Source organism: Salvelinus namaycush, chromosome 3, assembly GCF_016432855.1.
Source record: "Salvelinus namaycush isolate Seneca chromosome 3, SaNama_1.0, whole genome shotgun sequence".
NCBI classification, from domain to species: domain Eukaryota; kingdom Metazoa; phylum Chordata; class Actinopteri; order Salmoniformes; family Salmonidae; genus Salvelinus; species Salvelinus namaycush.
The window spans coordinates 85,937,080-85,998,406 of NC_052309.1; the positions used below are offsets into that span (position 1 = coordinate 85,937,080).

Genomic DNA, 61,327 nt, shown 5'->3' on the forward strand with positions numbered 1-61,327 from the left:
ACACCAGCTTTTAGTATATCTTTTTTGCACCTGATTTGTGGCGCCATGTTAAAATATTTTACTTTTTGGTGCCTTTTAGGAAGAAAATGCATACAAATAAAAAGCAGAAAGCTGGTCTCATTTTTGAGTATTTTGTTTATTTTTGTATTTATTATTCAGGGCTCATCTGTAAAATAGATCTTGGTTAAATAATGATTGCTTGCACATTACAGATCTGCTGACATTAAAGGGTAAAGACTGCCAGTGCCTGAGTGCTGTAGTTAGTGAGGTTCCAAACTAAATATGTAGCTGGTTGACAGATCTTCCTTTCTCTCCTTGTGGTTGGCTAGATGTTCAAAGGTTGTGACCAGGTTATCCACGCCATCTTCACTGACACCACTTCGTGCAGCGTGACTCTAGAAATCAACAAGGAGTATCTCTTCACAGGTGCGGTTCTCACTACGTTACCCAAGTTCAATTGCCAACACTGGTTAACCCTATCAGTCCTGAGACCCCAGCAAAGATCAGCTCTTCATTTATCTGCATGTCCAGCCCTGACATTTTGCCTTAGTGTTTTACCATTTTTCTTTCCAGGACAACAAGTAAACCACAAAACAAGTGGACAGACAGTTACATTAATGAGTTATGTTAACATTAAGTACAGAAATTGTTTGCTCGGTGGGAAATTAATATCCAATTAATCAGTGACAACTGTTCATTTGTAAAAAAACAACAATGTAAGCGTATAACATTACTAAAGACATTATGTCCTTGGATTTCCTATCTTCTCTGGAGAGGAACCCCGTTACCTTCAAATGACTTGATTAGCTTGTGAGTGTCATAGAATAAAACATGTTACATGTTCGTGAGTCTCAGCTTTTCATAAATATACTTAACAAAAATATAAATCCAACAATTCCAAAGATTTTACTTTGTTACATTTCATAAAGTAAGGAAATCGGTCAATAGAATAATATTAATTAGGCCTTTTACCTCGGGATTTCACATGACTAGGAATAAAGATATGCATCTGTTGGTCGCGGATAATGTACCTTTACAAAAATGTAGGGCCGTCAGTTTCTGGTGTTCCTACCGTTTTCCCCATGCAGCGCAACACATCTCCTTCGCTTAGTAGTTTAGGCTGTTGAATGTTGTCTCATTCCTCTTCAATGGCTGAAGTTGCTGGATATTGTCAGGAACTGGAACATGTTGATCCAGAGCATCCTGAACTTGCTCAATGATGTCTTGTCTGAGTATACAGGCCATGGGAGAACTGGACATTTTCAGCTTCCAGGAATTGTGTGAAGATCCTTGCGCCATGGGGCTGGGCATTATCATGCTGTAACATGAGGTGATGGCGGTGGGTGAAAGGTATCGCTGTGCATTGAAATTGATAAAATGCAGTTTTCATTGTCTTTAGCATATGTCTGCCCATAGCATAACCTCACTGCCTCCATGGGGCACTCTGACCACAATGTTTACATCAGCAAACCGCTTGCCCACAACGCCATACACGTGGTCTGCCGTTGAGGTCGGTTTGGAGGTACTGCTAAATTCACTAAAATGGGGGCAGCTTATGGTAGAGAAATTAGCATTCAATTCTCTGGAAACCACTCTGGTGGACATTCCTGCAGTCAGCATGACAATTGCACGCTCCCTCAACTTGAGACATCTGGTGTTGTGTGACAGAACTGCGCATTTTATTTTCCCCAGCACAAGATGCACCTGGATAATGATTATTCTGTTTAATCACTTTATTGATATGCCACACCTCTGAAGTGGATGGATTATCTTGGTAAAGGAGAAATGCTCACTAACATCGATGTAAACAAATTTGTTTACAATTTGAGGTAAATAAGCTTTTTGTTTGGCTCATGAAACATGGGACCAACACATCACATGTTGCGTTTTTATATTCTTGTTCAGTGTAAATGCTTGAGACACAACAAAATGTGACAAGTTCAAGGGGTTTAGACCTTCTATAGGCACTGTAAATGTATACAACTAATGCATTAGTTAATACTATTGTGTGTGTGTACACTTATGATGATAAATCTGTTCTGGGCTGCATCAGTATGTCTTCACACTCCAGGGGTAAGTTTAACCCAGGGATGTATCCTAACCATTAGTGGAACAAATCCTGAACTGAGCCAAGATCAGCATCTAGGGGGAACAGTACCCTACACCATGTTTTCCCCACAGTACATTGACTCTCCATCTCCTCTGTCTGTAGGCAAGCTGGAGACTGGAAGGATGCATATAACACTGTGTGACTATAATCCGCCCTGGGAGGCCTTGAGTGCTGCACAAAAGAACAGCTTGACTCGCCTCTACAAAAGTGGCTGCGATTGCAAGGTGTGTGTGATGGGAATTATAGTAGTTACTATACACCAGTTTTGTTAAACATTTACATGGCACATTTTCTTAAAGGGAGTATACTATTCTGGTCACATTGGCAAATGCTTGAGTATTGGGGTAATGGTCAGTCAGTGATCTTGGTCTTTTCTCTACTCTGATCCACAGATCTTCCCTTGCACTTCCCTCCCCTGTCCGATCATCACCTCCGATGCATGCCTGTGGACAGACTTGGGAACTGACAATGGCCAAAACCTTGCTTGTATCAAGAGGCGAGATGGGTCCTGTGCCTGGTACAAGGGGCTAGTACTACCCAAGAAGTAGTTCCGGGATATTGGAGACTCCTAAACTCTACAGGCCTTCCACTCACTGTTCAGAGTGACTAAAGATGTCTGCAATTAATACATGAACACAGCTACAAATCCAATTTGTTGTGATTTTTAAATTGCTTACTGGTCACTTCTACAAGTGCAATTTAAAATAAACATATATAGCACTCAAGGTAATCATTGCTTATGTCATTCATTTGTCGCTTGTTTTTAAACTGGAACCAAAGGTGAAACCCCAAATCGTTTTCGATATGCTTGTCTGTAAATGGAACAGTGTTCCTGAAATACCATGAAGCCTGGGACACATTCAATGCATAAAGTTCAGATGGTATGTTCTATACATGAATAACAAAGTGTCTTCTGACATGAGGAAAGGATTCATGTCGGGTTTGAATGGCATCTGCAACATTCAACATTTGTCTACTGAATGTGGCCCTTCAGTAGTTTGGGTCTTTACATTTACATTTAAGTCATTTAGCAGACGCTCTTATCCAGAGCGACTTACAAATTGGAACGTTCATACATATTCATCCTGGTCCCCCCCGTGGGAATTGAACCCACAACCCTGGCGTTGCAAGCGCCATGCTCTACCAACTGAGCCACACGGGACCTAAACCATGGCTTCAGCTTTTTAGTGTCATAAACCACTCCGATTCTTTCTTCATAAGTCGGATAATATTATTCTTCAGTGGAATAAATTTCAATAATACAAATACATTTCAATAATTTAGCAGACGTTGTTCAGAGCCACTTACATTTTCTTATCACCTTACTGGACCCAAGTGGGAATAAAACCCACAACCCTGGCGTTGAAAGAACCCTGCTCTACCAACTGAGCCACACGGGTACAACCCTATTGACAAAACCCTTTGATTTATTTGCCATGGAGATTGCCAACTTGGCTGCTTTGGTGCAGGGTAGTTTTATTTTTTTTGTCATGAATCTTGTTCTGGAGGCCACACTGCAGATGGGCACAGTCATAAAATCTCAATTTAAACAACCTTAAACTCAACTTTTAATATATTTGAATATTTACTATATAACCAGTTATTTTTTGGTTCCTAAAATGTTTAACAAAAAATACCTTAACTATATTTTAGTTTAAGTATCAACCCCCTTTGTTTAGGTAAGCCTAAACTAGTTAAGGAATAAAATGTGCCTTAACAAATCACAAGTTACATGGACTGAAATAATGGGTCGTTGACATGATTTTTGAATGACTACCCATTCGTCTGTCCCCCATAAATCTAAGGTCCCTCAAAGACCAGGGAGCATTTTGAAAGCCTTCTAAAGAAGGGCTAATTGGTAGATGGTTATCAACAAATCAGACTTCTCTTTAAGCATGGTAAAGTTAATTGGGTATGAAACCACCCAGCCATTGTGCATCCACTATGAGTACTCACCACTATGCATACCCACCATTATGCATACCCACCACTATGAGTACCCACCAACGTATTGGGCAGCTGCTGACATTTGAGAACTCATCTGGTTTAGAAATCAAACTCTGGTCATCTAATTGCAGAGAACATTGTATACATTTTGGCCAGCTTTATTTAAGATTGTATTGCAAGGTTATGCTATATGTGTAGGATATGCCATGTTAGTATATGCAGCTGTAGGTTTTAAACCCCATTCTAGGCTGTTATTACATTTCTGTAAAGAGTTTATTCTTGTCTATCGGGAGTGAGTTCTTTTCCGTTTGTTAAAATAATACCAGCGCTCTGCTGTCTATAGACGTTCCATGCCCGACCTACACAACCTGTGATTTCCGTGAATCTGATTGGACAGCGGTGTCACCACAGGTCCCATAGTGGTGGGGCAATTATTTTTCTCCTGATTGTAACAAAGTTCAGGTTTGCCCCCTCAAAAATGTTTGATTGTAATATACACCAGATGGGTGCAGTGAAATTTGTTTTTAAAGGGTCAGCCATATTAGTACGGCACCCCTGGAGCAAATTAGATTTAAGTGCCATGTACAAGGGCACACAGACTGCTCAGTTATTCCAACCAGCAACCTTTCGGTTACTGGCCACACTAACCACTAGGCCAGTGTTCCCAACAGTACACATTTGTTGTAGTCTGTCAGGAAGTCCAGGATCCAGTTGCAGAGGGAGGTGTTTAGTCCCAGGGTCCTTAGCTTAGTGATGAGCTTTGTGGGCACTATGGTGTTGAACATTGAGCTGTAGTCAATGAACAGCATTCTCACATAGGTGTTCCTTTTGTCCAGGTGGAAAAGGGCAGTGTGGAGTGCGATTGCGTCATCTGTGGATCTGTTGGGGCGGTATGCGAAATGGAGTGGGTCTAGTGTAACCGGAATGATGCTGTTGATGTGAGCCATGACCAGACTTTCAAATCACTTCATGGCTACTGATGTGAGTGCTACGGGGCGGTAATCATTTAGGCAGGTTACCTTCGCTTCCTTGGGCACAGGGATTTTGGTGGTCTGCTTGAAAGATGTAGGTATTACAGACTCAGTCAGGGAGAGATTGAAAATGTCAGTGAAGATACTTGCCAGTTGGTCAGCGCATGCTTTGAGTACACGTCCTGGTAATCCGTCTGGCCCCGCGGCTTTGTAAATGTTGACCTGTTTAAAGGTCTTGCTCACATCGGCTACCGAGAGCATTATCACACAGTCGTCACAGTCGTCTGGAACAGCTGGTGCTCTCATGCATGCTTCAGGGTAGCTTGCCTCGAAGCGAGCATAAAAGGCGTATGGTCACTGTAGGGACGACGTCGTCGATGCACTTAAATCAAAATAGAAATCAAAATAGAAAATCAAAATCAAATCAAATTTATTTGTTACATACACATGGTTAGCAGATGTTAATGCGAGTGTAGCGAAATGCTTGTGCTTCTAGTTCCGACAATGCAGTAATAACCAACGAGTAATCTAACCTAACAATTCCAAAACTACTACCTTATACACACAAGTGTAAAGGGATAAAGAATATGTACATAAAGACTTATTGATGAAGCCGATGACTGAGGTGGTATACTCCTCAATGCCATTGGATGAATCCCAGAACATATTCCAGTCTGTGCTAGAAAAACTGTCCTGTAGCGTAGCGTCCGTGTCATCTGACCACTTCCGTATTGAGCGAGTCACTGGTACTTCCTGCTTTAGTTTTTGCTTGTAAGCAGGAATCAGGAAGATAGAATTATGGTCAGATTTTCCAAATGGAGGGAGAGCTTTGTATGTGTCTCTGTGTGTGGACTAAAGGTGGTCTAGAGTTTTTTTTCCCCTCTCTGGTTGCACATGTGACATGACTCGGGGGAAACATAAGATATTACAGTTTTTAATGTCCTGTTGGTAGGATCATTTTGTTTTCCAAAGATTGCATGTTGGCCAATAGAACAGATGGCAGTGGTGGTTTACTCACTCACCTACGAATTCTCAGAAGGCAGCATGACCTCTGCCTCCTTTTTCTCTGTCTTTTCTTCACGCAAATGACTGGGATTTTGGCCCGTTCCCGAGAAAGTCGTATATCCTTTGCGTCGGACTCGTTAAAGAAAAAAGTCTTTGTCCAGTTTGAGGTGAGTAATCACTGTTCTGATGTCCAGAAGTTATTTTCGGTCTTAAGAGACGGTAGCAGCACATTATGTACATAATCAGTTAAAAAATCAGTTAAAAACAACGCGGAAAAACGAACAAAATAGCACAGTTGGTTAGGAGCACGTAAAACAGCAGCCATCGCCTCCGGCACCATTATTACACACACTTATGGTCTTAGTTAAAGAAGGGGTGAGGGGGTGTAGGCCCTGACTGACTACAAAGTTCATAGTTTACTTAAGGATGACCAATGACCACAATGACCAATTTTCATCAACTGTTTACATCCGGACAGACGGATAGGCTAGTTATGGGATAGCTTAGCTGACAGCTATGAGAGCTGACCCTGTAACTTTCTAATACTTATTCAAAACTGTAAAACGATACTACCAAGTTTGTGAACATTAGCCTGAGACACACTCCTACTACACTGCCTCAACAATGAAAACTAGTTTTAAAAAATTCTAACATATTTAATGGAAAAGAGATGTGTTTCTGGACAATAAACCACGCCTTGTTGACAACATGACCGAGCAAAACAGATTACTGTTCGATAACTGCTTTTGCCCATTCATGTCACAGGCCATGGACCTGTGCCCCTTTGCTCAGCATTATTGAATCCGCCCACTGATTGACAGCACTTAATGGGCGGGACTACAGGAACGAGGGCTCATTTTGCTACTAAACATCAGATTTTTGCTGGATCAAAAGGCCATTTTTAATTGATAGTAGGGCTGGATCTGGCCTACGTGCCACCAGTTGAATAGCCCTGCCATACAGTTTGAATGATATAAGGAGTCATATGCATGCAAAAAAAAACGTTGCTTCTTTACTCAAGTCTCAGGATCCAGCACTAGTCGTCCATTCTTATTCTACTTTTCTGCTAGTACTACATAAAGAGACACTTACTAATACAGAATTGATACCATGTTCAATACGGGATAATGCATATTTTTAACAAGGATATACAGATTTGGATTATGATACAGTATCCCTGTCCTGTAGGCAACTTAATGATTGTTCTTGTACGAGTACAACATTTTGCTCAGTTTTTACTTAGGTAATACTACAGTAATTGTTGATGAAGCTCTTGTATAGGATGGGTCATGATGAAGCAGACCACAAGTAGCCAACAATTTCATCTTTAGCCATCTGTTACAGTGCTGAGGAAGACAATTTCATCTTTAGCCATCTGTTACAGTGCTGAGGAAGACAATTTCATCTTTAGCCATCTGTTACAGTGCTGAGGAAGACAATTTCATCTTTAGCCATCTGTTACAGTGCTGAGGAAGACAATTTCATCTTTAGCCATCTGTTACAGTGCTGAGGAAGACAATTTCATCTTTAGCCATCTGTTACAGTGCTGAGGAAGACAATTTCATCTTTAGCCATCTGTCACCCTGAGGAAGACAATTTCATCTTTAGCCATCTGTCACCCTGAGGAAGACAATTTCATCTTTAGCCATCTGTCACCCTGAGGAAGACAATTTCATCTTTAGCCATCTGTCACCCTGAGGAAGACAATTTCATCTTTAGCCATCTGTCACCCTGAGGAAGACAATTTCATCTTTAGCCATCTGTCACCCTGAGGAAGACAATTTCATCTTTAGCCATCTGTCACCCTGAGGAAGACAATTTCATCTTTAGCCATCTGTCACCCTGAGGAAGACAATTTCATCTTTAGCCATCTGTCACCCTGAGGAAGACAATTTCATCTTTAGCCATCTGTCACCCTGAGGAAGACAATTTCATCTTTAGCCATCTGTCACCCTGAGGAAGACAATTTCATCTTTAGCCACCTGTTACAGTGCTGAGGAAGACAATTTCATCTTTAGCCATCTGTCACCCTGAGGAAGACAATTTCATCTTTAGCCATCTGTCACCCTGAGGAAGACAATTTCATCTTTAGCCATCTGTCACCCTGAGGAAGACACAGTGATGCCCTAACGTTGGTAAATACCCATTAAATGACTGTGAGATTATACATGGAGTGTGCGACTTAATTTATTTTGATAGTTTACAGTGCTATAGGACAAAATATTTGTTTTATCCTGAAGTAAAATGAATACTAATATGTTTCAGATTTCATAGAAATGTTATTAAATTGCCTGTAGTCTAAGGCAAAGAAATCTCAGCCAGATTTGTGTCACCTATGGATGTTCTTCTGTATGCAGTTGTACATTTGTAGGCTGACCATCAACAAGCTACTCTGGAAGGCTGGGTCTGAACCCAGGTGTCCAGTGCACCATAAGACTATGTTAGCCCATGAAGCTAAAACCTTGGCATTAGCTTGGGGAGCTAATACAAGTCTTCAGTGGAGATTATTGCGTGCTACAGTATGGGTATGAGCGGTTTTGTGAAGTAACTATGTGTGCTATAAAGTGAGCAGAAAACTGTGCCAAACATATTCCCTTTACACACACAAAAAAAGTAGTTTACGTTTCCACAAAGAACACCTGCAATTTGCAAAAAGGTATAATGAATCTCCCAATTTCTCAAGTGAAATATTTTCTTACACAGAGGCATTACACCAAAAGACATACAAAACAACCAAATCAAAATATTATAACTATACCAAAAAAGAAAAAATCTAAAACGTTCAATCCCCTTGTTTTCAGACATTGGTCATTACATAACAGTCATATCAGATCAATAGTTCGGTGCCAAAAGAGTAGTGTTTTCAGTTATTTTTCACAAAATGGCAGAAAATGCATCATGGCGGACCTTATGGGTCCTTGAGTAAAATTTGGTTCTTGTAAGGAGAGGGACTTGTGTACCGAATTAATGGTCAAACGGGGTGAGGGGCATGACCTTTCAAAGTTAGCATTTTCAATCACTTGTTATAGTGACATCATCTGGCCAATCAGTGTAATTTTGTAAATCATTCACCCAAGTTTCTTCAAACACATATGGCAGCAATTACAGCTGTGAGTCTTCTTGGGTAAGTCTCTAAGAGCATTGCACACCTGGATTGTGCAATATTTGCCCTTTATTCTTTTCAAAAGTCTTCAATCTCTGTCCAGGTGTTGGGGATCATGACTAGACAGCAGTTTTCAAGTCTTGACATAGATTTTCAAGCAGATTTAAGTCAAAACTGTAACTTGGCTACTCAGGAACATTCACTAGCCGTGTCCAAATTCCTAAATAGTAGGCCGTTTGAGTATGTGAAAAGATGATGTTTAATAGTATGTGACATTTCAATAATCAAGTATACTTTAAATGCCCGGATGTCATACTCATTTCGGCTTTCACAACCGCTGATCAATTAGAATGTGGATGTGCTACCGAAATCACTGAATAGCGGGAAACAATGCAATCGCACATGAAGTATTCTCAGTATGCGAAAATAGAAAGTGTTGTAGTATGTGAATTTTCATCAATCTAGTATGCTTTAAATGTAGTACTCATTTCTGCTTTTCATCTAGTAGAATTTGCTGCCACAATGCGGGGGGCTGCGACTTTTGATCTCTTCAAGTAAACCTTTACAATTCGCAATTGTTTATAACAATTTAAACCTGCAATGCTTTAGACTAGAAACAAGCATTAATATGCACAAGGAAGAGGTGACTGATGCACAATGGAATATCTTTGGTTTGTCTCTATGACATTCAGAAGCTGAGCTACGACCTTCTATAGTTGAGGAATCAAAGAAATTGTACTTTGCTTGGGAAGTATGCTGCATTCACATGCTAGTCGGAACTAGGAAACCTGTTAATTCGTTGAATGTGGTACGTGATTAACTACAACCAGTTAGCAAGTCGGAAATTTCAGTGTCCTAGTTCTGACTAGCACGTTAAAGTGGCATCAATCTTATACAATGTTTGACTATCTTGCTATAAATTGATCGATTCACTTCATATCAAATAGAATATGCATAATTAAATTGAGTTTTCATATAAATTATAATAATAAAACATATTTGGTACCATCGGGTCGAGACTTTATTTTCCTTATCCATTATTGTATGATTATTAAATAGCCATTCTAATATATTTCAGTTTCATCATAATGGTTTTGCGACTGCACTTGAAGAAACTTTCAAAGTTCTTGAAATTTTCCGTATTGACTGACCTTCATATCTTAAAGTAACGATGGACTGTCGTTGTCACGACTTCCACCGAGGTCGGTTCCTCTCCTTGTTCGGGCGGCGGTCGGCGGTCGGCGTCACCGGTCTTCTAGCCATCATCGATCTACTTTTCATTTTCCATTTGTTTTGTCTTGTTTTCCTACACACCTGGTTTTCATTTCCCTCATTAATTGTTGTGTATTTAACCCTCTGTTCCCCCCCATGTCTTTGTGTGGAATTATTTGTTGTAAGTGCTTGTGCACTTGTTTACTGGTGCGCGTCGGGTTTTGTACCCATGTTGTTATTTCTTTATGCCGTTGTTTTTGCAATTAAACTTCTCCGGCTATTACCTAGTTCTGCTCTCCTGCGTCTGACTTCCCTGCCACCAGTTACGCACCCCTTACAGTCATTTCTTTTTGCTTATTTGAGCTGTTCTTGACATAATATGGACTTGACATAATATAGACCAAATAGTGCTATCTTCTGTATACCCCCCTACCTTGTCAAAACAACTGATTGGCCCAAACACATTAAGAAGGAAAGAAATTACACAAATTAACTTTTAACAAGGCACACTTGTTAATTGAATTGCATTCCAGGCGACTACCTCATGAAGCTGGTTGAGAGAATGCCAAGAGTGTACAAAGCTGTCATCAAGGCAAAGGGTTGCTACGTTGAAGAATCTCAAATATAAGATATATTTTTATTTGTTTAACACTTTTTTTTGTTACTACATGATTCCATATGTTATTTCATAGTTTTGATGTCTTCACTATTATTCTACAATGTAGAAAATAGTAAAAATAAAGAAAAACCCTTGAATGAGTAGGTGTTCTAAAACTTTTGACTAGTAGTGTAGGCCATCTAAATATGTGAAAAGAGGGGCCTTGGGGAATAAACCCCTGCTTTACTGTACTGTGCTCTACTGTACCCTACTCTACTGTTCTCTACTCTACTGTACTGTGCTCTGCTGTACCCTACGGTATTGTGTTCTAAGGCTGTACGTTTGTTTATGTGTAACTCTGTGTTATTGTTTTTGTCGCACTGCTTTGCTTTATCTTGGCCAGGTCGCAGTTGTAAATGAGAACTTGTTCTCAACTGGCCTACATGGTTAAATAAAGGTGAAATAAAAATAAAATAAGTAAGGCACTGTGCTGTAACGTACTCTACTGTAGTCTACTGTACTGTGCTCTACTATACTGTACCCTACTCTACTGTATTGCACTCTATTGTACTGTACCCTACCCTACTCTACTGTACTGTGCACTACTATACTGTACTGTACTCTACTATACTGTACTGTACTCTACTCTACTATACTGTACTGTACTCTACTATACTATACTGTACCCTACTCTACTGTATTGCACTCTATTGTACTGTACCCTACTGTACTGTACTGTACCCTACTGTACTATACTCTACTATACTGTACCCTACTCTACTGTGCTCTACTATACCCTACTCTACTGTTCTCTACTGTACTATACTGTGCTCTACTGTACTATACTGTACCCTATTCTACTGTTCTTTACAGTACTATACTGTACCCTAGTCTACTGTTCTCTAGTTGGGTGCTAGGGAATTCAGGTAAATATTTCAAATATGCAGTAAGTGTGTGAATAATATTCTGTATATTCCTATCGGAAGACATGTGTGCAGAAAGTTTGGTAAAAATAGGATACAAATTAGTCATTTTTTTCAACACCAATTTTCACAACTTCTGCAGAATGACCCATATTCTGTTAATTTGTAATTAAAAAGTTGAAGGTCCATTAACAGTCTAGCCTATGTCATCACTATGTGTTAATTTCATGAAATTTGAATTAAAGAAGACAATGGTGTAAAGTAACTTTGTAAAAAATACTTTGAAGTACTACTTCAGTATACAGTATTTATACTATTACTCAAGTAGTATTTTACTTGGTTACTTCCATGTTGTATGAAGGTATCTTTACTTTTAATCAATGACAACTGGGTAGCCTACTTTATCTACCACTGGGCCTAGGTAGCCTAGCCAATTAAAGTTAATATAAACCAAAGTTGATCAAGTTCACATTTTCTCTTAACACAAATACATTGGTTCAGGCTATAAATACATAATGTTCCCACTTTGTTTCCCCTGGACAGATGGGACAGGGCGTATAGAGGCCTACAGTTGATCAGACTGATACTGCAGGTCAGATCACTAATGTTTAGGTGTAGGCTGCTACAACATTTCTCTAAAGAGTTTTTGCTTGTGTCTTTCGGGAGTGAGTTATTTTACTGTTTGCTAAAATAATACCTTATGGAAGTGGAATGCGCGCTCTGCTTTCTATAGACGTGTGCCATGCCTGACCAGCGATTTCTGGGAATCTGATTGGACACAGAGGTGGCAGTGGCACCACAGGTCCCAGATTGTTGGGGCCATTTTTTGTCTCCTGATGGTAACCAGGTAACAGTTTGGAACCTAGTTGTAGCAGGGACCTTAATCTTGTGAAAATTGTCCCGTATGGATTGGGCAAAATAAAAATGTTTCTAACAGAAGAACTATAAAAAGGATATGCAAGACATGGTAGCAATTGGAAAGGAACACCAAAGGTGAGGACAAAACAGTTCACCTGACACAAGACTGAATCCAAACATTACACTGTTCAATTTATGTGCATTTTACATTTACTGTGCTATTTACAGCATTTGTCAATAACTACATCTGAAAATACTGTAAACATTCAGTAACATAAATAAGAATATTCATTCACAATTTGGATTAGCTGCAAGATAAGAAAAAACAATTACAAGGGTTTGAGTGAGAGGTCCAACTGGTGTCTCCAAGTGGCAACAGAACTCTCCAAACTGTAAAACGTTCCTAAATAATTTCAATGTTTTATTATGACTCAAGGAAAGAGCCTTAAACTATCATGTGCTTTTTAGAGCGCTCTTAACTTTGCCATTGAGGAACTGAATCAAGCACACTTGTAGTTTCCAATCCCAAAACATTCCATAATAAATCGCAATCTGCGTTAGGTGGGTGGGCATCATTTGAAAGCGTATTCTATTGCCAACAAGGCAGTGTTAGCCCAGCTAGCACATAACATTCTGAGAACCATTTGTTTCTTAGCGCTTGGTGTGAGTGAGGTCGTCCTATGGTTATTTTGCAAAACATTTTCCCACAATGCAGGCCCATCATTAAGGGTGGGCCTTAAGTGTTCTCGTCCACCGTACCTTACCTCCTTGCCTGTCCAAATAAAATATTAAAATATTGATAATTTATTTGACAGAGATGCATGCAGATAGAAAGATGTATCTGATGTTGTCTGGACAAAAATAGTATGGCATATCATGCTATTTCTGGCCAGACAGCATCAGATACATGGGTCACATACAGTAAGACAGAGTGGCGCTGTTTTGCTCACACAGATGTTTTCTCTGGTACGATAGATTCAGCAAAGAGGAAGAGAAGAAGTGAGAGGACACACTCTCGCAAAAAGATCTGTGCAGAATGAGCACAATGCGTTTCTATGGGCATTATATGGAGACCTAAGCTTGTCGCATGCCTTCCTGACTTTGGAACGACTCCCATTGTTAGGGTGGAGACATGAGCATCTCGTCATTATAACAGATATCTGGTTTCAGTGCAGTTGCGAATTGGAAAGGAAAGTTGGTGGGTGCACAGAGCACTTGCTGGATTCCGCTAAAGTAAATGTATGTTTTGCCAAAATTATATAATTACACCTGTCTAAATAAAATAATTCAAAATACTTCACCAGAGACCATGACTTAACCATAGAGTATCATTAGCTTCTTAAAAAATATATATATCTCTGCATTGTTTCAAATTACAAGTGCGTAGGCCATGCCTATTTTATTGGGAAGACCGAAATTGTGTTAGCACGCGTGGCATTAGAAATACTTGATTATTGATTTGTGGCTGTCAGTGAAAAGCAACTAAAATATGTGTGAAGATAACGTGTTTAGAGTATAATTTAAAATATTGAGATGAAGAAGGGGAGGGGTGTGTGGCGAAGATATGGCGCGATTCAGTCCAGAATGCATGCACTCAGTTCTCCAGAATGTGCTCAGCTCTCCCAACAATTCTTGCACATTCATTGTTTCATTGTGTGAATTGTTTGCCCTTTGTTAATTTTGATAAATTCTCCATTACATATGTACCAGTAGGCCTAGTAATTGTACTGTTAATACCCATCGTTTGGTTACATAGATTTCTGTTAATGCAGGTATTAATTACATTCATTTACCGTTCTCACACTCCGAGTGGAAACATTATTTGCAGAATTCAACCTGCTACACTTTATTTCATAACCATCATTTACGAGTTTTGTCATTTTTTTCATTTACCTTCGTTTGGAGCTCTCCATGTGCGCAATGAACATGTGTCTGGTTTCTCTGTCCAGATAATGTTGAGTGAGCGCGCACCTGAGCGTGCATAAAAGTAAGCCTAACTGACCTGCTGTGGGCAAATGTAGGAAAGTGCCCATTAGGGGATATCGGAATTCTGATTGTCTTAACTCACCACGTCCACCACTAATAAGCTGAGCTTCTCAGTATTTGTTTCTTCACCTCACACAGTAGACCTGAGTCAACGAAGTCTGTTTTAAAAAAAACATCCATTACAAATAATAATAGTTCCTCACAGTATTTGAAAAATCTTTCCAACACCCGATAATCACAAAGCCTCGATGTGAAAGAGCAAAATATCATGATCTGATTATCCCATATCTCCAGTGGAAACGAAATTTTAAAAAAGCCGTCTGTCCCGAGCTCACTGGTTCAGAATAGGTTTATTCTAGTTGATACAATGTTGACAGTTCACTAGGAACAGCTTCGGCCCAGACCCAGTTGAATGATTTGATAGCTTACAATGTTGCAGTTAACCAGCGATGGCTCAAGACAGATAGAAAGGGGGGCAGACAGGCAGAGAAGATAGATTAATGTGATTGAAAGAACCTGCATTATCATCAGGATATTTTCTTCTGTTTTTATTTGTTGGGTTTAGGATGATGTATTTTACTTAGTTGAAGATGGAAGTTACTGTATAGGCCTTATTCTGCATTGGCCTATAGGCCATCTCTGAGGATCACGGTGTATCAATGTGTCCATATGGCAGAGGCTGGTACTCTTGCATTAGGTGAATTTTAATTCTGATTTTTATGATTAACCAAGTAAAAAACATTGAGAAAAACAAAAAGGTTATTATTGAAATGAAACTGTTCAACGGAATGCTGTTATAAAAATAATCAACTGGTCGGCAGATCGGTAGAAATAGTAGGATAAGTTGTAAGCTTCCCCAAAATTGAAACTGACGAGCGGCCTATGGTCTTTACTCTTACACCCATTACAAATGTGTGCCTGCATATAGAAATCAAATGCCCTTCCAACTGATTCCTTCCTACGCTGGCCCTGCCACAACTTTATGGGAATGGTGCAGGATACCCAGCTAGCACATAACGTTCTGAGAACCATATGTTTCTTAGGTGGGAATTTCAGTACTTCTGCATAACGTTTCCTACAGGTTTGCTCATGGTTCTATTTAAAGTAATGTTCTAAGATTGTCCAGGGAACATTAAGAAACAACGTTCTTCTGTGGGAATTGTAGTACTTCAACATAACATTTCCTACAGGTTTCCTCGTGGTTCTATATAAAGTCATGTTCTCAGCACATTTAGAAAACTTTCTATAAAAACCACAAGAAAACATTGGTAACGCTCAAAGAACGTTCTAAGAATGTTATTTAAAAACATATACATTCTGTTCTCAGCGTCAACAAAACTTTATCTATCCTGTGTGTGTGTTCAGGTGTATTGCCCGCACCCACTAATTGTCCACACCTGATCTTAATGAGTGCTTTTTTCCTTTGAAATGGGGTCTGTTTCAATATACTAAAATGAACGGCTTTGTATGAGTTATAAATACATGGCATGCTAGCTCCATCCTGGTGGTGCAGTGGACTAATTCCATGGATAGAGAACAGAGCATGTGAGCGGAGCTGGAGCAGAGCTGGAGCGTTCTCAAATCTGACTGAAGCGCAGAGCAAGTTGCCCAAAGGCTGGAGCATCGGCCTTTTCGCCGCCTCCAATTTCGCTCCAGTACCACTCCAGTACCACTCACTTCACGAGCTCAGTGCATGCCTGGCCCAGCATGCATTTGTAGGCTACTTGTGTGCTGCTTTAGCCCCTTGCTTTAGCTACTGTCATGGAGTTCACAAAATATTTTCATAAAGAAACACAAAGGTGTGAAATCAAGGTGACTTACAAAGATGAGGACCAAGAGCAAGAGAGGGAGTGTGGTGATGTAGTGTCCACAACTAAAGAAGAGAGGCAGTGTGGTGATGTAGTGTCCACAACTAAAGAAGAGAGGGAGTGTGGTGATGTAGTGTCCACAACTAAAGAAGAGAGGGAGTGTGGTGATGTAGTGTCCACAACTAAAGAAGAGAGGGAGTGTGGTGATGTAGTGTCCACAACTAAAGAAGAGAGGGAGTGTGGTGTGGTGATGTAGTGTCCACAACTAAAGAAGAGAGGGAGCGGGATGATGTAGTGTCCACAACTAAAGAAGAGAGGGAGTGTGGTGATGTAGTGTCCACAACTAAAGAAGAGAGGGAGTGTGGTGATGTAGTGTCCACAACTAAAGAAGAGAGGGAGTGTGGTGATGTAGTGTCCACAACTAAAGAAGAGAGGGAGTGTGGTGATGTAGTGTCCACAACTAAAGAAGAGAGGGAGTGCGGTGATGTAGTGTCCACAACTAAAGAATCATTGTGAAATCTGAAAAGACATCCCGAAAGCATGATGGTGTACTATGTGCACATTCTAACAGAAAGGAATGGGGAGCTAGCTAAGTGTGTCATTATAGCAAAGTATTTATAAACTAAAAATAAGTTCTCTTAAAAGTTGTATACATTTTTGTTCTATTATCTTTACTATAGGCTATGACTGATTTTGGCCCAATAGACCTGACACGTTACCTCTTTCAAGGAGCTTTCAATTTTGATAGGGTAATTTTACCATAAAATCTTCAGGCCAACCTATAAAATAAAAGTAAAAAAAATCTGCATCCCTGCCCAGCCTGGCAAGAGTGGCCCAATAGGTGTTTAGCATCCTCAGTGGCTCTGCAAGGTCTGAGAGTGTATTCTCCACTGCTGGCCTGCTCTACCGGCACCATCACATGAGCCTGAAGCCACAGACTCTGGCCAAACTCGTGTTCCTAAAAGTCAATTCAAAGGCACTGAGCCTAATAAGGCATCTTTTGTTTAATTTGTATTTAATTCTAATAATTCCTGTCTGGCTCCTGACCTATTTACAGTGTTTATAAGCTGTTTAATATGACATGTGGCCTATTTGAAATGATGAGCGCTTCTTACAGTCACCTTTTCATGTTGTTAACTAAAATACTTTTCATTCAAATCATATGGTTTGGTGTCGATACTTCAAAACCAAATAGTAGGTCCAGGTGGTCGTTCAAAATAAATGGGTTTTTGTGATTTTAATGAATGGAGCGAATTTGGAACTGCAGTTTTTTATCCTGTGAGGAGTGTTTTTTAGCACTCAATTCCACTCACGTGCCCTGATAGAGAACAGAAGATGCCACATTGAAAAATAAATGTGTTTGTATGATTAATGCCTAAGCAAATTAATTTCCCTGTGTCCTTTCTGTGCTTGGTTCAACAGTTAACCCAAACTAAGCTAGCAGTGATTTTTAAAATTGTATGGAAACATGTTCTCAGAATGTTCATTAATTACCTTCAAATAACCTAAAATTTGCGTTCTCAGAACGTTAATAAAACCTCCCAGGGCAAATGTTCTCAGAACCTCCCTGCAACCTAAAAAAATCTAATTCCCAGAACAGGTGAAATGTTCACTAACGTTCTCAGACCGTAAATTATTATTATTATTTTTAAGTTAACGGTCAGGAAACATAGGGTTTCGTTTCCAGAACAAATGGGAAACCAAAAACTTACATTCCCACAACTTCCAAAGAACCAAATGTGCTAGCTGGGAGGCTTTCAAAGGGCACTTCAGACAAACAGATTGCAATTTTGGTGCGCATAGAATGGAGTCTTGAGTACATTCAAGTGCGTGTTCCATGGCAAATCTTCTGTTCAGGACAACCCAGGGCATAATGCATGTCACCCTAGTAACTGTGGATTAAACATAGAGCTCATGAACGTTGACACTGTAAATGACATGAGTTTTCAAATATGGAAATGTGAAGTGCACATTCGGATTCAAGGTGTGTGGTTTGCTTGTATGACATCAAAGCGGTATTTATTATGATCCTCAAGGTCTCATCTTCCAGAACACATCGACTCCTCTCGATTTAAAGCGTTTCCCTCACTCATACAATATGAATGAAAAAGGAAACCGCACACTGCTCTTGATAGTATCACTGATCTTTAATAAGCTTACGTATCGGCCTCACGGCCTTCGTCAGAGCTTTTGTGATTAAAAATAAATTAGCACCCTTATGTAGACCTAGCCCCACCCACATCCGTTCCACGCATAGAAAGGTGTTGGAATCGAAGGAAAAACAAACAAGTGCTACCAAATATAACAATATGCATTTCATAAATATTCGAATAAAGTGTTTAAATAAGACGTATTAAACACGTCTGTAAAACCGCAATGAGGACATAGCAAGTTTACATTAATCAGTGGGTACATCGTACGACAAACATCAGAGTAATCTTAAATAGGGACATAATTCATGTTCAAATTCACAACATAACATACATAGGCATTTCACCATTAAGTCCTTTAGGAAATCATGTCTGGAGGGTGAAAATCCCAAAACATTCTCTTTTACTCAGAGTGTTATTAATATCACCTCCCCTGTCTGATATCTTAACTTTCTCTATGCCACAAAATCTAAAAGCTAGAAATGTCATGCTTTAGGTCATTAAAATGTACTGCGACTGGATAATCCCTGCCGTTTCTCCTGATTGCATTTTTATGTTCACTAATTCTCTGTTTGAGAGAACGAGAGGTTTTACCCACATAGTAGAGCCCACATGGGCATTTAATAATGTAAATAACATGGGTGGTGGAACACGTAATAATGTCATTTATTTGGAACCGTTTTCCTGTGTGTGGGTGGCAGAAATATTCACACTTCATCATATTGTTGCACTGTGCGCATCCTCTGCTTTTATAGCTACCATTTGGTAGAGGGCGTAAAAGAGCCTGGCTGATTTTCTTTTGTGACTGGCAGTTGGCATGAACCAATTTATAGCGTAAATTGCGACCTCTCCTATACACAATAAGTGGTGGATTTTTAAATTCAGCCGGAAAACCTGGGTCCGATGATAAAATATGCCAGTGTTTCTTGATCACATCTCCCACTTTTCGCGAGTTCAAAGTATATGTGGTTGTGAACATTACGGAGTGTACTTTAGCTTTAGCGGGTATTTTTTTGTAGCAGTTCATCTCGTGCATCTTCTTAGAAACCTAATGCGCATCTCCGCTGATTTTCTAGATAATGCTCTGTAGAGGGGCATATACGGTGCAGTCTGAAATACTGGCTTCTAGGAAGTCCTCTTTTTAATGGCTCAGGATGGAAGCTGTCCCCCTGTAGTATAGTATTTCTGTCCGTTTCTTTTCTACACAGAGTTGTAAACAGGGTTCCATTTGATTTCTCAATCCACACTTCGAGGTAACGAACACGTTGAGTGTCACATTCAATAGTGAATTTGAGATTGGGGTCAATGTCATTGAGTAGTGCCATAAAATCTGACAGCTCTTTTTCCGTTCCTTCCCATATGCAAAAAATGTCGTCACTATATCGATACCACTTCAGGACTTTATTCAAAAATTGATTTTCGTTTTCATTATTAACAAAACGTATTAATTCTGAACATAAAAAGACCCACATAGAGGTTAGCATAGCTTGGAGCGAATGTGGAGCCCATCGATGTTCCATTCGTTTGGAGGTAGTATTCATCATCCAACACAGTCTCACATTCAATTTGCGCATATATGTACAAAATGTATTTCAGCAGATTTCGTGCGTTTTTGTGCATTTTTGGGGTGTTTTGGGGTGGTTCAATTCGTTTGAAAATACACGAATTTCCGTGCTACTTAATTCGTGCGAAAATACACGAATTTCTGTGCTACTTAATTCGTGCGAAAAGACACGAATTTAACCAGTAGGCAACACAAGCCGTTGCAACAACCATGTAGACGCGATAATTTGTCTTTCATTTTTGTTCTTCTTAATGGCTAATTCAACGTCATGAATATACAGAAATGTTGTCTTTGTTTAACCATGTTATAAAATGTGTCGTTGTATGCCTATATGTACTGTTTTAGACTTGCTGAACAGAATTTTTGAGAAAAGACGCACATTTACGTGCGACTTAATTCGTGGGAAATATTGTTTTATTAATGCCAATGCTGTTTTCTGTGCTTAATTTCGCTTAATACTTTGGATACTGGTGCACTTGTAATCAGAACGCCTTTTTGTCATGTAGGCAACCATACACGATTTTCTTCATAACCTATTTCATTTTTCGTGGAGCCTAAATTACACCATTTTCTTCATAATGCATGTATTACATGTTAATGTAAAATAATGAATTATGTTGGCTTACACTTATGGCCTTTCCAAGGCCTTTCCATACCTTAAGGGAACATTTTAGCACTCGCCATATGGTTAGTGAGAAACGCCACATTGCAAATATAAGGTCCCTTACTAGACGTCCTGCAACGTTTCTAAAATTTACGGCGTCGGGCCGTGCGCGGGGGAGAGATCTTTCAGGAAGTCATCAAACTAAATCTCTCGGACGTTCGGTTTCCGTTTTATAAAAATAACAAATTCTGGTCATTTTTCCGCAGTCTCGGAAATTCCCACCAGAGGGAAAATAAATAATATTGCAAATGCACAAGCACATTGCAAATGCATGTGGCCTTTTCTCCTAAACGGAAAATATTTCGAAGACGTAATGGACAGTTGGCCCCGAACAAGATGGCGTCGAGGCCTCAACGCTTTTTGAGTTATGGCCATTTTTCTGGGATTAAAGGTCAAAAACGCAAAGTAGGGTGCTAATTTGACCGCTTCACGTCAAAGTACATAAGCATACGGTGTCAGGAAAAAAAGAACCAGCCATTTATCTATCGTAATTTAAGAGAAATCGTACATTGACAAATTGGTCATGTTCACAAAAAGGAGTTAAAAAAAAAAAAAAGTTACAGATCCAGTTGCAGTGTGTTCAGACGAACATTTTTTAAGTGGGTCTCGAAGCTCTGCCAGAATTCTGTGATTTTATGTGATTTTATGAAATAACACACACTCATTTAACCCTCTGTAAATAAGTCAGTTCTTAACATAAAGACTTAAACCTCAACATTATATAAGAGCCTACCCCAAGGAGGATATGTGTTCACTTTCAGCTTCCTATGTCAACCGGAAGTACCTTCAAATGGTGCCATAGGGTCAGTTTCGAAGGGTTAAAAAGGTCAGATCTGCCTCCCGGGTGGCGCAGTGGTCTAGGGCACTGCATCGCAGTGCTAGCTGCGCCACCAGAGTCTCTGGGTTTGCGCCCAGGCTCTGCCGCAGCCGGCCGCGACCGGGAGGTCCGTTGGCCTAGCGTCGTCCGGGTTAGGGAGGGTTTGGCCGGTAGGGATATCCTTGTCTCATCGCACTCCAGCGACTTTTGTGGCGGGCCGGGGGCAGTGCGCGCTAGCCAAGGGGGCCATGTGCACGGTGTTTCCTCCGACACATTGGTGCGGCTGGCTTCCGGGTTGGAGGCGCGCTGTGTTAAGAAGCAGTGCGGCTTGGTTGGGTTGTGCTTCGGAGGACGCGTGGCTTTCGACCTTCGTCTCTCCTGAGCCCATACGGGAGTTGTAGCGATGAGACAAGATAGTAATTACTAGCGATTGGATACCACGAAGAAAAGGGGATAAAAGGATGGAGTGAAAAAGTACGGTGCTTAAAGACACACAAAGCCTGCAATGGCATTGCCATTATCTCCAGGCCGTGCCGAGTTCAACGAGATGCCCCGCTTGACCGTAGCTAGCTCGGTCTGAGTGCAGCGACAGGGACAAGAAGAAGGACCCAAATGACCCTTTGACCTCAATTTCATATTCTTTTGCTTTTGGGAGACAGAGAGAGAACCGTTAAGGTTAGAAGCACAATTTGACCTCAGGAACGTTCCTAAGGTCCTCCCGATCTGTGCAAGCCTAACATTGACCGTGTGGCATTAACCCTTAATAGTTAAAAGAAGGTGTTTACATCAAACAGTTTACAATGACATGTCTCCCCATAGGAGACATGCCTGCTCCCCTAAATTCAACCTGAAGCCTATGTGGGTTAATAATGCCTCATGAACCTGTCTTCGATGACAATCCATCAGGCCACTATGAGGTCTACCTGTGTCGATTCTAAGCTTCCTGGAGCAACCGGAAGTGGTTAAATCACCCTAAAAGTGTTTGCCATACCCAACCTGCAGTTTGAGAGAAATAGTGCATTCAACCCTATGTAAATCAGTGAGTTCTTAACGTATAGACTTAAAACTCAGGATTCTGTAAAAGCCCACTCCAATGAGGATATGTGTTTACTTTCAGCTTCCTGTGCCAACCGGAAGTGCCATAATTGGTGTCAAAAGGGCTGTTTCGAAGGGTTAAAAAAGTCAAATCTTTCCAAAACTTAATATATGTGAATAGGAAACCCTCATGAACTGTAAATCAGTCATTCATCCCATCAGATTTCAAGGAAAAATTTACACACCCACACAGAAAGGATGGAGTGACACACTGAGGGGCTTAGAGGCAGACAGTGCCTGCAATAGTTACTTTTGTTTGAACTTTTAAAGAACCGTCAGACCTAGAGTTCTGAAACTTTACAAACCTGTTCTAGAGCTCAGGTCGATTAAGCACGGTGAGTTATGTGGCTCTAGAAGGTTCTCGGACCGATAAAAAGCCTCGGTGCATTTGCATTGACTTCAATTCATTTTGAGCATTACAAAATGGTGACATTTAGAAAAGTCCCAGAGTTGCACGACTAGGTGCATTGAAACCGGCTCGGCCCATAGAGACGGACCCCGACATTTCTGTCCGATAGCTCATTCAAGGACCCCGTAGCAAGGCATGGAAAAAAGTGGAATTTCAGCACCAATTAAGGTTTTGCTCGGGCACCGAATGACCTATCGAGCCGAAACTTGGGATTCGAGGTCGCCTCACATAGGGCTAAAAATAATGTGAAAACTGGACCCGCAGCTAGAACATAACTACCTATTATTTGTTTTATTATGGTTTAAATGGAAGGCTCTGTGAATTTTGGGCCTGCTCTGAAATATGTGATAGTTGGCTTCTAAACGAGTTGGAAAAAGTGAGTTTGGAGTCAGATGGTATCAGTTTGGTGTCTGAAAATATCTAATTGGCTGATGGACACTGACTTGCTAGTTGACTTTTGTGCATTTGCAATATGTTTCAACAGTGAAAAACCACCAAAATAGCATTCTGAAATTACCACTAAAAATGACATCACCATAGCCGTGCCGAGTTCAACGAGATGCCCCGCTTGACCGTAGCTTGCTCGGTCTGAGCGCAGCGACAGTGACAAGAAGATGACCCTTGACCTACATTTCAAGTCTTTTGCTTTTGGGAGACAGAGAGAGAACTGTTAAGGTTTAGAAGCACAATTTGACCTCAGGAACGTTCCTAAGGTCTCTGTGCAAGCCTAACCTTGACCGTGTGGCATTAACCCTTAACAGTTAAAAGAAGGTGTTTACATCAAACAGTTTACAATGACATCTCACCCCATAGGAACACATTGCCTGCACCCCTAAATTCAACCTTAAGCCTATGTGGGTTATGAATGTCTTATGAACCTGTCTTCAATAACAATCCATCAAGCCACTATGAGGTCTACCTGTGTTGATTCTAAGCTTCCTGGAGCAACCGGAAGTGATAAAATCACCCTAAAAGTGTTTTGCCATACCCAACCAGCAGTTTGTGATATATAGTGCATTCAACCCTGTGTAAATCAGTCAGTTCTTAACGTATAGACTTAAAACTCAGGATTCTGTAAAAGCATACCCCGATCAGGATATGTATTTACTTATAGCTTCCTGTGCCAACCGGAAGTGCCTTAAAATGGGGTCATAGGTGCTGTTTCGAAGGTTTAAAAAGGTCAGATCTTTCCAAAACTTTAAATGTGTGAATCGGTCAACCCTCATGAACTGTAAATCAGTAATTTCGCTAAACAGATGTCAAAGAAAAGCTCTCTCTCACACACACACACACACACACACACACACACACACACACACACACACACACACACACACACACACACACACACACACACACACACACACAGCAAGGACGGAGTGAAAAAGTATGGTGCTTAAAGACACACAGAGCCTTAAATGCTTTTAGGGGGGATCCAGACTTCCATACCCGCTCTGGGAGCGCTATACTACCGCCCCAAATCAATGGGTGCTGGCCTGAGTGATTTATGGAGGTTTTCAAAAAATATTCTGTTTTTTCTTCTGGAAAATATTTTATGTTTTTTCTTCTCGAGTCAATGGCCTGAGTGATTTATGGAGGTTTTCAAAAAATATTCTAAGTCCAAACTTTTCATGCACCTGGTATTTTTTTGGGGTTACCAGGCGTCATTTTTCAAAACGGTTGAAATTGCTTTTAGGGGGCATCCAGAGTGTCACATGACCGGATGAGGTAACTATTCTTGTTCTTCTTGTAACTTTCCGGTAGGCTAGAAGCTTTCCGGTGTTTTGCTGCTCGACACAGGTCGACGCAGGTATTGCACTTGATTTATCGTTATCGTAACCGTAGGTGTAGCCAAGTGGAAATACGAAAGCTTTCTAGCTATTTCGCACTGACGGTAATTTGAACACAAGAACGTTTCTAGTGAAAAGGTGCTACACTCAGAGCCATGTATTTACACTCAGCCACCCTAGCCTTATTACGGGTAAACGTTTTGGTAATTTTGGTTGGCCAACAAAATGTAAGACTACAATGACTGCATACGTTTCCCCAAATGTCATACGAAAAAAAAATGTTTTGTTATTGATGGACAATGGCAAGGCTGCCATTGTATTTTCAGTTACATTCTGTTCAATAAAAATGGTTTACACGTTTATTTTTTAAGAAATGAACTACAACCGAATAAAACACCATTAACCATCATGCATTGCTTACATTCATTCTATACTGAAAAGTCTGTTCAGAAAAATCGAAAACAGTACATATAGGCATAAAACCACAATGTTTTAATAGGGATTAAATAAAGACAATATATATATAACCTCTTATGGTTATATGGTTAAAAAAAAGACAAAATATCTATATATTCATAACGTAAAATAAATAAATACAGGCGATCGCGTCTATGGTTGTTGCAACGGCTTATGTCGCCTACTGGTTAAATTCGTGTCTTTTCGCACGAATTAAGTAGCACAGAAATTCGTGTATTTTCGCACAAATTAAGTAGCACAGAAATTCGTGTATTTTCAAACGAATTGAACCACCCCAAAACACCCAAAAAATGCACAAAAACGCACGAAATCTGCTGAAATACATTTTGTACATATATGCGCGAATTGAATGTGAGGCTGGGCTGCATCATCATACTCACTCATACAATAACAAATGTGCAAAAGTAGCCCAATTAGCGGGGAGTGGGGCATCTTCTTGTTGTGCACGGTGCTCAGGAGCATGCTAGTTTTCTGTTCTACCTGATAATGAATTGCATCCACCTGGTGTCCCTGGTCAAAATCAGTCCTTGATTAAAGAGGAACAATTAAAAAATGCAGTGGCACTAGCTTCACGTCGAGGTCCAGAGTTGAGTTTGAGGGGCCTAGGGAAAGTGAACTGACCTGAGCAGTCGGGCAAGTTGAGCCTGCTTTAAAGTTGCCCCAGGTGTTTCAAAAAAGGAATTCAAATAGGCATATCCTAAAACGGATATTTCTAGTTCATCACCATTGTTTAGGCGAAAGACAGACAATTTATGGAATTTATGGCAACCGGGCAAGTTGAGCCTGCTCCGTGGATGTCCCGTTAAACGGGGTATTTTTTTCCAATGCAGTTGCTATGGTTCTGGATTAATAGAACGCTCAGCCTACCACTGGCTTGGTTCTGACTGTGGGAGGAGCTCACAGCCGGCAATAAAACGGGCTGATTAACATCGAAGGGAGAACAGATTTCTAGGTGTTTGTCTGTCTGGGAACATCTTTGAATGTTCTAGTGTAGTTTACAATACAACTGTTCTTTAGCTTCTGGAATAAACATTTTATCTTACGCTATAGATATATTTTCCAAAATGACTTGGTCCGTAAGCAGTTGTTTCATCACTCTGGTCGTTTTGTTCCTTTGGCGGATCGAAGACATTGCAGAAGCTTGCAAATGCGCTCCTGTGCATCTTCAACAGGCGTTTTGCAGCGCAGACGTCGGTAAGGCAACTTTGGCAATATTTCTGACTTCTCAGGTTCTCAACTCCGGTCCTCGAGTTACTCCAACGGTACACATTTTTATTGTAACCCTGGACAAGAACACCTGATTCAATTAATCATCAGGCCCTCAATGAGTTGAATCAGGTGTTTTTGTCCGGTGACACAACAAAATATGTGCTGTTGTGTGTACTCGAAGGCTGGATTGGCAACCACTGGGCTACTACACTGTGTCAATCCGCAACATGCAAACATTTGAAGAATTCTGTGGTCGTTCTAATAATAACCATGACATAAACATGCTCAGTGTATTTACATAAGTAGGCAACAGTAAGATGGGCTACAGCCAGGGTTCTCCAACCCTGTTCCCGGAGAGCTGCCATCCTGTAGGTTTTTGATCCAACCCTAATCTGCACACCTGATTCTAATAATTAGCTGGTTGATGAACTGAATCAGGTTCGTTACAACTGGGTTTGGATTGAAAACCTGCAGGAGGGTAGCTCTCCAGGAACAGGGTTGGAGAGTCCTGGCTGAGACATCTGCTACACCAAGTGTTATTTGCCTCTAGGCCTACACATTATGCCTACAGTGTGTGTGTATATATATATATAGACCAAAATTAAGTTAATATGTTATCTTCCTACATTTAACCCAAGGCACTCAGTTGTAGTGTATACTATTTTATTTATATCAAATAGTGGTAGACTACAGATGCCGTATCTTAATTTGAGCCAGTTTCACACATCAGGAAAATAATCTTGGAGCAATGTGTATTGTTATGCGGAGTATAATGAATGGATATTGTTGTTGTAGGGTTTGATATATTTTTCATTGGGGGAAAATCAAGTCTGGCATTTAAGTGGAAATGAATAACTTTAGTTGGCTTTTTAAACCTTGAATACACTACAAGTTTGCAGTTCCTGCAACGGGATGATTAAATTAAGATTTGGCAATTGTCTATCACTATTATTGGACAGTTAATTTCTTATGTGTTCCTTAAAAGGAATGTTCTCAACCTGAATTGTACTTGAATTAAGGAAACACATGTTCTGCACAACCGTGGGCTGTGGCTCCATCTTGAGGTCTGAAACATCTGCCACATGTTGAGTAATGTCCCATAGCTGGTACAGCTCTTAGTAAAAACCTTTTCTACTGTAGTTTCATTAGTTCAGGATGGCTGCAAAACAAACTGTAATTCCAGTGATAAAGCAACACGTACGTCTATGTGGTGTACTGGTCATAATGATGATAGACAGCTGTGGAATAGAGGGAACTTAACATTACAGGAGTAGTTCATCTGTTTGGCAAGGATGACTCGCTTGAATATCTTCTGAATCAGCCTGAAGTGAGGAGGTTGTCGCTGTCAGCACCTTCTACCCAGACAGGTGGGCGGAGGAGGAGCATGTGTCATAAGGTCTGTGTGATGGTGCCTCAGCAGGCCAGGCATATTCCCCTCTGATTACAGCTGATGGGACGCTCATGTGCCTCAGTCTTCCTACCAGCACCTGAACATCTGCAGAACAGACAGGGCAGCATAGTTAAACCAGGCGTGTTGAATTAAAGACAGGGCAGCATAGTTAAACCAGGCGTGTTGAATTAAAAGCAGACGACCAGAGCTAGAAATCTAGGATCTGGAGGGAAAATGGACTGGTCTGTTTAGCCCAAACAGTGAACTTATGCGCAAACATTTTTAAGACTGTAATATCTTGGGTCTGTGTCGCTTTCTACGTTCTCTTAGATCTCATAACACCCTTAAATTGTCAGTGTCTTAATGACCATTAAAAGGAAAATAGATTGTCAGTTAAACCACGTTTCTCTCCCAGTGATCAGGGCAAAGGTGGTTGGAGTGGAAGTTGTGTCTGGTAACACCAAGTATGATGTCCAACAGATCAAGGTATGATCAGCCTTTTTATGACGTGGTTGTTCCTTCCTGCACTGAACATTGAAGCCCCCTGAACCCCAGTCTGACAGATGGTCCCAGTTCTCTCCTTTCCCCTGTGCTCCAGCCCTTCAGTGTTTGCAGATCTGTGTTGGCTTAAACAGTGTAGTTGTGGAGCTTCCACCATATGAAAAGGAACTTCTGTAGAAATGGCTCATGCCTCTTGCTGGAAAGCACATTATTCAGTTGACGTTCCTACCAGTCCTAGACTATGGTGACATCATCTATGACTGCAGCTGCCATTTCATCAAAGCTTTTAAATGCAGTTCATTATAATGCACTTTATTACTGGTGATGGGGGTTTGGTACTCATCACTGTATTCTCTACCAGGAAGTTAACATTATTACTGGTGATGGGGGTTTGGTACTCATCACTGTATTCTCTACCAGGAAGTTAACATTATTACTGGTGATGGGGGTTTGGTACTCATCACTGTATTCTCTACCAGGAAGTTGGCTGGCTCTTTGTCACATTGGTGGATAAATTGCCAGATTTTTATTTATAAAGCCCTTTTACTAAACCTCTCACTGTACCTAACATTATTACTGACCTTTAGACATTATAGTTACAGCCTGTCTCAGATCAGGGATGTTTAACTCTGGAATGAATCTGCCTGAAATATTTTTGCGGCACGATCTTCAAAATATTCTAAATGTGATGTTTAGTGGCCTCTAGGGCGACTCAGAATAATTTGACTGTGCTGCTTACAGTTTGTGTGTTTCTGTAATTCGGGGATCTAAAAAATACCTTGGTCTCCGTATGACACCCTGATAAAAAGTAAGGTTAGTTTAATAAATATTTTTTATCTGCTAACATCAGGCTGAGGGGATGGGGTATAGGGAGGGAATTAGGAACGACTGGCTGAGAGCTGCAGTTGGTTAGGTTCAAAACTGTTTGTAGATGTTTGACAGATCCTTTGTTCTCTCCTTGTGATTGGCTAGATGTTCAAAGGTCCTGACCGGGTTATCCACGCCGTCTTCACTTCAGCGCCATGTGGTGTGACCCTGGAAATCAACAAGGAGTATCTCTTCACGGGTGCGGTTCTCACTACGTTACCCAAGTTCATTGCTAGCGCCGGTTACACTGCTCAACCTGTGCTTGCAGCATCATGGCCTGTTCTAAACTATTGACTTCATCTTGTACAAGAAATCAAGTGCTTTAGAATAAATACTTTAAAAATAAATGTAACCTTTATTTAACTTGGTAAGTCAGTTAAACAAATTCTTGTTTGCAATGACGGCCAAACCCTGACGACGCTGGGCCAACTGACTCCCAATCACGTCCGGATGTGATACAGCCTGGCTCTTCAAGTTAAACTTTATAATACCTAATGTTATGAATTTAAATATTTAATGCTTATAAATGTTTACAACTAATGCATTGCTTATTTATGATGATAAATTCTAGTGTTCCAGGCTGCATCGGTATGTCTTCCTGCTTCAGGGTAAAGTTTCCCCCAGGGACAGATCTAGGATCTGTTTCCCCCTCCCCCATTTCTAATCTTAACCTTTTGTGGGGGGGGGGGGGTGGAAAAGAGGAAATGGATCCAAGATCAGCATCTGGGGTTAACTTTTACCCCACAGGTTGTTGACTCACTGTCTTCTCTGTCTTCAGGCAGGCTGAGTACTGATGGCAGAATTTATTTAGTCATGTGTGACTTTATTCAGTTTTGGGAGGACTTGAATGGCACACAAAAGAAGAGCTTGACTAAACGCTACCAAAGCGGCTGCGATTGCACGGTGTGTGACAGGAATTATAGTCAAGTTACTTTACACCACTTGTTAAATGTTTACTTTGTCACATTGGCTAAAGTATATGGATAATGATCAGTCAGTGATCTGGATCTTTCTCTCTCCCTGCTCTGATCTACAGATCATCCGCTGCTCTTCCCTCCCCTGTCCCGTCAGTGCCCCAGATGAGTGCCTTTGGACAGACTGGTTGTTGGCCGATGGCCAAAACGGACCCCAGGCCAAGTACTCTGCCTGTCTCAAGGGGCGTGATGGGTCCTGTTCCTGGTCCAGGGGGATGGCTCCATCCAAGAAGTAGTTCCTGGATATTGACGACCCCTAAACTCTGCAATAAAAATAAACTACTCCTCAAATATAGCGCTCCAAGTATTCATTTCTTGTGCCATTCATCTGTTTTTAAACTGGAACCAAAGGTGTTATTGAAAATCAAGTGTGATCTCAGTGTTGTGTTTCTGACTAGAACATTTTTCCTGAGATACCATCCTAAAGCCTGGGGCATGTTCAGCTGGGCACAATATTGTAGAATGAATGTTATATACATAGTCTTCCTTGACAAAGATATGCAGGTGTGGTTCCCTTCTGCACGTTGAATGCATTTTAATGAAATTGCTGAGAACACTCATACTTGCTGACCAAAAGATTGTGAGTTTTCAGAACATTTATCTTAAGTCGTCACTTTAAATTTGAACTTTAATATTGAACAATTTCTAAGACTCACTACCCACTGGGCAATGTTTTCATTTAACACTTATGTTGCATCAAAGTAAAATTGATTTTGGATTTGAGAAGTTAAATCTTTTACCTAAATCCTTTATTTGATATCTAGACGTTGAACTGACATCTGTGCCGAGTGGGTAGACTACATGGATAACCGTTCAGAATATTTTTGAAAGCTATGTAATGTATTTAACTAGGTGAGCCAGTTAAGAACACATTCTTAATTACAATGACTGCCTAACCCGGACAATGCTGGGCCAATTGTGCGCCACCCAATCACGGACGGTTGTGAATCAGCCTGGAATCGAACCAGGGTCTGTAGTGCTGCCTCTAGCACAGATGCAGTGCCTTCAGACCGCTGCGCCACTCGGGAGCCCCAATACATGCATATTCGTCTCCTTTTCAGCACCAATTGGTAATATGCAAATACTCAATTGTATATGTAAGGTTTGGAAAGTTTTTAAAAGTAAACTGGTTTAGACTATATTGGTGAAATAAAAATACTGTTCTGGATTGACTGACCATGTCTAAAAGTAATGGACTATTGTTTCTCTTATTTGAGCTGTTCTTGAAATAATATGGCCTTGGTCTTTAACCAAATAGATATATCTTCTGTATACCACCCCTACCTTGTCACAACACACCTGATTGGCTCAAACACATTAAGATGGAAAGAAATTCCACAAACTAACTTTTTAGGCACACCTGTTAATTGAAATACATTCCAGGTGACTACCTCATGAAGCTGGTTGAGAGAATGCCAAGAGTGTGCAAAGGGTGGCTACTTTGAAGGATCTCAAATATAAAATATATTTGTTTAATGCTTTTTTTGGTTTCTACATGATTCCATATGTTCTATTTCATAGTTTTGATGTCTTCACTATTATTCTACAATGTATAAATAAAGACCCTGGAATTAGTAGGTGTGTCAACTTTTGACTGGTACTGTACATCTGTCCAAATGAAAGATAGCCAGCTATATGTTAAGTCAAAATTGTCCAAACCGAAACGGTCACAACTGCAACAATTGACACCATATATATATATATATATATACTGAGTATACCAAACATTAGGAACGCCTGCCTAAATTTGATTTGCACCCCCCTTTTTCTCCCCTCAGAACAGCCTCAATTCATGTGGGCTTGGACTCTCCAAGGTGTCAAAAGCGTTCCACAGGGATGCTGGCCCATGTTGACTCCAATGCTTCCCACAGTTGTGTCAAGTTGGCTGGGTGTCTTTTGGGAGGTGGACCATTCTTGATGCACACGGGAAACTGTTGAGCATTAAAAACCCAGGAGTGTTGCAGTTCTTGACATAAACCGGTGCGCCTGGCACCTACTACCATACCCAGTGTAGAGTATTGAGATGCATAGGCAGCAGAGGGGGTTCCAACCCTCCAAGAGCCCAAACATCGAAATGTATTCTGTTCATTCTTATGCACAATGCTATGTTCCTGTGCTAATCAAATTAGGAAACTGACGATGTCTTAAACTGGTTGTTATACAATTGCCATATTTAGCCAGTTTGATTATTATTTTATTAGCACAGGAGTGGTAAAAGTGCCACACTGGGTTGAATTCACTATAACTGCTTTATTCAATTGAATGGCTTATCTGCTTATCTTACTACGGACAAAAATATTCAATTTCTCTGCAACGTAGATGGTAAACCTGGTTGATTTGGTTCACAGTGCAGGTTAGCGTTTCTCATCAATCTTGTACTGGAGTCCACATTACAGATGGACACAGGCATAAAACCTGATTTTAAACTTCACTTTCACCATACTGCTAACCTTAAATTAAGACAAAAAAGCAAATTTTCCTTAATGAATTGTTATAAGGACAAGACTCGTGACAAACATCAACCTGTTGAGTGTAATGTTTACAGTGGGTATTCACCACCCCTTGGATTTTTTTCACATTTTGTTAGCGGGATTGAAATAGATTTAAAGAAAATTGGGATCCCCCAAAAAATGCAGACAAATGAACAAAAAATAGTTGTACAATATTAACCGCCTTTTAGGCAAGCCTAAATTAGGTTAAGGAAAAAGCATTTGGCTTAATAAATCACATAAATGACATGGACTGAAATAGTGGTTTACATGATTTTTGAGTGACTACCCTTCCTCTGTTCCTCAAAGACCAGGGAGCTTTTTGAAAGGCTTATAAAGAAGGGCAGTGATTGGTAGATGGGAAACAAAGTTAACAATTATGCTGTGAATTATGTATAACACCACCCAGACATAAAAGATAGTCGTCTTTCTGAACTGAGCTGCAGGACAGGAAGGAAACTACTCAGGGGTGTCACCACGAGTCCATTTGGGGATTTTAAAATGGCTACGGACTTCAATGGCTGTGATGGGAGAAAACTGAGGATGGATCAACATCGTAGTGACTCTACAATAATGACCTAAATGACAGTGAAAATAAAATTATTCCAAAACATGCATCTTGTATGCAACAAGGCACTAAAGTAATACTGCAAAAAACATCTTGAATGAATAGACTTTTTGGTTTAAATGCAATACATTGAGTTTGGGACAAATCCAACAACATATCACTGAGTAACTGCCTCCTTATTTTCAAACATGGGGTGGCTGCATCATGGTATGTGTATCCTTGACCTTGGCAAAGACTTGGGAGTTTTTCAAGGATAAAAAGATACAGGATGGAGCTAAGCACAGGCAAAATCCTAAAGGAAAACCTGCTTCAGTCTGCTTACACCAGACACTGGGAGAGGAATGCACCTTTCAGAAATACAATAATCTACAGTTCCTGACTGGTCACGTTAGTTTTGACTGAAATGTCCTTGAAAATTGTTGTCGAGCCATGATCCCCAACACTTTGACAGAGCTTGAAGATTTCTGAAGAGAATATTGGGCAAATATTGCCCAATCCAGGTGTGCAAAGCTGTTAGAGACTTAGGGCTCTATTCAATCAGATCCTCTTCAGCCAACATCCACATAGCAGTTGTTTTGGCGGTGTCTGAGGTGGAACTGTGTTAGAGCTGTCAAATCCACAAGCGGCTCCTGGAATTATAGCTGAAACAGATATCGCCGTTGACTGCACGGAGTTGCATTAAGAGAAAACCCATGCAATCTTGTTTAAAAGTATGAACCACCCCAAAATAGCTCACTATAAAGAACACATTGCCTATAAAAAAACGATATTACTACCGCCATCACTACTACTACTACTACTACTACTTCACAATAAATACTTCTAGACTAACAAGCAAACCACATTTACTTCAGTAAATGTCCTTATCTAGTTTTTTTTATACATTTCATAGGTGACCTGATTAGACAGACTCTGTTCTCATTATGGCCCATATAAAACCATTTTGCAACTGATTAATCACTGTCATACCCTACACAGAGATTGATAAGGTCTGAAAGGGACTTTCCCATCGGCCAGGCCTGCAGTCTTTCTTGGTTAACTGTTGATTTTGGGAACTTGCCTGAAAAAGGGAAAGTTGTTGTTTACACACAGAAATGCCACAACTTGTCGGTCTCTTAATTAAACAACAGGAAAGAAGCTGAAAAATCTAGTTTTCTGACAATGTGTAGCACTACCTAGCATGCTTGCTAGTTTGTTATCACCCACATGAGGGCGAAGCTGGTGTGGTCATGCTGGTTAGTTACACCTAAATAGTGTATCTCGGCCGAAGTAATAGGATAAATGTGTCTCAGCTCTGCTTGCCCTGACTAAAAGTTACACTTCCAGTCTAGCAGGCTTTAAAAAAAAACGTATTTTGTGACGCCCCTACTGGAATTCTTTGCAGTTTGGTTGTTTTCTGTTAAAAATTCCCTGCCTAATGGGACAACAACAGAGCAGGCTCAACTTGCCTAGCTGCCATAAATGCCATAAATTGTCCATCGTTCACTTAAAAATGGGTATAAACCAGAAAGATCAGTTTTAGGCTATGCCTACTGGAATTCCTTACAATTGTGTGGTTTTCTGTAGAAAAAAACACTTGGGTCAACTCTAACCCTGTAAGCCTTAAAGTCCCTGCATCAGCTGTTGGACCAACAGGCTCTGAGACAGCTTCTACCCCCAAGTCATAAAACTGCTTCATAGGTATAAGACTACTAAATAGTAAATTAATTGGTGACTCGGACTACATGCATTGACCCTATCTTCAATGACTATATTCACACCCACACGACTCTACAGTAAATACACAGTACATACTGTACACGCACACTGAACGTACACTCTCACACAAAACCCACACATATTGACATACACTACAGACACTAAGGGTTTGAGTATTTAGCAGCTCCTCTTGCTGGGGTCCAAACAGGAACAAAACAATTACATCACAACAAAACAACACCCTACATCATAAATAAACCAATACATCATACAATAAATAAATAAACTACGCTATTACTCTAATATTACACATTTACAATATAAAATGTACAATACTACAATCTTAGTGTGTGTGTGTGTGAGAGAGTGTGTGTGCATGTGTGTCCTCAAAGCATGTCAATACCTCTCACAAAGACCAGTTGTGATGCAGTCAATCTCTCCTCTACTTTGAGCCAGGAGAGATTGACAAGCACGTTATTGATATTAGCTCTCTGTGTACATTTAAGGGCCAGCCATACTGCTCTGTTCTGGGCCAACTGTAATTTACCTATGTCCTTCTTTGTGGTACTTGAGCATATCACTGGGCAGTAGTCCAGGTGTGATAAAACTAGGGCCTGTAGGACTTGTTTTGTTGATGTGATATCAAGAAAGCAGAGCACCCCTTTATCATTGTCAGACCTCTCCCCATCTAGCTACTGTTGCATCAATATGTTTTGACCATTTCAGATTTCAATCTATGGTTACACCAAGCAGTTTAGACTCCTCAACTTGCTCAATTGCCACAATATTCATGACAAGATTTAGATGAGGTTTAGTGTTTTAGATGAGTTTTAGGGATTTAGATGAGGTTTAGGGTTTTAGATGAGGTTTAGGGTTTTAGATGAGGTTCAGGGTTTTAGATGAGGTTTAGGGTTTTAGATGAGGTTTAGGATTTTAGATCAGGTTCAGGGTTTTAGATGAGGTTTAGGGTTTTAGATGAGGTTCAGGGTTTTAGATCAGGTTCAGGGTTTTAGATGAGGTTTAGGGTTTTAGATGAGGTTCAGGGTTTTAGATGATGTTTAGGGTTTTAGATGAGGTTCAGGGTTTTAGATGAGGTTGAGGGTTTTAGATGAGGTTTAGTTCTACCTGGTTTATGTTAGAGAGGCATCCATTAAAGAACAGCCTGTGTTCTATTAGATAGGTAACTCTCAATCCACGATATGGCAGATAATGCAAAGACATAACACATATGTTTTTTATAACACCAGACTGATTGATAATGTAATAAGCTGCACTGGTCAACCAAAACAGCTCCCACAATCTTCTTATTATCCATTTATTTCAGCCAATCATCATTCATTTGTTTCAGTGCCGTACATGTTGAGTGCCCTTCCCTATAAGCATGCTGAAAGTCAGGTGTTAATTTGTTTAAACACAATTTAATCCAAAAGTTTACTAAGCGTCTGTAGCATGTTGATTGGTCAGCTGTTTGTACAAGTACAGGGTGCTTCGCTATTCTTTCGTAGAGTAATAGCTTCTGCTTCCCTACAGGTCTGAGGGCTCTTTTCTGCAGGCTGAGATTGAAGAAATGGCAAATAGGAGTGACAATATAGTCCGCTACCATCCTCAGTAACTTTCCATCCAAGTTGTCAGCACCAGGTGGTTTGTCATAATTGTGGTTTGTTATTTTTGTTCACCTATTCCACACTCACTTTACAGAGTTAAAATGACAATGCTTATCTTTCATAATTTGGTCAGTTATGCATGTATATGAAAGTTCAGTGTTTGTTGTTGTCATGTCATGTTAGGCCTACTTTACCCGTCCGATGCAGCAGGCCAGTAAAACAGATGTTTCTGCTTCCTCCTTGTTGTTTCATTAAGAAACTGACATGTACGTGTTTCGTGAGAGTCTTGCCTTTCCACACAGGGGTCTTACACTATTTATATTTTTGTGAGAAGACCGATTTTCGGGATGTCTCAGGGTCTGACTAACACTGTTGTAGCTCAGCCACCTTCCACCGCAGATGTGGTGATTGAGTCGCAGCCCATTATGAGGGAAAGTTTTATTGTCTGAAGAGATAGCCTCGAATTGTACACAGCATCTCCTCTCACTCTATCTTGGTTCGTGCAGGTGACTGTGACCTCTTCCTCAGACCAATTGTCAGTACACCCAGAACATTGCTCTGGGAACTAAAAGGAGCATCTTGGTTTCAAGGTCCTAGCTTTGAGAGAAGAATCATCGTGAGGTATCAGTCAGTCACATGCAGGAACCAATGTTAATAAGAGATAATGAATAATGTCAATCATGCTTATATGACATGTTTGTGTAGCATTATATAAGGACTGAAAGGGAATGCCTTAGTTTTCATCAAGCTTGGATTGAGTTTGTGAACCTCTCCGGCTGTGATAATAAAGAGTGATTCATTTAAAATTGACTTCAGGTGTCCCTTCAATTTCCTCCACAATCTTGGCGTCAGTGAAGGTCTGTGAGGGAACACTGGTGGCGCATTCTGTGTGAAAGTGTGAGGGAAATTCCTGTCTGACCAAAGATGACCTGGACCCGCCCAGACCAGACTTTTACTGTGAGGTGCCCAGGGGAAGATACCTGATCCGGCAAACCTCTGAGGGACACGTCTACTGAATTTCAGTAAGTCAATTGTCACGCCCTGACCATAGAGAGCTGTTTATTCTCTATGTTGGTTGGGGGCGTGAAAGTGACAAGGTGGGTTATCTAAGTGATTAATGATCTATGTTGGCCTGGTATGGTTCCCAATCAGAGGTAGCTGTTTATCGTTGTCTCTGATTGTGGATCATATTTAGGCAGCCATTTCCTCATTGTGCTTTGTGGGATCTTGTCTAGATATAGTTGACTGAGAGCACTACTTTGAGCTTCACATTTAGTTTTTTTCGCTTTATTGTTTTTTCCTTTGAGTTTCTCTTCCAAATAAAAAGGATGGAAACATACCACGCTGCATCTTGGTCCTCTCCTTATAACGATCGCTACAGAAGATCCCAACAACAACGGACCAAGCAGCGTGCCCAGGAGGAAAGCCAGGAGTGGAGGACATCCTGGACGTGAGACGAGATTATGGCAGGAGACAGAAGCCTTCCATGGAAGCAGGCGGAGGCAGCGAGGGAACAACAACGACAACACCGGGGTTCGCGGCCACGACGGAAGCCCGAGAGACATCCCGAATGTATATATCTTTTTTTTGGGGGGGGGTCTATCAGTGGTCTATCAGTTGATGTCCAATTTCATGAGTGTTGACAGTATGTGTTATTAGTGGCTTTCAGGTAGCACTCTAATATTGCAATATCTTAGTAATTTGAAGGGTCTAAGGTTTCAGTACAAAGCCACATGATGAACAGAGGGATTGAGCCTTGGGACTGATATTAAATGAAAGGCTGCCATCTGGTGTTTGGGTTAAAGATAAGCCTCCTGTGGACCAGTAGATAAGCCTCCAATGAAAGTGAGTGGTACTCACGGAACTCAGGGTGTAAGGGACACAGTGGAAGCATTTGGGGCAGAGGTATGAATCATTTAATAAGATATGTTTTTGACCCTTTCCAATTATTTTTACTCATTTCGATATTTTGAATAACTGAAGTAGATCCAAATTGAAGTAGATCCAAGTTGAAGTAGATCCAAATTGAAGTAGATCCAAGTAAATGTTTAAGTACCAAATAAAATATTAAGATGATAAGTCAGCACCAACTTTTTGAAGGCCCCAGTGGATTTGTTAAACAACAGGTTTTATATTTTGACTATTTGATGTCCCAGGGACAGCTAATACAGAACACATGTCAATGCAACCTGATTGTGGTAAGAGCTATGGAAACAATGATTAAACATTGACAGATGCATTTACCTCTGAGTCTACGGATCCCTTGTGTATGTGTGTGTGTTGTTTAATAGATTCACTCCTGTTGATAGAAGTATAAACTTGCCTGTAGATATGAGCTTTATTATGATGATAGTATTTCCATCAATTAAATTGTGTAAGGAAGAATGTGTGTAACTGATTGACTTACTAGAATGAAGGGTTTGAAAGGATAAACAATCTGGTTTTATGTGTTGATTTAGCTTACTTTAATAGAAGTATTTTGATAGAACCTCATTTGATAGTTTAAGCCATAATTGAATGATTACCTTAAAATATTACAATCGTAACCACAGAAGTGGTTATTTTATTGTCTGCAGAGATAGCCTTGAATTGTACACAGCATCTCCTCTCACTCTACCTTGGTTCGTGAAGTTGACTGGGACCTCCTCCTCAGACCAATTGGCAGTACGCCCAGAACATTGCTCTGGGAACCAAAGGAGTATCTCAGTTTCCAGGTCTCAGCTTTGAGAGAAGAAGCCTTTTGAGGTATCACTCAGTCACATGCAGGAACCAATGTTAATAATGAATAATGTAAATGATGCTTGTATGACTTGTTTGTGTAGCAGTATACAAGGACTGAAAGGGAACCCATGGCAGTGTTTTCATCAAGCTTGGACTGAGTTTGTGAACCTCTCCAGACATCATAATAAAGAGTGATTAATTTAATATTGACATCAGGTGTCCCTGATGTTGAATTTCCACCACACCATGCAAAAAAACTGATATCACTAGCTTGAACAGACAGATTTTTTATTTTTATTTATTTTAATTTTACCGCCTTTTCTCCCCAATTTTTGTGGTATCCAATCGCTAGTAATTACTATCTTGTCTCATCGCTACAACTCCCGTACGGGCTCGGGAGAGACGAAGGTCGAAAGCCATGCGTCCTCCGAAGCACATCCCAACCAAGCCGCACTGCTTCTTAACACAGCGCGCCTCCAACCAGGAAGCCAGCCGCACCAATGTGTCGGAGGAAACACTGTGCACCTGGCCCCCTTGGTTAGCGCGCACTGCGCCCGGCCCGCCACAGGAGTCGCTGGAGCGCGATGAGACAAGGATATCCCTACCGGCCAACCCTCCCTAACCCGGACGACGCTAGGCCAATTGTGCGTCCCCCCACGGACCTCCCGGTCGCGGCCGGCTGCGACAGAGCCTGGGCGCGAACCCAGAGACTCTGGTGGCGCAGCTAGCGCTGCGATGCAGTGCCCTAGACCACTGCTCCACCCGGGAGTGAACAGACAGATTTTGATTGAGATTTTTGTATTATGCCAATTAGATTTCCGTGGGGCGTGGTCATTGATTCAAAAGTTTTTAAGGTGTAGGCTGCTACAACACGTGTGCCACATCCGACCCGCATGACCTGTGATTTCCGTGAATCTGATTGGTCAAAGAGGTGGCACCACTGGTCCCAGAGTGTTTTTTTTCTCCTGCTCTAAAGTTACCCCAAGTTATTATTTTTACTGAAAGCAACAACACTGTAAGGAATTCCAGTAGGCGTAGTCTAAAACAGATATTTCTGGTTCATCCCCATTATTTAAGTGAGACGGACAGTTTATGACATTTATGGCAGCCGGGCAAGTTGAACCTGCTCTGTGGTTGTCCCATTAGGCAGAGTATTTTTTAAACTAAATACAACCAAACTGTAAAATTCACAAAATACATATTTTTTACCTGCTACACTGGAAGTGTAACTTTTAGTCAGGGCGAGCAGAGCGCGAGCCACTTTATCCTGTTACTCCAGCTGAGATACTCTATATAGCAGTAACTCACCTAGCCATGCTAGCTTCACCCTCGTGTGGGTGCTAACAAGCATGCTAAGTAGTGCTAGGTATCAACAGCCATTGTCAACCAGTCAAGTAGGGGTTGGAAAATCTGGTGAGGTTCGATTGGTTACTCGCAAAGCAATATCACCAAATATTTGCTTGATGATCAGCCTTGCCCAACTTTAGTTCCGCCCTGTTCAGCTCCCTCTCCCATGCTTGCATCTCCCAATGGTCCCTGGCCACTGTGCTTCTCACCGCTTTACTTTCATTGAAAATGAATGGGAAGCTAATGTTTCACCATGTGATGCTGTCTCTAGTATATACGCCCTGTCAGACGTGAGCTGCACGTTGAAATCTTGAAATCACGCTCTGAAAAGTTTGGATTATGTGTCCGATGTAGCAGGCCATGAAAACAGATTTTTCTGCTTCCTCCCTGTAGTTTAATTAAGGGACGACAAGTTATGGCATTTCTGTATGTAAACAACTATCGGGTAAGTGACCATAGTCTTCGGCAACCACAAAATACTGCTGATTTGGCCGATGGGAAAGTGCCTTTCAGACCTTAAAGTAAATCTCTCTGTGTAGGGTATGACATAGTGATGAATCAGTTGCAGAATGGTTGTATATGGGCTATGGTGACTTTTTCTAATCAGGTCACGTAGGTTTAAACTCCTGGAAAAACTCCTGGCCCTATAGGGAGGATGAAAACCCTATCAAACTGCAGCAACCTTTCTCATATGATTTATAATTTAAAACTGGAATAACAGGGGAGTTTCCCTTACACAGACACAGAGACAACTGTAATGAGACAATACAACTAACAGGACCAAGCTTGCTTTATGCAGTGTTGCATCATGAAGGTCCAGGGATAGAAATGGACTGTGTCCAAAATCCTTCAATTCTACCCCTGTGTATTCATACCACTTGACTTTTTCCACATTTTGTTATGTTACAGTCTAAATTCAAAATTGATTACATTTATGTTTTTTCTTCACCCATCTACACACAGTACCCCATAATGACAAAGTGAAAACATGTTTTTAGAAATAATTGCAAATGAATTGAAAATGAAATACAGAAATATCTCATTTACATAAGTATTCACACCCCTGAGTCAATACTTTGTAGAAGCAACTTTGGCAGCGATTACAGCTGTGAGTATCTCTGGTTAAGTCTCTAAGAGCTTTCCACACCTGGATTGTACATCATTTATTATTTTCAACATTTTTCAAGCTCTGTCAAATTTGTTGTTGATCATTGCTAGACCATTTTCAAGTTTTGTCATAGATTTTCTAGCAGATTTAAGTCATAGCTGTAACTCGGCCAATCAGGAACACGCACTTCTTGGTAAGAAACTCCAGTGTAGATTTGGCCTTGTGTTTTAGGCTACTTTCCTGCTGAAAGGTGAATTCACCTCCCAGTGTCAGGCGGAAAGCGGACTGGACCAGGTTTTTTTCTAGGATTTTTCCTGCGCATAGCTAAATTTGGTTTCTTTTTTTTATCCTCAGTCCTTAACGATTACAAGCATACCCACAACATAATGCAGTCACCACTATGCTTGAAAATATGTAGAGTGGTACTCAGTAATGTGTTGTATTGGATTTGCCCCAAACATAACACTTTGTATTCAGAACAAAAACTGAATGGCTTTTCCACATTTTTAGCAGTATTACTTTAGTTCTTTTTTGAAAACAGGATGCATGTTTTGGCATATTTTGATTCTGTACAGGCTTCCTTCTTTTCACTCTGTCAATTAGGTTAATATTGTGGAGTAACTACAATGTTGTTGACCCATCCTCAGTTTTCTCCTATCACAGCCATTAAACTCTGTTACTGTTTAAAAGTCACCACTGGCCTAATAGTGATTAAAGTCACCACTAGCCTAATAGTGAAATCCCTGAGCGGTTTTCTTCCTCTCTCAGTTAGGAAAGATGCCTGTATCTTTGTAGTGACTGGGTGTATTGATACACCACCCAAGTGTATTTAATAACTTCACCATGCTAAAAGGGAGATTCAATGTCTGCTTTTTCACCCATCTACCAATAGGTGCCCTTCTTTGCGATTCATTGGAATACCTCCCTGGTCTTTGTGGTTGAATCTGTCTTTGAAATTCACTGTTTGACTGTGGGGCCTTACAGATAATTGTATGTATGGAGTACAGAGATGAGGTAGTCATTCAAAAATCATGTTAAACACTATTATTGCACACAAAGTGAGTCCATGCAACTTATTATATGACTTGTTAAGCACATTTGTACTACTGAACTCAGGTTTGTTGGCTGCGCCCACTAATTGTCCACACCTGATCTTAATGAGTGCTTGTTTCCTTTGAAATGGGTGTGTTTGAATAGACTCATATTAACAGCTTTGTATGACTTAGCATGCTAGCTCCATCCTGGTGGCACAGTGGACTAATTCCATGGATAGAGAACAGAAGATTCCACAACAAAAAATGAATGCCTAAGCAAATTAATTTCCATGTGTCCTATCTGTGCTTAGAGTTGAAAACAGTCAACCCAAACTAAGCTAGCAGTGTTATTAAAAGTCTTATTTGAAACATGTTCTCAGAATGTTATTGAATTATCTTCAAATAACCTATCATTTCTGTTATCAGAACATTAAAAAAACTTCCCAGGAAAACGTTCAGGGAACCATAGTAAAACATTCTCAGAACCTCCCTGCAACCTAAAAATAAACGTTCCCGGAACAGGTGAAGTTCACACTTCAGCTCTCAGGATGTTTAAAAAACAATATGTTTTACCAGTCAGGAAACTGATGGCTTTGTTCCCAGAACAAATAGGAAAACAAAAACCTGTATTCCCACAACTTCCAAGGAACCAAATGTGCTAGCTGGGAGGCTTTCAAAAGGCCCTACAAACAAACAGATTATAATTTTGGTGTGCAATAGAATTGTGTCTTTGGAGCATTCAAATGTATGTTCCGTAGCAATTTTTCTTCACAATATGACGCAGATAGGCTCATTCTGTTCAAGACAACCCAGGCTATAACGCATGTCATCATTGTAACTGTGGATAAAAAAAAGAGATCATAAACATTGATACTGTAAATTACATGAGTTTTCAAATACAGAAATGTGTGTGGTTTGCTTGTATGACATCAAAGTGGTATTTATTATAATCCTTAATGTCGTATCTTTCATAACAGATCGACTCCTCTCAATTTAACGCATTTCCCTCACTCAGACAACAACAAATGTGCAAAAGTAGCCCAATTAGCGGGAGGGAAGGTGTTATCTTCTTGTCTCTTGTGGTGCTCAAGTTTATAACGGCTGTCAGTCAAAACCCCTACCAGTGCTGTGAAGCGGAGAACCTGAGCTCTTATGTCATGTATGGCATGTTACTGTCCTGCCAATTTAGGCGCTTATCAACAACAATCTGCCATTTTCATCTCATATATGGGATGACAGGGGCAAGTGAACTGAGCAGTTGGGCAAGTTGAGCCTGCTCTGAAATTTCCCCAGGTGTTTAATTTTTTTTTACTGAAAGCAACAAAACTTGAAGGAATTCCAGTAGGCTTAGCCAATGTTTTTATTGAACCTTTATTTAACTAGGTAAATTCTTATTTACAATGACGGCATACCCTTCCAAACCTTGACGCTGGGCCAATTGTGCGCCGCCCTATGGTACTCCCAATCACGGCCAGATTGTGATACAGCCTGGAATCAAACCAGGGTCTGTAGTGACGCCACTAGCACTGAGATGCATTGCCTTAGATCGCTGCACCACTCGGGAGCCCCCCAAAAACAAAAAAATGATATTTCAGTTTCATCCCCAATTTATGGCAGCCGGGCATGTTGAGCCTGTGGTTGAGCCATTGGTTAGAGGATTTTTTTAATGAATGGTTGCTGTTCTGGAGTAATAGAATGCTCAGCCTACCATAGGCCGGGTTCTGACTGGGGGAGGAGCTCACAGCCTGCAATAAATAGCGGATGTCTACGTTGAGGGGAAAGTATTTCCGAGAGTTATACGTCGTCCTGGGAACAGTCTCGAAGGGAAATACGTTTTATTGTAATTTACGCCTCACACTTTCATTAGTCGGATCCTTTTGTGATATTTGGGTAACCATAATTCGTTTCCAAATGACGCGGTATGTAAGCAGTTGTTTCATTACTCTGTTCGTTCTGTTCCTTTGGCGGGTCGAAGACATCGCAGATGCTTGCAGATGCTCCCCTCCGCATCCTCAACAGGCTTTTTGCGATGCAGATATCGGTAAGGCGAATTTGGCGACATTTCACTTTTCAGCTTTTCTTCACATGTTGAAGCTATCAATACGCAGCATGGGAACATTTTATGTATTGTCTGTGGTCGTAGTATAAATAATTAGGACATGCTCATTAAGCCTGTTTACATCTTCTCACACTTATTTACAGAATTAAGTAAGCGACAGTAAGATGGGCTCTCAACCCTGTTCCTGGAGAGCTATGCTCCTGTAAATGTTAAATCAAACCCGTTTGTAACGAACCCGAGTCAGTTTATCAACCAGTTAATTATTAGAATCAGGTGCGCTAGATTAGTGTTGGAGTAAAACCTATAGGACAGCAGCTCTCCAGGAACAGGGTCGAGAGCCCTGCTTTGCTTTAGGCATAAAGTGTGCCTACACATTGAGGTCTGTTTACAAAACATTAAGGACACCTGCTCTTTCCGTGACATGGACTGGCCAGGAGTTAACTATGATCCCTTATTGATGTCACTTGTTCAAACCACTCCAATCAGAGTAGATGAAGGGGAGTAGACAGGTTAAAGAAGGCTGTTTAAGCCCTGAGACATGGCTTGTGTATGTGTGCCATTCAGAGGGTGAATGGGCAAGACCAAAGATTGAAGTGCTGTTAAATGGGGCATGGTAGTAGGTGCCAGGCGCACCGGTTTAAGTGAACTGCAACGCTGCTGGGTTTTTCACAACAGTTTCCTGTGTATCAAGAATGGCCCACCACCCAAAGGACATCCAGCCAACTTGACACAACTGTGGGAAGCATTGGAGTCCACATGGGCCGGCATAATTATGGAATACTTTCGACGCCTTGTCGAGTCCATGTGCCAATGACTTGAGGTTCTGTTCTATAGAATAATCTTATAGCAGCAGCTACTGTACCAGACACTCTGCCGCATCTTCCTACCTGAACCAATCATCTACAGAGGGCATGCTTAAACCAGGTGTGTCAAATTAAAAGCAGAAGACCAGCGCTAGGAATGTAGGACCAGGAGGGAAATGGACTAGTCATCTGTTTTGGTGTAAACCTAGCCAGAATGTTACACTGAGTCTTAACTTGTGCATAAACAGTCTGAAAAGACTGTACAATTTTGGGTCTGTAAAGCATTCTACACTGTTCTCTGATCCATATCACCCTTAAACCATCAGTGTGACAGATATAATTTCAATAATGTTAAACCTTTTCTCCCTCTTCTAGTGATCAGGGCGAAGGTGGTTGGCAAGAAAGCTTTGTCTAACGAGATCAAGTATGACATCCAACAGATCAAGGTATGATCAGCCTTTTTATTAAGTGGTTGTTCCTTCCTGCACTGAAACATTGAAGCCCACTGAACCCCAGTCTGACAGCTGGTCCCAGTTCTCTCCTTTCCCCTGGGCTCCATCCCTTCAGTGTTTGCAGATCTGGGTTGGCATAAACGGTGTAGTTGTGGAGCTTCCACCATATGAAAAGGAGCTTCTGTAGAAATGGCTCATTCCTCTTGCTGGAAAGCACATTATTCAGTTGACGGTCCTACCAGTCCTAGACTATGGTGACATCATCTATGACTGCAGCTGCCATTTCATCAAAGCTTTAAAATGCAGTTCATCATAATGCACTTTATTACTGGTGATGGGGGTTTGGTACTCATCACTGTATTCTCTACCAGGAAGTTGGCTGGCTCTTTGTCACATTGGTGGATAAATTGCCAGATTTTTATTTATAAAGCCCTTTTACTAAAACTCTCACTGTACCTAACATTATTACCCACCTTTAGATATTATAGTTACAGCCTGTCTCAGATCAGGGATGTTTAACTCTGGATATTCCATTGGTCTCTACTGAGTTGGACGAATCTGCCTGAAATATTTTTGCAGAACGATCTTCAAAATGTGACGTTTATTTGCCTTTAGGGCGACTCAGAATTGATTTTGACTGTTCTGCTTACATTTTGTGTGTGTTTCAAGAATAGATTTTGACTGTTCTGCTTACATTTTGTGTGTGTTTCTGAAATTCGGGGATCTGTAAAAAAAATTACACCCTGATAAAAAATGAAGGTTAGATTAAGCAATATTTTTTGATCTGCAAACATCAGGCTGAGGGAATAGGGAAGGAATTAGGAATGACTGCCAGTGCCTGAGAGCTGCAGTTGGTTCGGTTCAAAACTGTATATGTAGATGTTTGACAGATCCTTTGTTCTCTCCTTGTGATTGGCTAGATGTTCAAAGGTCCTGACCGGGTTATCCACGCCGTCTTCACTACATCCTCTTCAGCCTCGTGCGGTGTGACCCTGGAAATCAACAAGGCTTATCTCTTCACGGGTGCGGTTCTCACTACGTTACCCAAGTTCATTGCTAGCGCCGGTTACACTGCTCAACCTGTGCTTGCAGCATCATGGCCTGTTCTAAACTATTGACTTCATCTTGTACAAGAAATCAAGTGCTTTAGAATAAATACTTTAAAAATAAATGTAACCTTTATTTAACTTGGTAAGTCAGTTAAACAAATTCTTGTTTGCAATGACGGCCAAACCCTGACGACGCTGGGCCAACTGTGCACCGCCCTATGGGACTCCCAATCACGTCCGGATGTGATACAGCCTGGCTCTTCAAGTTACACTTAATAGTAGCTAATGTTATGAATTTAAATGTTTAATGCTTATAAATGTTTACAACTAATGCATCACTTATTTATTATGATAAATTCTAGTGTTCCAGGCTGCATCGGTATGTCTTCCTGCTTCAGGGTAAAGTTACCCCCAGGGACAGATCTAGGATCTGTTTCCCCCTCCCCCATTTCTAATCTTAACCATTTGTGGGGGGAAAAAGAGGAAATGGATCCAAGATCAGCATCTGGGGTTAACTTTTACCCCACAGGTTGTTGACTCACTGTCTTCTCTCTGTCTTCAGGCAGGCTGAATACTGATGGCAGGATGCATTTAGTCATGTGTGACTTTATTCAGTATTGGGAGGACTTGAATGGCACACAAAAGAAGAGCTTGACTAAACGCTACCAAAGCGGCTGCGATTGCACGGTGTGTGACAGGAATTATAGTCAAGTTACTTTACACCACTTTTGTTAAATGTTTACCTTGTCACATTGGCTAAACACAAGCGCTAGAGTATTGGGGTAATGATCAGTCAGTGATCTGGATCTTTCTCTCTCCCTGCTCTGATCTACAGATCATCCGCTGCTCTTCCCTCCCCTGTCCCGTCAGCGCCCCAGATGAGTGCCTTTGGACAGACTGGTTGTTGGCCGATGGCCAAAACGGACCCCAGGCCAAGTACTCTGCCTGTCTCAAGGGGAGTGATGGGTCCTGTTCCTGGAAGTAGTTCCTGGATATTGACGACCCCTAAACTCTACAGGCCTTCCACTCACTGCTCAGGGGCTAAATATGCCTGCAATTTAAAAGCTGGTCACTTCTTGTGCAATAAAAATAAACTACTCTTCAAATATAGTGCTCCAAGTATTCATTTCTTGTGCCATTCATCTGTTTTTAAACTGGAACCAAAGGTGTTATTGAAAATCAAGTGTGATCTCAGTGTTGTGTTTCTGACTAGAACATTTTTCCTGAAATACCATCCTAAAGCCTGGGGCATGTTCAGCTGGGCACAATATTGTAGAATGAATGTTATATACATAGTCTTCCTTGACAAAGATATGCAGGTGTGGTTCCCTTCTGCACGTTGAATGCATTTTAATGAAATTGCTGAGAACACTCATACTTGCTGACCAAAAGATTGAGTTTTCAGAACATTTATTGTAAGTCGTCACTTTAAATTTGTACTTAATATTGAACAATTTCTCGGACTCACTATCCACTGGGCAATGTTTTCATTTAACACTTGTTGCATCAAAGTAAAATTAATTTTGGATTTGAGAAGTTAAATCTTTTACCTAAATCCTTTATTTGATATCTAGACGTTGAACTGACATCTGTGCCGAGTGGGTAGACTACATGGATAACCGTTCAGAATATTTTTGAAAGCTATGTAATGTATTTAACTAGGTGAGCCAGTTAAGAACACATTCTTAATTACAATGACTGCCTAACCCGGACAATACTGGGCCAATTGTGCGCCACCCAATCACGGACGGTTGTGAATCAGCCTGGAATCGAACCAGGGTCTGTAGTGCTGCCTCTAGCACAGATGCAGTGCCTTCAGACCGCTGCGCCACTCGGGAGCCCCAATACATGCATATTCGTCTCCTTTTCAGCACCAATTGGTAATATGCAAATACTCAATTGTATATGTAAGGTTTGGAAAGTTTTTAAAAGTAAACTGGTTTAGACTATATTGGTGAAATAAAAATACTGTTCTGGATTGACTGACCATGTCTAAAAGTAATGGACTATTGTTTCTCTTATTTGAGCTGTTCTTGAAATAATATGGCCTTGGTCTTTAACCAAATAGATATATCTTCTGTATACCACCCCTACCTTGTCACAACACACCTGATTGGCTCAAACACATTAAGATGGAAAGAAATTCCACAAACTAACTTTTTAGGCACACCTGTTAATTGAAATACATTCCAGGTGACTACCTCATGAAGCTGGTTGAGAGAATGCCAAGAGTGTGCAAAGGGTGGCTACTTTGAAGGATCTCAAATATAAAATATATTTGTTTAATGCTTTTTTTGGTTTCTACATGATTCCATATGTTCTATTTCATAGTTTTGATGTCTTCACTATTATTCTACAATGTATAAATAAAGACCCTGGAATTAGTAGGTGTGTCAACTTTTGACTGGTACTGTACATCTGTCCAAATGAAAGATAGCCAGCTATATGTTAAGTCAAAATTGTCCAAACCGAAACGGTCACAACTGCAACAATTGACACCATATATATATATATATATATATACTGAGTATACCAAACATTAGGAACGCCTGCCTAAATTTGATTTGCACCCCCCTTTTTCTCCCCTCAGAACAGCCTCAATTCATGTGGGCTTGGACTCTCCAAGGTGTCAAAAGCGTTCCACAGGGATGCTGGCCCATGTTGACTCCAATGCTTCCCACAGTTGTGTCAAGTTGGCTGGGTGTCTTTTGGGAGGTGGACCATTCTTGATGCACACGGGAAACCGTTGAGCATTAAAAACCCAGGAGTGTTGCAGTTCTTGACACAAACCGGTGCGCCTGGCCCCTACTACCATACCCAGTGTAGAGTATTGAGATGCATAGGCAGCAGAGGGGGTTCCAACCCTCCAAGAGCCCAAACATCGAAATGTATTCTGTTCATTCTTATGCACAATGCTATGTTCCTGTGCTAATCGAATTAGGAAACTGACGATGTCTTAAACTGGTTGTTATACAATTGCCATATTTAGCCAGTTTGATTATTATTTTATTAGCACAGGAGTGGTAAAAGTGCCACACTGGGTTGAATTCACTATAACTGCTTTATTCAATTGAATGGCTTATCTGCTTATCTTACTACGGACAAAAATATTCAATTTCTCTGCAACGTAGATGGTAAACCTGGTTGATTTGGTTCACAGTGCAGGTTAGCGTTTCTCATCAATCTTGTACTGGAGTCCACATTGCAGATGGACACAGGCATAAAACCTGATTTTAAACTTCACTTTCACCATACTGCTAACCTTAAATTAAGACAAAAAAGCAAATTTTCCTTAATGAATTGTTATAAGGACAAGACTCGTGACAAACATCAACCTGTTGAGTGTAATGTTTACAGTGGGTATTCACCACCCCTTGGATTTTTTTCACATTTTGTTAGCGGGATTGAAATAGATTTAAAGAAAATTGGGATCCCCAAAAAATGCAGACAAATGAACAAAAAATAGTTGTACAATATTAACCGCCTTTTAGGCAAGCCTAAATTAGGTTAAGGAAAAAGCATTTGGCTTAATAAATCACATAAATGACATGGACTGAAATAGTGGTTTACATGATTTTTGAGTGACTACCCTTCCTCTGTTCCTCAAAGACCAGGGAGCTTTTTGAAAGGCTTATAAAGAAGGGCAGTGATTGGTAGATGGGAAACAAAGTTAACAATTATGCTGTGAATTATGTATAACACCACCCAGACATAAAAGATAGTTGTCTTTCTGAACTGAGCTGCAGGACAGGAAGGAAACTACTCAGGGGTGTCACCACGAGTCCATTTGGGGATTTTAAAATGGCTACGGACTTCAATGGCTGTGATGGGAGAAAACTGAGGATGGATCAACATCGTAGTGACTCTACAATAATGACCTAAATGACAGTGAAAATAAAATTATTCCAAAACATGTATCTTGTATGCAACAAGGCACTAAAGTAATACTGCAAAAAACATCTTGAATGAATAGACTTTTTGGTTTAAATGCAATACATTGTGTTTGGGACAAATCCAACAACATATCACTGAGTAACTGCCTCCTTATTTTCAAGCATGGGGTGGCTGCATCATGGTATGTGTATCCTTGACCTTGGCAAAGACTGGGGAGTTTTTCAAGGATAAAAAGATACAGGATGGAGCTAAGCACAGGCAAAATCCTAAAGGAAAACCTGCTTCAGTCTGCTTACACCAGACACTGGGAGAGGAATGCACCTTTCAGAAATACAATAATCTACAAAGTTCCTGACTGGTCACATTAGTTTTGACTGAAATGTCCTTGAAAATTGCTCTCTAGCCATGATCCCCAACACTTTGACAGAGCTTGAAGATTTCTGAAAAGAATAATGGGCAAATATTGCCCAAACCAGGTGTGCAAAGCTCTTAGAGACTTAGGGCTCTATTCAATCAGATCCTCTTCAGCCAACATCCACATAGCAGTTGTTTTGGCGGTGTCTGAGGTGGAACCGTGTTAGAGAACCGTGTTATAGCTGAAACAGATATCGCCGTTGACTGCACAGAGTTGCATTAAGAAAAAACCCATGCAATCTTGTTTAAAAGTATGAACCACCCCAAAATAGCTCACTATAAAGAACACGTTGCCTATTAAAAAACGATATTACTACCATTACTACTGCCATCACTACCAATACTACTACGACTACTTCACAATAAATACTTCTAGACTAACAAGCAAACCACATTTACTTCAGTAAATGTCCTTATCTAGTTTTTTAAATAAATGTCATAGGTGACCTGATTAGACAGACTCTGTTCTCATTATGGCCCATATAAAACCGTTTTGCAACTGATTAATCACTGTCATACCCTACACAGAGATTGATAAGGTCTGAAAGGGACTTTCCCATCGGCCAAGCCTGCAGTCTTTCTTGGTTAACTGTTGATTTTGGTAACTTGCCTGAAAAAGGGAAAGTTGAGGTTTACACACAGAAATGCCACAACTTGTCGGTCTCTTAATTAAACAACAGGAAAGAAGCTGAAAAATCTAGTTTTCTGACAATGTGTAGCACTACCTAGCATGCTTGCTAGTTTGTTATCACCCACATGAGGGCGAAGCTGGTGTGGTTAGGCTGGTTAGTTACCGCTAAATAGTGTATCTCGGCCGAAGTAATAGGATAAATGTGTCTCAGCTCTGCTCGCCCTGACTAAAATAGCAGGCTTGGAAAAAAATGTATTTTGTGACGCCCCTACTGGAATTCTTTGCAGTTTGGTTGTTTTCTGTTAAAAATTCCCTGCCTAATGGGACAACAACAGAGCAGGCTAAACTTGCCTAGCCGCCATAAATGCCATAAATTGTCCATCGTTCACTTAAAAAATGGGTATAAACCAGAAAGATCAGTTTTAGGCTATGCCTACTGGAATTCCTTACAATTGTGTGGTTTTCTGTAGAAAAAAACACTTGGGTCAACTCTAACCCTGTAAGCCTTAAAGTCCCTGCATCAGCTCTTGGACCAACAGGCTCTGAGACAGCTTCTACCCCCAAGTCATAAAACTGCTTCATAGGCATAAGACTACTAAATAGTAAATTAATTGGTGACTCGGACTACATGCATTGACCCTATCTTACAATTACTATATGCACACCCACACGACTCTACAGTAAATACACAGTACATACTGTACACGCACACTGAACGTACACTCTCGCACAAAACCCACACATATTGACATACACTACACACACACACTTTTACACTCATCATATGCTGCTGCTACTCTGCTCTTTATTTGACTATTATTATTATCTATCCTGATGCCTAGTCACATTACCCTGTCTTCATGTATGTACATAAATACCTCGTACCTCTGCACATTGATCTGGTACTAGTACCCCTGTATATAGCTCCATTCTTGTGTATTTTCTTCCTTTTGTGTTACTATTTTCATTAAAATAGTTTTACTCTGTTTTGTTGGGAAGGGCTCGTAAGCAAGCATTTCACGGTAAAATTGATCCCCGTTGTATTCAGCTCATGTGACGAATAACATTTGATTTGACTTGAAATGAATAGGAGTGTCTCACGCTCGGCAAAAGTATTTAGTATTTAGAGTATTTAGCAGCTCCTCTTCCTGGGGTCCAAACAGGAACAAAACAATTACATCACAACAAAACAACACCCTACATCATAAATAAACCAATACATCATACAATAAATGACTACGTTATTACTCTAATATTACACATTTACAATATAAAATGTACAATACTACAATCTTAGTGTGTGTGTGTGTGAGAGAGAGAGAGAGTGTGTGTGTGTGCATGTGTGTCCTCACAGCACGTCAATACCTCTCACAAACTCAAGTTGTGATGCAGTCAATCTCTCCTCTACTTTGAGCCAGGAGAGATTGACAAGCACGTTATTGATATTAGCCCTCTGTGTACATTTAAGGGCCAGCCACACTGCTCTGTTCTGGGCCAACTGTAATTTGCCTATGTCCTTCTTTGTAAACTTGAGCATATCACTGGGCAGTAGTCCAGGTGTGATACAACTAGGGCCTGTAGGACTTGTTTTGTTGATGTGATATCAAGAAAGCAGAGCACCCCTTTATCAAGGTCAGACCTCTCCCCATCTAGCTACTGTTGCATCAATATGTTTTGACCATTTCAGATTTCAATCTATGGTTACACCAAGCAGTTTAGACTCCTCAACTTGCTCAATTGCCACAATATTCATGAAAAGATGAGGTTTAGGGTTTTAGATGAGGTTTAGGGTTTTAGATGAGGTTTAGGGTTTTAGATGAGGTTTAGGGTTTTAGATGAGGTTCAGGGTTTTAGATGAGGTTTAGGGTTTTAGATGAGGTTCAGAGTTTTAGATCAGATTCAGGGTTTTAGATGAGGTTTAGGATTTTAGATGAGGTTCAGGGTTTTAGATGAGGTTTAGTGTTTTAGATAAGGTTTAGGGTTTTAGATCAGGTTTAGGGTTTTAGATGAGGTTTAGGGTTTTAGATGAGGTTCAGGGTTTTAGATGAGGTTTAGGGTTTTAGATGAGGTTCAGGGTTTAGATGAGGTTCCGGGTTATAGATGAGGTTTAGTTCTACCTGGTTTATGTTAGAGAGGCATCCATTAAAGAACAGCCTGTGTTCTATTAGATAGGTAACTCTCAATCCACGATATGGCAGATAATGCAAAGACATAACACACATGTTTTTTATAACACCAGACTGATTGATAATGTAATAAGCTGCACTGGTCAACCAAAACAGCTCCCACAATCTTCTTCTTATCAATTTATTTCAGCCAATCATCATTAATTTGTTTCAGTGCCGTACATGTCGAGTGCCCTTCCCTATAAGCATGCGGGAACTAAAAGGAGCATCTTGGTTTCAAGGTCCGAGCTTTGAGAGAAGAATCATCGTGAGGTATGCAGGAACCAATGTTAATAAGAGATAATGAATAATGTCAATCATGCTTATATGACATGTTTGTGTAGCATTATATAAGGACTGAAAGGGAATGCCTTAGTTTTCATCAAGCTTGGATTGAGTTTGTGTACCTCTCCGGCTGTGATAATAAAGAGTGATTCATTTAAAATTGACTTCAGGTGTCCCTTCAATTTCCTCCACAATCTTGGCGTCAGTGAAGGTCTGTGAGGGAACACTGGTGGCGCATTCTGTGTGAAAGTGTGAGGGAAATTCCTGTCTGACCAAAGATGACCTGGACCCGCCCAGACCAGACTTTTACTGTGAGGTGCCCGGGGGAAGATACCTGATCCGGCAAACCTCTGAGGGACACGTCTACTGAATTTCAGTAAGTCAATTGTCACGCCCTGACCATAGAGAGCTGTTTATTCTCTATGTTGGTTGGGGCGTGAAAGTGACAAGGTGGGTTATCTAAGTGTCTAATTATCTATGTTGGCCTGTTATGGTTCCCAATCAGAGGTAGCTGTTTATCGTTGTCTCTGATTGTGGGTCATATTTAGGCAGCCATTTCCTCATTGTGCTTTGTGGGATCTTGTCTAGATATAGTTGACTGAGAGCACTACTTTGAGCTTCACATTTAGTTTTTTTCGCTTTATTGTTTTTTCCTTTGAGTTTCTCTTCCAAATAAAAAGGATGGAAACATACCACGCTGCATCTTGGTCCTCTCCTTATAACGATCGCTACAGAAGATCCCAACAACAACGGACCAAGCAGCGTGCCCAGGAGGAAAGCCAGGAGTGGAGGACATCCTGGACGTGGGACGAGATTATGGCAGGAGACAGAAGCCTTCCATGGAAGCAGGCGGAGGCAGCGAGGGAACAACAATGACAACACCGGGGTTCGTGGCCACGACGGAAGCCCGAGAGACAGCCCGAATGTATTTTTTTTGGGGGGGGGTCTATCAGTGGTCTATCAGTTGATGTCCAATTTCATGAGTGTTGACAGTATGTGTTATTAGTGGCTTTCAGGTAGCACTCTAATATTGCAATATCTTAGTAATTTGAAGGGTCTAAGGTTTCAGTACAAGGCCACATGATGAACAGAAGGATTGAGCCTTGGGACTGATATTAAATGAAAGGCTGCCATCTGGTGTTTGGGTTAAAGATAAGCCTCCTGTGGACCAGTAGATAAGCCTCCAATGAAAGTGAGTGGTACTCACGGAACTCAGGGTGTAAGGGACACAGTGGAAGCATTTGGGGCAGAGGTATGAATCATTTAATAAGATATGTTTTTGACCCTTTCAAATTATTTTTACTCATTTCGATAGTTTGAATAACTGAAGTAGATCCAAATTGAAGTAGATCCAAGTTGAAGTAGATCCAAATTGAAGTAGATCCAAGTTGAAGTAGATCCAAATTGAAGTAGATCCAAGTACATTTTTAAGTACCGAATATTGAGCTGATAAGTCAGCACCAACTTTTTGAAGGCCCCAGTGGATTTGTTAAACAACAGGTTTTATATTCGGACTATTTGATGTCCCAGGGACAGCTAATACAGGACAAATGTCAATGCAACCTAATTGTGGTAAGAGCTATGGAAACAATGATTAAACATTGACAGATGTATTTACCTCTGAGTCTACGGATCCCTTGTGTATGTGTGTGTGTTTTTTAATAGATTCACTCCTGTTGATAGAAGTATAACCTTGCCTGTAGATTTGAGCTTTATTATGATGATAGTATTCCATAAATTAAATTGTGTAAGGAAGAATGTGTGTAACTGATTGACTTACTAGAATGAAGGGTTTGAAAGGATAAACAATCTGGTTTTATGTGTTGATTTAGCTTACTTTAATAGAAGTATTTTGATAGAACCTCATTTGATAGTTTAAGCCATAATTGAATGATTACCTTAAAATATTACAATCGTAACCACGGAAGTGATAAAAGGAGGGAGTGTGAGGGAACATTTTATTGTCTGCAGAGATAGCCTTGAATTGTACACAGCATCTCCTCTCACTCTGCCTTGGTTCGTGAAGTTGACTGGGACCTCCTCCTCAGACCAATTGGCAGTACGCCCAGAACATTGCTCTGGGAACCAAAAGGAGTATCTCAGTTTCAAGGTCTCAGCTTTGAGAGAAGAAGCCTTGTGAGGTATCACTCAGTCACATGCAGGAAACAATGTTAATAATGAATAATGTAAATGATGCTTGTATGACTTGTTTGTGTAGCAGTATACAAAGACTGAAAGGGAACACCCTTGGCAGTTTTCATCAAGCTTGGACTGAGTTTGTGAACCTCTCCAGACATCATAATAAAGAGTGATTAATTTAATATTGACATCAGGTGTCCCTGATGTTGAATTTCCACCACACCATGCAAAAAAACTGATATCTCTAGCTTGAACAGACAGATTTTGATTGAGATTTTTGTATTATGCCAATTAGATTTCCGTGGGGCGTGGTCATTGATTCAAACGTTTTTAAGGTGTAGGCTGCTACAACACTTGTGCCACCCCCGACCCGCGTGACCTGTGATTTCTGTGAATCTGATTGGTCAAACAGGTGGCACCACTGGTCCCAGAGTGTTTTTTTTCTCCTGCTCTAAAGTTACCCCAAGTTATTTTTTTTTACTGAAAGCAACAAGAATTCCAGTAGGCGTAGTCTAAAACAGATATTTCTGGTATATCCCCATTATTTAAGTGAGACGGACAGTTTATGACATTTATGGCAGCCGGGCAAGTTGAACCTGCTCTGTGGTTGTCCCATTAGGCAGAGGATTTTCTAAACTAAATACAACCAAACTGTAAAATTCACAAAATACATATTTTTTACCTGCTACACTGGAAGTGTAACTTTTAGTCAGGGCGAGCAGAGCTGAGACACATTTATCCTGTTACTCCAGCTGAGTAATTTGCTTGATGATCAGCTTTGCCCAACTTTAGTCCCGCCCTGTTAAGCTCCCTCTCCCATGCTTGCATCTCCCAATGGCCCCTGGACACTGTGCTTCTCACCGCTTTACTTTAATTGAAAATGAATGGGAAGCTGTTGTTTCACCATGTGATGCTGTCTCTAGTGTATACGCCCTGTCAGACGTGAGGTGCACGTTGAAATCTTGAAATCACGCTCTGCAACAGTTTGGATTAATTGTCCGATGTAGCAGGCCAGAAAAACAGATTTTTCTGCTTCCTCCCTATTGTTTAATTTATTAAGGGAATGACAAAATCAAATCAAATCAAACTTTATTTGCCACATGTGCCGAATAAAACAAGTGTAGACTTTACCGTGAAATGCTTATTTACAAGCCATTAACCAACAGTGCAGTTAAAAAAAATGAAAATATTTACCAAGTAGACTAAAATAAAAAGTTATAATAAAAAGTAACACAATAAGAATAACGAGGCTATATACAGGGTGCACCGGTACCGAGTCCGTGGGCAGGGATACAGGCTAGTTGAGGTAATCTGTACATGTAAGTGGGGGCGAAGTGACAAGTTATGGCATTTTTGCGTGTAAACAACTATTGGGTAAGCAACCATAAAATACTGCTGATTTGGCCAATGGGAAAGTGCCTTTCAGACCTTAAAGTCAATCTCTCTGTGTAGGGTATGACATAGTGATGAATCAGTTGCAGAATGGTTTTATATGGGCTATGGGGAGTTTTTCTAATCAGGTCACGTAGATTTAAACTCCTGGAAAAACTCCTGGCCCTATATGGAGGATGAAAACCCTGTCAAACTGCAGCAACCTTTCTCACATGAATTATATTTTAAAACTGGAATAACAGGGGAGTTTTCCTTACACAGACACAGAGACAACTGTGATGAGACAATACAACTAACAGGACCAAGCTTGCTTTATGCAGTGTTGCATCATGTAGGCTCATGGAGAGAAATGGCCTGTGTCCAAAATCATTCAATTCCATCCTTGTGTATTCATACGACTTGATTTTTTCCCACATTTTGTTGTGTTACAGTCTTAATTCAAAATGTATTACATTTATGTGTTTTCTTCACCCATCTACACACAGTACCCCATAGTGAAAACACTTTTTTAGAAATAATTGAAAATGAATTGAAAATGAAATACAGAAATATCTCATTTACATAAGTATTCACACCCCTGAGTCAATACTTTGTAGAAGCAACTTTGGCAGCGATTACAGCTGTGAGTATCTCCGAGTAAGTCTCTAAGAGCTTTCCCCACCTGGATTGTACATCATTTACCTATTATTCTTTTCAAAACGCTTAAAGCTCTGTCAAATTTGTTGCTGATCATTGCTAGACCATTTTCAAGTTTTGTCAATGATTTTCTTGCAGATTTAAGTCAAAGCTGTAACTCGGAAAATCCAGTGTTGATTTGGCCTTGAATTTTAGGCTATTGTCCTGCTGAAAATAAAATTAATCTCCCTGTGTCTGGTGGAAAGCCTGTGCATAGCTAAATTTGGTTAATTTTTTAAATCCCGAAAACTCCTCAGTCCTTAACGATGACAAGCATACCCATAACATGATGCAACCACCATTATGCTTGAAAATATGTAGAGTGGTACTCAGTAATGTGTTGTATTGGATTTGCCCCAAACATAACACTTTGTATTCAGAACAAAAAGTGAATTGCTTTGTCACATTTTTAGCAGAATTACTTTAGTTCCTTATTGCAAACAGGATGCATGTTTTGGAATATTTTAATTCTGTACAGGCTTCCTTCTTTTCACTCTGTCAATTAGGTTAGTATTGTGGCGTAACTACAATGTTGACCCATCGTCAGTTTTCTCTTTTCACAGCCATTAAACTCTGTTGCTGTTTTAAAGTCACCACTGGCCTCATGGTGAAATCCCTGAGCGGTTTTCTTCCTCTCTGAGTTAGGAAAGACGCATGCATTTTTGTAGTGACTGGGTGTATTGATACACCACCCAAAGTGTATTTAATAACTTCACCATGCTAAAAGGGATATCTGTCTGCTTTTTCCCCCATCTACCAATAGGTGCCCTTCTTTGTAATGCATTGGAATACCTCACTGGTCTTTGTGGTTGAATCTGTCTTTGAAATTCACTGTTTGACTGTGGGACCTTACAGATTATTGCATGTGAGGGGTACAGCGATGAGGTAGTCATTCAACAATCATGTTAAACACTATTATTGCGCACAAAGTGAGTCCATGCAACTTATTATGTGACTTGTTAAGCACATTTTTACTACTGAACTCAGGTTTGTTGGCTGCACCCACTAATTGTCCACACCTGATCTTAATGAGTGCTTGTTTCCTTTGAAATGGGTGTGTTTGAATAGACTCATATTAACAGCTTTGTATGACTTAGCATGCTAGCTCCAACCCGGTGGTGCAGTGGACTAATTCTGTGGATAGAGAACAGAAGATTCCACAACAAAAAATGAATGCCTAAGCAAATTAATTTCCATGTGTCCTATCTGTGCTTAGAGTTGAAAACAGTCAACCCAAACTAAGCTAGCAGTATTATTAAAAGTCTTATTTGAAACATGTTCTCAGAATGTTATTGAATTATCTTCAAATAACCTATCATTTCTGTTATCAGAACGTTAATAAAACTTCCCAGGAAAACTTTCAGGGAACCATAGTAAAACATTCTCAGAACCTCCCTGCAACCTAAAAATAAATGTTCCCGGAACAGGTGAAGTTCACATTTCAGCTCTCAGGATGTTTAAAAAACAATACGTTTTACCAGTCAGGAAACTGATGGCTTTGTTCCCAGAACCAATGTAAAACCAAAAACCTGCATTCCCACAACCTCCAAGGAACCAAATGTGCTAGCTGGGAGGCTTTCAAAAGGCACTTCAGACAAACAGATTATAACTTTGGTGTGCAATAGAATTGTGTCTTTGGAGCATTCAAATGTATGTTCCGTGGCAATTTTTCTTCACAATATGATGCAGATAGGCTCATTCTGTTCAAGACAACCCAGGCTATAACGTATGTCATCCTTGTAACTGTGGATAAAAAAATAGAGATCATAAACATTGATACTGTAAATTACATTAATTTTCAAATACAGAAATGTGAGTGGTTTGCTTGTATGACATCAAAATGGTATTTATTATAATCCTTAATATCACATATTTTATAACACATCGACTCCTCTCAATTTAACGCATTTCCCTCACTCAGACAACAACAAATGTGCAAAAGTATCCAAATTAGCGGGTGTTATCTTCTTGTCTCTTGTGGTGCTCAAGTTTATAACGGCTGTCAGTCAAAACCCCTACCAGTGCTGTGAAGCGGAGAACCTGAGCTCTTATGTCATGTATAGCGTGTTACTGTACAGCCAATTTAGGCGCTTATCAACAACAATCTGCCATTTTCATCTCATTTATGGGATGACAGGGGCAAGTGAACTGAGCAGTTGGGCAAGTTGAGCCTGCTATAAAATTCCACCAGGTGTTTTTATTTTTTTTACTGAAAGCAACAAAACTTGAAGGAATTCCAGTAGGCTTAGACCATGTTATTATTTACAATGACGGCATACCCTTCCAAACCCGGACGCTGGGCCAATTGTGCGCCGCCCTATGGTACTCCCAATCGCGGCCAGATTGTGATACAGCCTGGAATCAAACCAGGG

At 40.5% G+C, this 61,327-nt stretch overlaps 3 protein-coding genes across 3 annotated transcripts in view; all 3 read left to right on the forward strand.

The window, feature by feature from the left end:
- The window catches only part of LOC120041621 (metalloproteinase inhibitor 2-like), a 4,306-nt gene extending 1,466 nt beyond the window's left edge, over positions 1-2,840 (forward strand). The window contains exons 3-5 of the mRNA XM_038986488.1: positions 330-426; positions 2,213-2,334; positions 2,503-2,840. Of these exons, the coding sequence (XP_038842416.1) occupies positions 330-426; positions 2,213-2,334; positions 2,503-2,658 (375 nt within the window). The 3' untranslated portion in view covers positions 2,659-2,840. The remainder of the gene's footprint in view (positions 1-329; positions 427-2,212; positions 2,335-2,502) is intronic.
- Positions 2,841-26,551: 23,711 nt separating this feature from the next.
- On the forward strand, positions 26,552-48,739 carry LOC120041632 (metalloproteinase inhibitor 2-like). Its single transcript, XM_038986500.1, has 6 exons — positions 26,552-26,681; positions 28,502-28,572; positions 29,560-29,653; positions 30,233-30,357; positions 30,491-30,664; positions 48,346-48,739. Exons 1-5 carry the CDS (start codon positions 26,552-26,554, stop codon positions 30,662-30,664), a joined length of 594 nt encoding a protein of 197 aa, XP_038842428.1. The 3' UTR covers positions 48,346-48,739.
- LOC120041610 (metalloproteinase inhibitor 2-like) lies at positions 44,792-48,449 on the forward strand. Its single transcript, XM_038986483.1, has 5 exons — positions 44,792-45,038; positions 46,235-46,305; positions 47,232-47,334; positions 47,923-48,047; positions 48,196-48,449. Exons 1-5 carry the CDS (start codon positions 44,909-44,911, stop codon positions 48,343-48,345), a joined length of 579 nt encoding a protein of 192 aa, XP_038842411.1. The 5' UTR covers positions 44,792-44,908; the 3' UTR covers positions 48,346-48,449.
- Positions 48,740-61,327: the final 12,588 nt, after the last annotated feature.

Coding starts and splice junctions, on each gene's coding strand:
- LOC120041632 (XM_038986500.1), top strand. CDS start 26,552: ATGACTTGGTCCGTAAGCAGTTGTTTCATCACTCTGGTCGTTTTGTTC. Junction 29,654..30,232: donor CAAGGAGTATCTCTTCACGG/GTGCGGTTCTCA, acceptor CTCTGTCTTCAG/GCAGGCTGAGTACTGATGGC. Junction 30,358..30,490: donor AAAGCGGCTGCGATTGCACG/GTGTGTGACAGG, acceptor TCTGATCTACAG/ATCATCCGCTGCTCTTCCCT.
- LOC120041610 (XM_038986483.1), top strand. CDS start 44,909: ATGACGCGGTATGTAAGCAGTTGTTTCATTACTCTGTTCGTTCTGTTC. Junction 46,306..47,231: donor ATGACATCCAACAGATCAAG/GTATGATCAGCC, acceptor GTGATTGGCTAG/ATGTTCAAAGGTCCTGACCG. Junction 48,048..48,195: donor AAAGCGGCTGCGATTGCACG/GTGTGTGACAGG, acceptor TCTGATCTACAG/ATCATCCGCTGCTCTTCCCT.